Source organism: Triticum urartu, chromosome 5A (genome assembly GCF_056163025.1).
Source record: "Triticum urartu cultivar PI428250 chromosome 5A, HENAU_Tu73, whole genome shotgun sequence".
Classification (NCBI taxonomy): Eukaryota; Viridiplantae; Streptophyta; class Magnoliopsida; order Poales; family Poaceae; genus Triticum; species Triticum urartu.
The window spans coordinates 236,099,064-236,171,152 of NC_141877.1; positions in this window are offsets into that span (position 1 = coordinate 236,099,064).

The following is a 72,089-nucleotide window of genomic DNA, read 5'->3' on the forward strand; positions in this document are numbered from 1 at the left end:
CTGCAACATGAGATTGTTGCAATAGGACTTTCGACTTAGCGCATCAGCCATGACATTGCCCTTGCCTGGGGTGTAGGTAATCCCTAAGTCATAGTCTGAGAACAACTCCAACCAACGTCTTTGCCTAAGGTTCAAGTCTAGTTGGGTGAAGATATACTTGAGACTCTGGTGGTCGGTGTAAATCTCGCAACGTTTACCGAGAAGGTAATGTCGCCATGTATTAAGTGCATAGACTACGGCTGCAAGCTCTAGATCATGTGTAGGATAATTCTCCTCATGTGGATGCAACTGTCGAGATGCATACAATCACATGACGATCCTGCATAAGGATGCAACCTAGTCTCTGTCGTGAGGCGTCGTACTAGATAACAATGTCCTTAGTGAAATCGGGTGGCACTAGTATGGGAGCAGAAGTCAGGCGTCTTTTCAGTTCCTGAAAACTGTGCTCACACTTTGGGGACCACTCAAACTTTTTATCTTTCTTGAGAAGTTCCGTGAGAGGTTTGGCCACTTTGGAGAAGTTCTCAACGAAGCGGCGACAATAACTGGCTAGACCAAGGAAACTCCTAACTTGCTTAACTGTTTCAGGCGGAGTCCAATCAAGAACGGCCTGAACTCTCTCGGGATTGACGGCAATGCCCTTAACTGAGATCACGTGGCCTAGGTAGGTCACTTCTGGCAACCAAAATTTGCATTGGAGAACTTGGCATAAAGGCGGTGCGCTTTGAGTTTTTCTAACACAAGTCTAAGATGTTCGGCATGCTCTTCCTCGTTCTTCGAGTAAATAAGAATATCATCGAGGTAAACCATGACGAACTTATCTAAGTACTCCATGAAGATTGAGTTCATCAACCGAGAGAATGTAGCTGGAGAATTGGTTAGACCAAAGGACATGACGGTGTACTCGTACTGGCCATAACGAGTGACAAAGGCCGTCTTAGGAATGTCGCCATTTCTGATCTTGATTTGGTGGTAGCCTAACCTCAAATCCATCTTGGAAAAGTCTAAGGATCCAGCGAGCTGATCATACAGGTCGTTGATCCTGGGGAGCGGATACTTGTTCTTTATCGTGACAAAATTAACGGGACGATAATCTACAACCATTCGGTCCGTACCATCCTTCTTCTTGACGAAGAGGACGGGGCAAGCCCAGGGTGAAGAACTAGGACGGATGAAACCCTTTTGCAAGGACTCATCAAGTTGTTTCTTAAGCTCAGCTAGCTCTAAGGGTGCCATCTTGTAAGGTCTCCTAGAGATTGGAGCGGTTCCTAGGATAAGATCTATGACAAACTCTACATCTCTGTCAGGTGGAATACCTGGCAGTTCCTCTGGAAAGACATCCGGAAAGTCACGGACTACCGGGATATCTTCAAGGTCTAGAAGAGGGTTGGCATTAAGAGAATAGAGTTGACGCTTTGCAACTCTAGTGGAGACAGTGACTATCTTGCCAGATTGGTGTGTAAGGTGAACAGACCTAGTGTAACAATCAATCTTGGCATAATGAGCTTTCATCCAGTCCATACCCAAGATGATGTTAATATCTGTAGACTTGAGGAAGTGATGCAAGGAATACAAGTGTGTCAACAAGGATTTCATTACCATGGCTTATTCTGGTGGTTTGCCATCTAGACCCTGGAGTTTGGATTTCAAGTGGAGTTGGCATATCACAAAATGACATGTCGTGCAAACGAGCATAGCCTTCAGAGATGAAGGAGTGAGATGCTCCGGTATTGAACAGAACCGAAGCTGGATGACAGTTGACAAGGAGTGTACCAAGAATGACATCCGGATCATCATGAGTGTCTTTAGCTGAGACGTGGTGCACACATCCACGTTCAGTGGGAGCTGACTTGACACTATTCATCTTGCGTGATGGCTTATCACGGCCAACAGACTTCTCAGGCTGGCGTGGAGCATAATTGGCTTGAGAGCAGTCACGTGCATAGTGTCCTGGCTCTCCGCATGTGAAACAAGTCCCTGAAGTAGGGCGTGGACCCGCATTGACAAGCGGTCTACCAACAGGCCTGGGTGGAGCATGTAACTGAACTGGGTGAGGTGCCACACAAGATGACCTTGGTGTATAACCGGGTGGAAGAGAGGAGTTCGGAACCCAAATCCGGCGCTTCTGCAAAGTAGAACCGGAAGAAGAACCCAAACCACGGGTGTGCTTACGAGACTCCTCGTAAGTAAGTTGAGCTGTTTCTGCGTTAATGGCCTTGTTCAAAAGAGCCTGGAATGTATTGCAATGATGCAAGTGGAGATCACGACGCAACTTGGGGTTGAGTCCCTTCCGGAACCTAGCCTGCTTCTTGGCGTCTGTGGACACTTCTTCTGTAGCATAGCGATCAAGGTTCTCAAACTCTCTACTGTAAACATCAATAGCCATCTTACTCTGGGTGAAACTACAGAACTCTTCTCTCTTGCGGTCAATGAGAGCCTGAGGAATGTGATGCTCGCGAAGAGCCTCAGTGAAATCTCTCCAGGTGGTTATCTGGCCAGCTGGAAGCATAGCCTCATAGTTCTGGCACCAAATACTAGCAGGACCTTCCAGATGATAAGCAGCGTAGGTGACCTTGTCACCTTCAGCTACGTTCGCAGAACGCAGCTTGTGTGTGATACTACGGAGCCAGTCATCTACATCGAGTGGTTCAATGGAATGATGGAAGGTAGGTGGTTTCAGACCAATGAAATCATAGATGGACGCTGACTCTTTGTGCTGATGGGAGGTGTTCTCCTCAATACGTGCTAACAAGCAGTTAGACTCTCGCTTGTTCTTCTCCATCTCTAACATGAACTCTGCCAACGAAGGCTGGTCGGGAGGATCCTCATCCCTACCATCTCCGTGGTTCCGGCTATGAGCAACAAAACTTCGGTTAACTGACGACATCCTGAAGAACCAACCAAGGAAACAAGGATGGATTCAGCATCATCATAAGGATGTAGATTATAGTGCAAGAAAAAATACTATCTCTTGAACTCCTAGGACAATTCTGGCAGCATAACGGCAGTAAAATGCTCAAAATGAGACATCCTGCAAATGATGGGGTAGCACCAAACTCAACATCATCACCCAAGGTTCTGAGATATTACTAAACAGGCTACACCAGAGGTACTCAAACTGGGATATGACTCAGATCAACCAAACCTTAGAGACTATGGAGTAGTAACACGTGATCCTGATAGACGGAAGAAAAAGCCTAGTTCCTTAACCCCGTAGGAAGGATAGGATGACTCAGATCAGAAGGGCATGAGGTATAAGGAGTAAAAAGAGCCTTACGTTCCCTTACACAATCAATTTCCCTATATAGCTAAAGAATTTCTAGACCCAACTTCGACCAGGTTGGCTTGGTAATCCTACAGGCAGTCAGGCTCTGATACCAAGGCTGTCGGGACCCCGATTCTAAGTCACACCGATCTAGCATGTAACACCTCATATCACTTTGCGCCGCACGCACGGTATCTCACGGGTGTCGCCTTACCATGGCCCGGGACCGTTTGCGCCTTTTGGCCCACGTATATGATAGTGTCGCTAGCATCCATATGATAGAGAACCCGGGCCGACATGGCTAGTCGTGAACCCAAAGTGGCACAGACCTATGGGGACAGGCATACATGAATCACATCGAGCATGTCGATCAGTAGCGTATGAATCTGGGCTGTAGCACTGGGCTAACAGGACTCCGGGGAACCCGGGCTGTAGCAGGCTAGGCAGGACTCCGGAAGTCACCGCGTGACATTTCCCCAAGGGATAGACATAGGAACGAAGTGGAACACATGCCAGCCAGTCAAGTGTTTTGAGCAGTAGTGCTGGGCTAGCAGGACTCCGGTGAACCGGGCTGTAGCAGACTACTATGGCTCAAGGAAGCACTAGACTACATTTCCCCATAAGAGAGGCTGCCATGGATAAATAACTAGATTGTCGGATCCCACACATAGCAATACACGTCACACGTACGCATAACATGTGAGTATGTGCTGTACAACATGGCATCACAACATAACACAAACTCATATAGATAAAGGCTCAGAAGAGCCACATAGCATTAATACAAATAGGGGTCACATGACCCATCATTCAGAGCATACAAGCAACGGAAGCATTACATGTCTGAGTACAGACAACTACAAAAGAAAAAGGCCGAGAAGCCTAACTATCTACAAGTCCCTCCAAGGTACAGGATCGTAGCTGAGGTAACAAGCTACTCGTCGAAGTCCAAGCGGTACTACTAGTGAGACAGATGTCTCACCTGCAAAACATAAATAAAGCAAACGTGAGTACAAATGTACTCAGCAAGACTTACATCAGATCCTATCATACATGCATTGTATCAAGAAGGTAATGTGGGGTTTAGTTGCAGCAAGCCAGCTTTGACTCAGTGGCTATCCTGTTCTACGACAACGAGAAACTTCTTTGAGATGAGGCAGCGCACACGAGTCCACTAATCACCACATCAATACACTACTATGGATTCATCCCCGTATCTCCACGAGAAGGCCATCCGTAGCACTCACACTTGTCTTGAGCATTTTAGAGTATCCACTTTAAGTTTTCTATGTACCACGTAAGCATCCAAGAAGTCCATATCCGAGGACACGGCTATTCGAATAGATCATGATAACCTTGCAGGGGTGTACTTCTTCATACACGCTCTCACCACTTATCACCATATACACGTCATGTATCTCGGCAACCTTCAAGCAGGAGCCTGGCGAGGGTGTCGGCCACGACTTGACTAACCACACAATACTCTAGTCCAGGTTTATCGCCTATTCGGGTTCCATCCGCAAGGAGATCCGCCCAGGGTTTCGCTCACAGCCCCAAACGATGTGTACAGGGTTCCCGAGCCCACCATCCGGGTGCCACTCGGTACATCGGGCCACGTGTGCCTAGTCTGTCCCAAGTCCACTCTGCCGGGTGCCACTCGGTAGAAAAATAGCACTACCTATAAACACTAGAAACTATTTGCAACTCCTGGACAGAGATCAAGTTGGCTAATAAGTTGAGAGGGGTCGAGTTAACGGAACCCAATGTGTGGCAGTAGCTAGTCCTTGGATAACATACACAGAACTCAGTTCTTAGGGACGGTTCCAGTGAGACAACCCACCATGTACTCCTACATGGCCTCTAACCGCTACCTTTACCAAATCGTGTTCACACGCTTAACTCTCAACATCAAAACATAGCACTGTACTCTAATTCATTCCCAATGAATCAGACCTGACATACTCTAAGCAATAGCAGGCATGGCATGGAAAGAACACAACATGGCTCAAGCAACTCCTACACATGCTAGTGGGTTTTAACTATTTACTGTGGCAATGACAGGTCATGTAGAGGAATGGGTTCAACTACCACAGCATAAAGTAGCAGTTGAATCGTTGTTGTCCTAATGCAGTAAAAGGGAGCAGGAGAGAGAGAGAGAGTGGGATTGTATCGGAATGAATAGGGGGGTTTGCTTGCCTGGTAGATCAACAGGGGGGCACTGCTGCACTGATAGGTACTCTCGAACACTTTCCGGAGCAGGACCTATCGAGAAGGAACGGTGTCGGAAATCAAAACACAAGCATACGCAACATTATGATGCATCAACATGGTAATAATGTTATGATTTGCACTAATGCATCTAGCAAAAATTTAAATGAAGTTCATATGGACCAAGGGTTCATATGCAAACTCCATATTTAGCATTTAAAATGCCATTATCATGTTTTCACTTATACAGTGGGTATAAGTTGGTTGAACATGCATGAAAGTGGTATAGATGGATAGATTGAATTTTTCTGATAATTTTTCATATATAAATTATTTCAATCTGAGCTACGGTTGAATTTCTATGAATTTTTGAAGTTTATAACAATTTCTGGAATTCTCTGAATTATTTAAAATCCAGAAAAATCATTATTGTGTCAGCATGACATAACAGAGGCGTCAGCAGGGCTGACCAGGTCAAACCTGACGTGTGGGGGCCACACGTCAGTGACACCAGGGCTAAACCCGAGTCAAACCCAGCTGACCAGGGTTTGACCGAGCCCTGGGGCCCATAGTCAGTGGCTTAGGGGGGTGGATTAGGCGGCAGGGTTAGCAGCTAATCACGCGCCACGTCAGCCGCTGGAGTTTCGCCGGCGACGACCTCGAGCCACGGCGGAAGTTCGCCGGAACGAGCTGGAGGCCATGGTTTGGCACACGGAGGCCACCGGCGGGTAGCCCGTGCACGGGCGCATCCATCCGCGCTCAGGGGAGGCCATGGAAACGGCGGAGCTCGCCGGAGCAGAGCTCGCGGCGGCGGTCGGAGCTCGGGTGGGTGCGGGGTTAGCGCTGCGGCTTGCAAACAAGCTGGCTGTCGCGCTAGCGTTGCTCCACGGGTCGTTGCGAGTGCAACGGACGCACGCGCGGGGCCATTTGGTCACCGGGGCTTCGCCGGTGACGAGCCCGTGCGGCGGAGCGGCTCGACTCCGGTAGAGGAGGCGGCTAGAGGAAGCGTACGAGCGCGGGGAGCAAGGGAGAAGACGGCGGAGCTCACAGGGTGCCGGATGGGAGGCTCGTTTGGCTCGGGGAAGCGTCGGAGCGAGTGGGCGGCGAAGGGGATCTCCGGCGGACCGAGGTTGAAGAAGAGGTCGATGGAGCTGCTGCAGGGCGCGTCCGCTCGCGTGGCTTGGCGGAGAGGTTGCGGACGAGGTGGCGGAGCTTCTGGACACAGCAACGAGGCGAGGGGAGCACGGTGGCTGCGGCTACGGCGTGCGGCGGCAACGGCAACGCTCGGGCGTTCGCGGGGGAGGGCGAGAGGGAGGAGGGGAGGCCACTGGAGAGAGGGAGAGAGGTGCGGGGCAGCGCGTGGCGTTGCGCAGGGCATCCAGGCGACGAGAAGGAGGATAGGCAGGCAGGTGCCGTGGCGCGCGGAGCGCACGCGCGCGCCGGGCACACGCCTCGCCTACTGGCACGAAGTGGAGGATGGTGCAGTGGCCAGTGGGCTGGGCCAGCACAGTTGGGCCGGCACAGTGCCAGGCCGCAGGTGGCCCAGGTAAGTATCTCCCTCTCCCTGGTTTTCTATTTATTAATGTTTTCTATTTTCTGCAATTTGTTTGGACTTAGTAATAATATTAATCCATTTTATTTAATTCTGTCAAATTTTGCAGGGACCTAAGGAATTAATCCAAAGCCCCTCACCAAAATTCAGAATTATTGGACAATACTATATATATATATAAATATTTATCCAACACAAATAATTACTGGATTAATTCCATATGTCCAAAATAAAAATTTATGAGTTCCTAAAAATATTGGTTTAATTTTTATCTCTGTCCAATATTTTCAGAGGGCATCATGAGCATTTTCTTCGACCCTTTTGGAGCAATTTTTACTTGGGTCATTTTCAGAAATGATTTCTGAGGGTTTGACAAATCCCCATTTCAAATTTAAATGGAATTTAAACATGATGCAAACATGAAGGCTAGCCTAGGTCATACCAGAACTAGGGATGTGACACACAAGTACTCAAAATGCTCGTGACGAGCGTGGGAATCGAGAAAATACTTCTGGCTTGCGCAGGAGGCCCGGAGGACCCTCAAATTTTGCCCCCAATCAGGACTTTTTGCCCCTGAAAGTCAAAGAACATCATTTGCCCCTGCTTTTTCAAACTAGTTTCTGAAGCATTGGTACTCCTTTGGAAGGAAATTTGTGAGATCATGGTGAGTATAAACATTAGTCCGCCTAGTAAGGACAAACATTGCATTCTACACATGCTCAATGATCCGGGGAATCCCATTTGGTGGTAAATTCAAGAAAATAAGGCGACTATAAGCCTTATTCACCTTTTTGCCATGTCTAGTGCTGCGTCACCTTATTATTGGGCCAGGCCCATGTATTTTCGAAATACTTAAGTATAGGCTGTTTTTAGAGTCCGTATGTGTGGGGAAACAAGAGTTAGTGTTGGTTTTGGACCCCTCCTCCAAGGGCCACGAAATTCCCCCCTCTCTTCTCCATATATACATCCCTTAGGGCATCGTTTAGACTTTGGGTTTTGTTTAGATAAAAGTTCGCCATAGTTGCAACTTCGCGTACATCATTTGTGTTCAACGACCAGACAAAGGCATCACAGAACCCTACCTTGATCAATAAAGCTTTCCTCTTATATTCGCAATATCTAGATTACAATCTTAGTTTCTTGCTTGTTCTTCGTTTGCCTGCAGGAAACAGACCTTCGTGGTCAGGTTGATCGTGCTCCAGCGTGGTCAATAACCTCTCTGAGTTGGTTTAGCGATTGGTAAGGCGCGACATCTTCGCATGTTCGTAGTCAGATCGTCAAAGTCGGCTTCCTCCAAAACGATAGCCACCATCTCATCAAAACATTGGGACAACTTCGCCTCTATCAAGTGGTATCAGATTTCCAGGTTGCTCGGTGAGATTTTACAGTTTTCATAGCTTTGGTCGAGTCTGTTCTTCATACCTACAGTCCACGAAAAAGCCAAAAAAATTTATGGCTAGTTCATCATATCCGAACCAATCTGAGCCTTTGGATAATCGTTTTAGGGTTTTGCATTCTTGAATTGGCGGTTGCATCATCGTGTCTAGTTGCTGGTCTAAGTGACTAGTCCTTTAGAGTTTCGAGTTCTGTTTACAAGTTGTCACGCCGTTGCCGCATCATCATCATCACCGCTGCCATATACCACCATCATCATCACCGCTACCATATACCACCATCATCATCACCGTTGCATATACCACCATCATCGTCATCGCTGCCATATACCACCATCGTCATCACCGCTGCCATATACCACCATCATAATCACCGCTGCCATATACCACATATCCACGGCCATCACGATAATCCGAGTCCACCTCCATCACCGATTCGCCACCAGTCCGAGTTCCACTAGATTCATTGCCGCCAGCAGTCCAAGATCCACCAGATTCATCTCCGCCACCAGTCCGAGTCTAGTATTTTGTTACTCTGTTTTGGATTTCCAGATCACGCCATACTCCGAGTCATGATAGAGCAGGACTCCCGAACTTTCGTTCTACCCGCAGTAGAAAAATAGTTCCAAACTAAAAAAAATACTCGAAAATTCAAAATAGAGTGCAAATTTTTTTAGACCATTTGTAGACTTTTTCGAAAAAATTGTTCTGGAGCAAAAAAAGAGAGGAAAAAAGTGCAAAAAAATGTGAAAAAAAGAAAAAAAATTCAGAGCGTACTCCTCCCTTGTTTACGTAAAGCGTCGTGATTTTGTTAGTGTTCTAGGATCACGTCTCTAGCACGGTCTAGCCTAGGACCAGCACAATACCGTCGTTGAGCGTTTATTCAACTTTGCATCTCTGAATTGATTATTGCTGACCCTTTTTGCTACCATATTGTAAGCCTTCCTAGCTCCACATACATCTACGTCATGCGTTTGACTCTCCCTGGTAATCTCTCTATCCAAGCTTTGAGGGTTTTGACTACGACGGTTGCCGATCACTGCCTGCTACTGGGTAAGAACTAGTAAGAATTTGAGATTTGCTTGACGGATTTGTGACACCCATAACCACCTCTTGTTAGTAGTCTGTAGGACCATGGTAGGATCAGAAGCCGATGAGACTGACTGGGAGAACATGACGAATGAGGAGTTGCATGATAAATTTCAGCAAATGATGAGTGGACAGGTGCAAGATGTGCTAAACAGATTTGAAGAGGCCATGGAGAAGATAGATGGCATGGAGAAGACGTTTGAAACAAAGCTCGATTACAAGTTCAATGAATTGCTCGCACGTCTTCCACCACCACCACCACCGTCTGCACCTAACGAACCTCTACAAAAACAACAACAACAACAACAATGTCGCCTTCCAAATCAAGTGGGACGAGCACAACGCATTCCCATTGACCCTGGGCAAAATTCTGGTGCCGATGTTGATGCTTATGTAGCTCCTATTGCTATTGCAGCAGCGGAGGACCATTATGAGGATGAGGTTGATCAAAATCAGAATTACGTGCAACCTCTAGCACCACCACCACCAGGTCGTCCTCACGTATATCATCGCAACGGTAGGGCTGCAGCACCATCTGAGGTATGAGATCATTACCATCTTCCTAAACTGAAATTGAACATTCCACCATTTGAGGGTAGATATGTTCCTGATATATATCTTACTTGGGAGTTACAAACTGAACAACATTTTACATGTTTACAATATCCTGAGGAGAGACGTGTTCCTGCTACTGTTTGTGCTTTCACTAGCTTCGCATGTGTTTGGTGGTCTGAACATTGTAGATAATATCCTATTCCAACTACCTGGGCTGCTTTGAAAACTGATATGCATAGTCGTTGGGTTCCACCATATTATCAACGTGAGTTACTTCAAAAATTACTGTGTTTAAGACAAGCAAAAACTCTGTAGAAGAATATTATCAGGAATTACAAACTGGCATGATTAGATGTGGTATTGTTGAGAATAATGAATCTATGCTTGCATGTTTTGTGGGTGGATTAAATAGAGAGATTCAGACCATTCTAGAGTATAAGGATTATAATAATATCACTCATTTATTTCATCTTGCTTGTAAAGTTGAATGTGAAGTGCAGGATCGACAGGCATTGGTGCGAACTAACTTTTCTGCAGGTCAATCTTCATCATGGACACCACATGCATCCTCTACTTCCACTGCACCAGCACCTCCATCAGGTGCCACCTCCAGCCGTGATACAAGAAAGCAGGCACAACCACCACTATCTCCCAAGAGCACACCTGCTGGGCCTGCGCAGAGCTCTTCTTCTTCCATGGCATCAATAGGGCACACAAGTGATATTATTTGTCGTTGTTGTAATGGAAGAGGACATTTTGCGAGAGAATTCAAATCTCAGCGTGTGATGATTGCTACTGAGGATGGTGGGTGTGAGTCCACTAGTGACTATGATGAGGAGACTTTGGCTCTTATTACACGTGAAGAACACGGTGGAGATGATTCTGATCATGGGATGCAATACATGGCTCCTGAAGATGCTGATAGGTATGAATGTTTAGTTGCTCAACGTCTTTTGAGTGTGCAGGTCACACAAGCTGAGCAAAATCAGAGGCATAATTTGTTCCATACAAAGGGAGTTGTGAAGGAACGTTCTGTTCGCGTCATCATAGATGGAGGGAGCTGCAACAACTTGGCTAGCATGGAGATGGTGGAGAAGCTATCTCTCACCACAATACCAGATCCACATCCTTACTACATCCAATGGTTCAACAACAGCGGCAAGGTTAAGGTAACAAGTACTATTCGTGTGCATTTTAGTATCTCTACATATGCTCATTATGTTGATTGTGATGTGGTACGCATGCAAGCATGTTCCTTATTACTTGATAGACCATGGAAATTTGATAAAAATTCTGTACACCATGGTAGAAATAATCAGTATATTCTTGTTCATAAGGATAGCCTTATTACTTTGCTTCCTATGACCCCTGAATCCATTTTGAAAGATGATATTAATAGAGCTAATAAAGCAAAACAGGAGAAAAATAAGAGTGAAAATAAGATTGGGGCAAAAGAATTTGAGCAACAAATGAAACCTAATAATCAACCATCTAGTGTTGCTTCTAAAATTGAATTGAAAAGTGCATGTTTACTTGCCACAAAATCTGATATTGATGAGCTAGATTTCAGCAAATCTGTTTGCTATGCTTTTGTGTGCAAAGAGGCATTATTTTCATTCCAGGACGTTTCTTCCTCTTTGCCCCCTGCTGTCACTAACATTTTGCAGGAGTTTGCTGACGTCTTCCCACAAGACGTGCCACCGGGATTACCACATATTCGAGGGATTGTGCATCAAATTCACTTAATTCCCAGTGCATCGCCACCCAACCATGCACCATACCGTACCAATCCAGAGGAGACAATGGAGATTATGCGTCAAGTACAGGAGCTGCTCGACAAAGGTTACATATGCAAATCTCTTAGTCCTTGTGCTGTTCCTATTATACTAGTGCCTAAAAAGGATGGTACGTCGCATATGTGTGTTGATTGTAGAGGCATTAATAATATTACTATTCGTTATCGTCATCCTATTCCTAGGCTAGATGATATGCTTGATGAATTGATTGGCTCTACAATTTTCTCCAAAGTTGATTTGCGTAGTGGATACCATGAAATTTATATGAAATTGGGAGATGAATGGAAAACAACATTTAAAACTAAGTTTGGTTTATATGAGTGGTTAGTCATGCCTTTTGGGTTAACTAATGCACCTAGTACTTCCATGAGACTAATGAACGAAGTTTTACGTGCTTTCATTGGACGATTTGTGGTCGTCTATTTAGATGATATACTGATTTATAGCAGTTCTTTGGAGGAACATTTGGAACATTTACGTGTTGTTTTTATTGCTCTATGTGATGCACATTTGTTTGGTAACCTTGGGAAGTGCACCTTCTGCACCGATCGAGTATATTTGCTTGGCTATGTTGTTACTCCATAGGGAATTGAAGTTGATAAAGCCAAGATTGAAGCTATTGAGAGTTGGCCACAGCCCAAAACGGTCACACAAGTGAGGAGTTTTCTTGGCCTCGCTGGATTCTATAGGCGTTTTGTGAGAGATTTCAGCACCATTGCTGCATCTCTCAAGGAGCTTACAAAGAAGGATGTGCCTTTTGTTTGGGGTACCGCATAGGAAGAAGCCTTGACGATATTGAAAGATAAGTTGACACATGCTCCTTTACTCCAACTTCCTGATTTTAATAAGACTTTTGAGCTTGAATGTGATGCTAGTGGAATTGGATTAGGAGGTGTGTTATTACAAGATGGCAAACCTGTTGCATACTTTTCTATAAAATTGAGTGGGCCTAGTCTGAATTAGTTTACATATGATAAAGAATTATATGCTCTTGTTCGGACTTTAGAAACATGGCAACATTATTTATGGCCCAAAGATACATTCTGATCATGAATCTTTGAAACATATTAAAAGTCAAGCTAAACTGAATCATAGACATGCTAAATGAGTTGAATTCATTGAGACTTTCCCTTATGTTATTAAACATAAGAAGGGTAAAGAAAATGTTATTGCTGATGCATTGTCTCGTCGCTATACTATGCTTTCACAACCTGACTTCAAAATATTTGGTTTGGAGACCATCAAAGATCAATATGTGCATGATGCTAATTTTAAAGATGTAATGCAGAATTGTAAACAAGGAAGAACATGGAGCAAGTTCATCATTAATGATGGATTTGTGTTTCGTGCTAACAAGCTATCCATTCCAGCTAGCTTTGTTCGTCTTTTGTTGTTGCAGGAGGCGCATGGAGGAGGCTTAATGGGACACTTTGGCGTGAAGAAGACGGAGGATATACTTGCTACACATTTATTTTGGCCAAAGATGAGATGTGATGTTGAGCGTTTTGTTGCTCGCTGCACTACATGTCTAAAAGCTAAGTCCCGACTAAATCCTCATGGTTTATATATGCCTTTTGCCTGTACCTAGTTTTCCTTGGGAGGATATATCTATGGACTTTGTTTTAGGTTTGCCTTGAACAACGAAGGGGAGGGATAGCATATTTGTTGTCGTGGATAGGTTCTCGAAAATGACACACTTTATACCATGTCGGAGTAAATAGCCATGGGTAGCCTAGCCGGCTTCCCCTGGCACTTCTGCAAAAACTACGAGCCAGCCCGGCTCTCAAGAATCCAAGACATAGGGCCGCCTTCCCCTAGCCGGCTGCGATCTAGGCCGGCTTTTGGAAGGCGGTCCAACTTTAACCCTCATGAGAGGGCCGACTCCAAGACGCCGGCTGTGAGAAGGCCGACTCCTTCGAGCCGGCTCCCCGCAAAGCAGTCAAGACCGTACCCACAAAGTTTGCACCCACCTAACGGCGGTACGACGGGGCATGGCTACAGAAGAGCCTGCCTCCCTCGAATCCCGGGGCACGCCTGGCACAGTGCGCCATACGGGGTAGGCATGACCCGTCCGGCGCAGCACTATTGCCATGTTGACCCTGGCCTCATCCACGACGGGCCGCCAGCGCGACCCACAGGCGGTGGGCCCCTTTGCGCAGAGAGACGGCCGAAGGCGGCCACGCTTCCAACCAGCCGGCCCAAGACGGAGCAGGCTCCCCACAGCTGGCTCGCCGCCTCCCTCGAAGGAGACGCCCCATTAAGGAGACAAGACGCGGTAAGGCTACAGCGATCGTCCGACAGGCGGCGGCACTGTAACCGTGCTTACTACGATGAAGCTCACGTCAACAAGATGAAGCCACAGTGACCAGCCGCTGACCAGGCCCGGGGCATTGGGGCCCGCTTGCTGACCAAGGAGCTGGCAGCCGGCGGGACCCACCAGACGGCGGGCCCCAGCAGCCGGCGCAGGAGCCGGCGAGCACAGTCACAGACGGCTGGGCCCCGCGCCCAGCCGGATTACCATTGTACCCCCGGGGGGTAGGCCTATATAAACCCCCGGAGCACCCATGTAAAGGGTTGGACCCCCTGCTAGTTCTAGACACCATACAAGGAGAAGAAGCAGGCTAGCCGTGCCCTTTCTTCCTCCTCCCCCCCAAAAGCAGCTCAAGGAGCGTTGTGTAGCTACGTGATTCATCGAGTGAGCATGCGGAGACCCCGCAGAGCAGCAGTAGGGGTGTTATCTCCTTGGAGAGCCCCGAAGCTAGGTAAGATCCGCCGGCGTGCATGTCTTCGCCTCATCCCGCTTCCGGGCACCGGCGACGTCTTACTGGTTCCCACAAAGATAAGCCACCCGTTGGCATATGTCGCACCTACCACCCGACATATGGCGCCCACCGTGGGGCCAGGCGCACCGTCGTCCGGAGACCTGTTCTGGACGGGAACCCTCTTCCTCCCCAGCGAGCGTAGCCAGCCCGGCACGCCCGATAGCGCTTGCCACGACGCGCTGCATGGCGTCACCAGCATCTGCGCGGCAAGCGGCCTCGCCGATCTCCCCGACAAGACCTTCATCCCCGACGAGCTCGCCTCCGATGCGGGCACTGACCGCCTCGCCAACCTTCTCGGCCAGCTCCATGTCTCCAGCGAGCCCGCTGCGGACCTGGAGTCGGTTGGTTCCACCGACCCGATGCCTGTCGACTCCGACACGGCCTCCTACGACGCCTTCCCCACCAACGTCGTGATCTACAACGACCCGCTTCCTCGAGCCGACGGCCACGATGCTGTCGCCGCCGAAGTGATGGTTGTCGGCCACGGCGGCCCGGCCGACGAGAGCGCCCGCGACGCCTCGCGCGCGGTGGCCCACGACTTGTCCGCTCCTCTCCCGGCCGACGCCGACGACGAAGCCCTGGAAGCATGCCGCCTCGCCCTCCTCGCGGAGGGCCGGAGGCTGGCCTCCGTAAGACGCCTCACTGAGGCCTACCAGCACGAGGCTGACCGCGCCGCCTTCGGCACGCCGGCCCCGGGCGGGCCAAGCCGGGCCGGCCTTGTCAAGCAACACGGCGCCGTCATCGCCGACACACTGGGAGTCGACCGCCCGGTCTATGCCACTCCGCTCGAGAACTTGCGTGCCGCCCAGGCGGCCGTAGACGAGCTGGACGGCCTGGAGGCCAAAGACCTTCCCCACATGACCCGGCGCATCCAGCAGTTGATTGACGCCGCCACGCAGCGGCACGAAGCCGACGCTCGCGCGGAAAGCCTTCCCCCGCGCCGAGAGCACGGCGCGACGTCCCGGACGCCGACTACGAGCGATACCCGCGCGCAACGCGAGATGGAGCCGGCTACCAGCCGCAGCCGGACCCGGATCTCCATCGAGCGGGACGCGGACGGTCATCCCCGAGCCATGGAGTGGCGGGGCGACCCGCCTCCGCCTCCGCCCTGTGGAGAGAGATATCCCGCCTCACCGCCAGTGGTGCACCCGACTCTCAACGGCCGGCTGGGCCGCCGCGAAGGAATTGGCGAGAACGACGCCCGTCATCGGATCGACCGCCTGGCGCGATCCCTGGCATTGGAAGAAGAAGACGATGTCGGCCCGCCTTGCTTTGGCCCCCGCATCCGCGACGAGCCCTTTCCCAAAGGGTTCTCGCTCCCAAGAGACACTCCCAAGTTCAACGGCTCCGTGAAACCGGAAGATTGGTTGATCGACTACTCCATCGCAGTTAGCATCGCCAATGGCAATCGGCGCGTCGCCGTGAAGTACGTGCCCCTCATGCTGCAGGGCACGGCGCGGACCTGGCTCAACAGCCTCAAGCCACGTAGCATCAACAGTTGGCTAGACTTCACAGAAGCCTTCATCCGCAACTTCACCAGCACTACAAGCGGGCTCCCAAGCCCAGACAGCTTTCCTTGTGCGTGCAAGGCCCCGCCGAGTCCACTCGCGATTACCTCGCATGTTGGGCCGAGCTTCGCAATTCATGTGAAGGGGTGCACGAGGTACAAGCCATAGAGTACTTCACAGCCGGATGCCGAGAAGGCACCCTCCTCAAGCACAAGCTCCTCTGCGACGAGCCGGCTACTCTCGACGAGCTTCTGGACATAGCGGACAAGTACGCTACCGCCGACTCCTCGATGAAGACCGAGCTTCGGGTAGACCCATCCGGAAAGGTGCTCAACCCAGCGCCCAAGACGCCGGCTGGAGAACCCGGCCGACACCCCAACTCGAACGACAACAAGCGCAAGGGCCCCGAGCCACCTCCCGCTAGCCGGCAGGTGGCCACGGTCGAAGATGCGCCGCCTGAAGAACGACCGGCGCCCAAGAAGCCCAAGGGCGGCAGGCCGGCTTGGCAGCCCACCTTCTCCTATGAGCAAACCCTCGACGCCCCTTGCAAGTTCCACAGCGGCGCGAAGCCGTCCAACCACACGACCCGGAAGTGCAACTGGCTCGCCCGAATCTCTAAAGGCGAGGGGCTCTTGCCACCTCCGCCTGCCGGCCCGCCGCCTCCGCCTCCGGCCGCTCGGCCCGCAGTCGGAGCCGTGCATGACGAGTTTCCTGATGAGCAAGCAACCTACATCGTCTTCACCAGCCAGCCCGAAGACCGGCGCAGCAAACGCCGAGAGCACCAGGAAGTCAGCGTGGTCACTGCCAACCCCGCTGGACACATGCATTGGTCAGAAAAGCCCATCAGCTGGAGCCGGGCCGACCACCCGAAGGTGATGCCTTCTCCCGGCTCTTATGGTTTGGTCCTGGAAGCCACCCTTGCAACGGACAGACGCGCCGCCCGCTTCTCTCGTGTGTTGATAGACGGCGGGAGCAGCATCAACATCTTGTATCGTGACACCCTGGAGAAGTTGAATGTCAAGACAAAATAGCTCACGCCCACTCGGACGGTGTTCCACGGCATCGTACCCGGCCTGTCCTGCGCCCCCATTGGCAAAATCAAGATTGATGTACTTTTTGGGGACAAGGAGCATTTCCGCCGGGAAGCGATCTGGTTTGAAGTGGTGGACCTAGAGAGCCCTTACCATGCATTGCTGGGCCGACCTGCCTTGGCCAAATTCATGGCGGTTCCCCACTATGCATACCTCAAGATGAAGATACCAAGCACCAAAGGCGTCATCACCGTAGCCGGCGACTACAAGAAGTCCTCCGAGTGCGCCGCGGCCAGCAGCCGGCTGGCCGAGTCCCTTGTGATCGCCGAAGAGAAGAAGATGCTGGACCGAGTCATGGCCATAGCCGGCAAGCAGTCGGCCGTGTCCCCCGACCCCAAGGAGCATGATACTCAAGGGTCTTTTCAGCCGGCCAAGGAGACAAAGAAGATACCTCTTGACCCCGAGCGTCCAGAGAGGTTTGCCGTCATCGGGGCAAACCTGAACAGCAAATAGGAAGGCGAGCTCGCCGATTTCCTCTGTGAGAATCGGGACATCTTTGCGTGGTCCCCCAAGGACATGTCGGGTGTTCCGAGGAAATTCGCCGAGCACAAACTACATGTTCGAGAAGACGCAAAGCCAGTCAGATAACCCCTTCGCCGGCTGTCGGAGGAGAAACACAAGATTGTAGGGGAGGAGATAGCCCGGCTCTTGGCGGCCGGCTTTATCATGGAAGTTTTCTTTCCAGAGTGGCTCGCCAACCCGGTCCTTGTGCTGAAAAAGAATAACAAGTGGCGCATGTGTATAGACTACACAAGTCTCAACAAGGCCTGCCCCAAAGATCCTTTTGCCCTGCTGAGGATAGACCAAGTGATAGACTCCACAGCCGGATGCGAGCTGTTGAGTTTTTTGGATGCTTACTCTGGATATCACTAGATAAAGCTAGACCCGGATGACCGCCTGAAGACCGCCTTCATCATGCCGTTCGGAGCCTTCTGCTACCTGACTATGACATTCGGCTTGAGAAATGCCGGTGCCACCTTTCAGCGTTGCATGCAGAAGTGCCTCCTCAAGCAACTCGGCAGAAACGCTCACGTATACGTGGATGACATCGTGGTGAAGACGGAGAAGCGTGTCACCTTGCTGGAAGACCTCAAGGAAACATTTGAGAACCTACGCCGGTTCCTAATCAAGCTCAACCCTGAGAAATGCGTGTTCGGGGTGCCAGCCGACCAGCTCCTAGGCTTCCTGGTCTCCGAACGCGGCATCGAATGCAACCCGGCGAAGATCAAGGCCATCGAGAGAATGGCGATCCCTACCAAGCTTCGAGACATTCAGAAATTCACCGGGTGCTTGGCCTCCTTGAACCGCTTAATGAGCTTGCTCGGAGAGAAAGCTCTCCCCCTCTACCGCCTCATGAAGAAGAGCACTCACTTCGAGTGGAACGACCAGGCCGACCAAGCTTTCCATGAGTTAAAGAAGATGCTGGCCACGCCGCCTGTCCTCGCGGCGCCGACAGAGAAAGAGCCCATGCTCCTTTACATCGCTGCAACCAGCCGGGTGGTCAGCACCGTCATCGTAGTCCAGCGCCCGGAAAAGGCCGAGCCCAGCCGGTCCAGAGGCCGGTGTATTATTTGAGCGAGGTGCTGTCCGCCTCAAAGAAGAACTACCCGCACTACCAAAAGATGTGTTACGGCGTGTACTTCACTGCCAAGAAGCTGAAGCCCTACTTTCAAGAGCATCCCATCACGGTCGTATGCACTGCCCCGCTAGCCGAGATCATAGGCAGCCGGGATGCATCCGGCCGGGTGGCGAAATGGGCCATCGAGCTGGCCCCATACACGATCTTCTACCAGCCCCGCACTGCCATCAAGTCCCAAGCACTGGCCGACTTCCTCGTCGACTGGGCCGAGACCCAGTACCTGCCGCCGGCTCCCGACTCCACCCATTGGCGCATGCACTTCGACGGGTCCAAGATGCGCACCGGCTTGGGAGCCGGCATCGTCCTTACCTCTCCCAAAGGCGACAAGCTCAGATACACGCTACAAATCCACTTTGCCGCCTCCAAAAATGTGGCCGAGTACGAGGCGCTCATACACGGGCTCCGGCTTGCCAAATAGCTTGGCATTCGCCGGATCCTATGCTATGGCGACTCGGACCTGGTAGTCTAGCAGTCATCCGGTGACTGGGACGCCAAGGACGCGAACATGGCGAGCTACCGTTTCCTGGTCCAACAACTCAGCGGATACTTTGAAGGATGCGAGTTCCTCCACGTACCTCGAGCCGACAACGAGCCAGCCGATGCCCTGGCTCGAATAGGCTCCACCCGGCAAACAATTCCAACCGGCGTCGCTCTACAACGCCTCCTCAAGCCGTCCATCAAGCCGTCTCCGGAATCTGATTCCATCTTCGTGCCGCCTGACCCCGATGCGGCCAGGTCCGGCTCGAAGAATCAAGTAGCCGACCCCAAGACCCCCATAGCCAGCCCGGCGACGGCGGTAGCCGGCTCGGGGACGGCGGTAGCCGGCCCGGGGACTGCGGTAGCCGGCCCGGGGACTGCACCAGCACTACAGCCGGCGGCTGACTCCTGCACCTCACTACCCAGCCCGCCCACCCTGGTGGCAGTAGCCACTTTGGCAGTAGAAGAAGTCACGGCCCCGTCATGGGCTCAGTCCATCCTCAACTTCCTAGTAAACCAAGACCTGCCGGCTGACGAAACAGAAGCAAGACAAGTCCAGCGCCGAGCCGGAGCATACACAATCGTCAACAGAGAACTACTCAAGCGCAACGTCACCGGAGTCCTCCAGCGATGCGTCGAGCAAGAGAAGGGCATTGCAATCCTCGCAGACATTCACCAAGGAGAGTGCGGCCACCATGCGGCATCAAGATCACTTGTCGCCAAAGCCTTCCGCCATGGTTTCTTCTGGCCGACTGCTTTGGACGACGCCAAAGAATTAGTCAAGCATTGCAAGGGATGCCAGGTCTTCAGCTCCAAGCAGCACATGCCGGCTTCGGCACTCAAGACCATTCCCCTCCCTTGGCCCTTTGCCGTTTGGGGACTGGACATGGTGGGCCCATTCAAGACGGCGCGCGGCGGCATGACGCATTTGCTCGTCGCCGTGGACAAATTCACCAAGAGGGTTGAGGCGAAGCCGATCAAGAAGCTGAATGGGCCGACTGCCGTGACGTTCATCGCGGACATAACAACTCGGTACGGCGTGCCGCACAGCGTCATCACCGACAATGGCATGAATTTTGCCAAAGGAGCCTTGGCACGTTTTTGTGCAGCCCAAGGTATCCGGCTGGACTTAGCATCCGTCGCCCACCCGCAGTCAAACGGCCAGGTCGAGCGAGCCAACGGCCTCATCCTCTCCGGCATCAAGCCCCGACTGGTTGTACCTCTGGAGCGCTCAGCCGGCTATTGGCTCGATGAGCTGCCGGCTGTCCTCTGGAGTCTGCGCACTACACCAAACAAGTCAACCGGCTTCACCCCTTTCTTCCTTGTGTATGGTGCCGAGGCGGTCATCCCAACTGACATCGAGTTCAACTCACCTCGAGTAACCATGTACACGGAAGCGGAGGCCAAGGAAGCACGAGAAGACGGCGTCGACCTGCTGGAAGAAAGCCGGCTGTTAGCTCTCAGCCGGTCTGCGATTTACCAGCAGGGTTTGCGCCGCTACCATAGCCGGAAGGTCAGGCCAAGATCTTTCCAAGAGGGCGACCTTGTGCTCCGGCTGATTCAGCGAATAGCCGTCCAGCACAAACTCTCAGCCCCTTGGGAAGGCCCTTTCGTCATCAGCAGAGCTCTAGGCAACGACTCCTACTACCTGATCGACGCACAGAAGCCGAAGGCACGCAAGAGAGACGACTCCGGCAAGGAGTCGGAACGGCCATGGAACGCCAACCTCCTTCGAAGATTTTATAGTTGAAAGGCAGTATGTATCACGCTAACTTTTGTATTAAGTACAAGACAATAGGCTCCCCGAGGAGGGCTCGGGGACTGCCATCCCTTATTTATGAATGAAAAATATCATGCTTGTCGTATCATTTACTTATTCCGTCCGGCACCGAGTCCGACTAGTCGGCTCGGGGACTGGCCGACCGAAGTTATATTAGAAGTCATACCCGCAGTCAGACAAGTAGTGTGCCGGCTCTCAAGCCTTCCCTTGCCAAAAGTCGCAGTTCGAAGAACCGGCTGTCCGGCTGGCAAGGGTTAAAGGTAGGAACGACCGCCCACACGAAAAACGGCTAGGGACTAACGGACTAATATAACAAAGCCGGTTTTTCCCATACCGCCGACCGGCTACCAGAGTAGCCGGCCGGCCGATTTCCATTCACTTTACTTTAAATCCAAGAAAGCTCAAGTACTTGCCTCCCCAAAGAGGGAAGGTGACAAAGGAGAAAGCCTAAGGATAAACAAGGATACGCGAATGGAAACCAAACATGCACATGATAATATTTACACAAAAAGACCTCCTAGAGGCCAGCATTCAACATAGTTTGGATACACCCCCAGTGGGTGGAACTGCGAAACTTAACAAAAGATTGTTCAAAGACAACAAAGCAGGAAAGATAAAGACGGCAGGTCAAGCTGGCGGAGCGGCCGACTGGTTGGCGGAGACGGTCGCGCCGGCTGAAGGAGCGGCCGGCTGACGAACTTTGGCTTGGTTGCCGCCTCCCACAGAGGGCGCGCTTCCACACGCCTCGTTGCTGGAGGCACGGTCGGCCTGAGGTCGGCCGGTTGTTCCACCAGCTGGCTCGACGTCTCCGCCGTCGTCGTCTTCGTCTTCTTCGCCCTCGTCGCTGGAGGCGATCTCCTGATAGAGGGGGTGGCTGTCCCAATCTTTCGATCAGATGATAACTATCGATTTGGTGGAGACGACTTTGACGATCCGACTACAAACGTACACGAGTTGCGCCTTAGCAATCGCTAAACCAACTCCGAGAGGTTATTGACCACGCTAGAGCACGATCAACCTGACCACGAAGGTCTATTCCTGCAAGCAATCGAAGAACGAGCAAGAATATGATAAAGCAATCTGAATATTGCGAATATATATGAAGTATTGATAATGGTGGGGATCCGTAAGCGGTCTTGGTCTGGTCGTTGGACACAAACGAAGTACACGAAGTTGCAATGGCTAACTTTTAACTAAACAAATCCCAAGTCCAAACGACGCCCTAAGGGCTGTATATATGGAGGAAGAGAGGGGAATTTCGTGGCCCTTGAGGGTGGGGTCCGAAACCAACCCTAACTCTTGTTTCCCCACACATACGGACTCTAAAAATAGCCTATACTTAAGTATTTCGAAATTACATGGGCCTGGCCCATTAATAAGGTGACGCAGCACCTAGAATAGCCTATGGACGAATATTATGAAGTGGCATCTTGTATATTTCGTCCAAGGCTTCATGCACTCCTTATGGCGGCTTCAAAGTCCTGAAATCATCACTTGTAACTCCGTTCTTGATCCCCTTGCGCATGCCATCAACTCCATTCATGTTCTTGCTCCAATGTTCATCCTTCTCCAAGCTAGGACCTTCATTTGTAAGCAAAACAAATGTATCCAATTTAGGCAGCATCATAATCTCATGAACATTAGAATCATTACCAAGAAACGAAAGTACCTGGTAATTTAATTGGCGTGCGCGAGCTCTAGTAATTGGTCCAGTATATGTAACAGTAGGGGTTGTGGGTGTAACAATGGTATTGATGTCCTCATCATCCTCCCCTTCTTGAAATGAAGTCGTCCTCGACGGAAGCTCATCTTCCTCACCCAAATAAGGCTTCAAATCTGCAATGTTAAAAGTGGGACTAACCCCAAAATTTGCAGGTAGCTCAAGTTTATATGCATTATCATTTATTTTCTCTAAAACCTTAAAAGGACCATCAGCACGTGGCCTTAGCTTTGATTTGCGCAGATTAGGAAATCTATCTTTACGCAAATGTAACCAAACAAGATCGCCAGGTGCAAACACAACATGTTTTCTACCCTTATCTCCAGCAAGTTTATATTTAGCATTCATACGCTCAATGTTTTCCTTAGTTAACTCATGCATTTTTAAAATCAATTCAGAACGTTCTTTAGCATCAAAATTAACCTTCTCCGAAGATGGAAGAGGCAACAAATCAATAGGTGCACGAGGTAGGAAACCATACACAATTTCAAAAGGGCACATCTTAGTAGTAGAATGCAATGAACGATTATAAGCAAATTCAATATGAGGCAAGCATTCTTCCCACATTTTCTTGTTATTCTTCAAAACAGCCCTAAGCATAGTAGACAATGTTCTATTGACTACTTCAGTTTGTCCATCAGTTTGGGGGTGACAAGTAGTACTAAAAAGCAACTTAGTCCCCAACTTAGCCCATAAACATCTCCAAAAGTGGCTAAGAAATTTAGTATCACGATCTGAAACAATAGTATTTGGCACACCATGTAAGCGAATAATTTCACGAAAGAACAAATCAGCAACATTAGCAGCATCATCGCTTTTATGACATGGTATAAAGTGTGCCATTTTCGAGAACCTATCCACGACAACAAATATGCTATCCCTCCCCTTCTTTGTTCGAGGTAAACCTAAAACAAAGTCCATAGATATATCCTCCCAAGGAACACTAGGTACAGGCAAAGGCATATATAAACCATGAGGATTGAGTCGTGACTTAGCTCTTTGACATGTAGTGCAGCGAGCAACAAAACGCTCAACATCCCGTCTCATCTTTGGCCAAAAGAAATGTGTAGCAAGTATATCCTCCGTCTTCTTGACGCCAAAGTGTCCCATTAATCCTCCTCCATGCGCCTCCTGCAATAACAAAAGACGAACGGAGCTAGCTGGAATGCATAGCTTGTTAGCACGAAACACAAATCTATCGTTAAGAACAAACTTGTTCCAAGTTCTCCCTTCCTTACAATTCTGCAATACATCTTTAAATTCAGAATCATGAACATATTGATCTTTGATGGTCTCCAAACCAAATATTTTAAAGTCAAGTTGTGAAAGCATAGTATAACGACGAGACAAGGCATCAGCAATAACATTTTCTTTACCCTTCTTGTGTTTAATGACATAAGGGAAAGTCTCAATGAATTCAACCCATTTAGCATGTCTACGGTTCAGTTTTGCTTGACTTTTAATGTGTTTCAAAGATTCATGATCAGAATGTATAACAAATTCCTTGGGCCATAAATAATGTTGCCATGTTTCTAAGGTCCGAACAAGAGCATATAATTCTTTATCATAAGTAGAATAGTTCAGACTAGGCCCACTCAATTTTTCAGAAAAGTATGCAACAGGTTTTCCATCTTGTAATAACACACCTCCTAATCCAATTCCACTAGCATCACATTCAAGCTCAAAAGTCTTATTGAAATTAGGAAGTTGGAGTAAAGGAGCATGTGTTAACTTATCTTTCAACACCGTGAAGGCTTCTTCCTGTGCGGTACCCCAAACAAAAGGTACATCCTTCTTTGTAAGCTCGTTGAGAGGTGCAGCAATGGTGCTGAAATCTCTCACAAAACGCCTATAGAAACCAGCAAGGCCAAGGAAACTCCTCACTTGTGTGACCGTTTTGGGCTGCGGCCAACTCTCAATAGCTTCAATCTTGGCTTTATCAACTTCAATTCCCTGTGGAGTAACAACATAGCCAAGAAAAGATACTCGGTCGGTGCAAAAGGTGCACTTTCCAAGGTTACCAAACAAACGTGCATCACGTAGAGCAATAAAAACAGCACGTAAATGTTCCAAATGGTCCTCCAAAGATTTGCTATAAATCAATATGTCATCAAAGTAAACTACCACAAATCGTCCAATGAAGGCACGTAAAACTTCGTTCATTAACCTCATGAAAGTACTAGGTGCATTAGTTAACCCAAAAGGCATGACTAACCACTCATATAATCCAAACTTAGTTTTAAATGCTGTTTTCCATTCATCTCCCAATTTCATACGAATTTGATGGTAACCACTACGCAAATCAACTTTGGAGAATATTGTAGAGCCACTCAATTCATCAAGCATATCATCTAGCCTAGGAATAGGATGACGATAACGAATAGTAATATTATTAATGCCTCTACAATCAACGCACATACGCGACGTACCATCCTTTTTCGGCACTAAAATGATAGGAACAGCACAAGGACTAAGGGATTCGCGTATATAACCTTTGTCGAGCAGTTCTTGTACTTGACGCATAATCTCCTTCGTCTCCTCTGGATTGGTACGGTATGGTGCACGGTTGGGTAATGATGCACCGGGAATTAAGTCAATTTGATGCTCAATCCCGCGAATAGGTGGTAATCCCGGTGGCACGTCTTGTGGAAAGACGTCGGCGAACTCCTGCAAAATGTTAGTGACAGCAGGAGGCAAAGAGGAAGGCGCGTCCTCTAATGAAAATAATGCCTCTTTGCACACAAAAGCATAGCAAACAGATTTGCTAAAATCTAGATCATCAATATCAGATTTGGTGGCAAGTAAACATGCACTTTTCAATTTAATTTCAGAAGCAACACTAGATTGTTTATTATTATTATGCTGCATTTGTTGCTCAAATTCTTTTGCCACAATCTGATTTTCACTCTTAGTTTTCTCCTGTTTTGCTTTATTAGCTCTATTAATATCATCTTTCAAAATGGAATCAGGAGTCATAGGAAGCAAAGTAATATTTTTATCCTTATGAACAAGAGTATACTGATTGTTTCTACCATGGTGAATAGAATTTTTATCAAATTGCCATGGTCTACCAAGTAATAAGGAACATGCTTGCATAGGTACCACATCACAATCAACATAATCAGCATATGTAGAGATACTAAAATGCACACGAACAGTACGTGTTACCTTAACCTTGCCGCTGTTGTTGAACCATTGGATGTAGTAAGGATGTGGATGTGGTCTTGTGGTGAGAGATAGCTTCTCCACCATGTCGATGCTAGCCAAGTTGTTGCAACTCCCTCCATCTATGATCACGCGAACAGAACGTACCTTCACAACTCCCTTTGTATGGAACAAATTATGCCTCTGATTTTGCTCAGCTTGTGTAACCTGCACACTCAAAACACGTTGAGCAACTAAACATTCATACCTGTCAGCATCTTCAGGAGCCATGTATTGCGTCTCATGATCAGAATCGTCTCCACCGTGTTCGTCACGTGTAATAAGAGCCAAAGTCTCCTCATCATAGTCACAAGCGGACTCATACCCACCATCCTCAGTAACAATCATCACACGCTTAGATGGGCATTCTCTCGCATAATGACCTCCACCCTTGCAACGTCGACAAATAATATCATGTGTCTGCCCTGTTGATGCCATGGATGAAGAAGAGCTCTTTGCAGGCCCAGAAGGTGTGCTCTTGGCAGATAGTGGTGATTGTGCCTGCTTTATTGTATCACGGTTGGAGGTGGCAGCCGACGGAGGCACCGGTGAAGCAGAACGTGTGGAAGTAGATGATGCACGTGGTGTCCATGAAGAAGGTCGACCTGCAGAAAAGTTAGTCCGCGCCAATGCCTGTCGATCCTGCACTTCACGTTCAGCTTTACAAGCAAGATGGAATAAACGAGTGATATTAGTATACTCCTTATACTCTAGAATCGTCTGAATCTCTCTATTTAATCCACCCATAAAACGTGCAAGCATAGCTTCATTCTCCTCAACAATACCACATCTAATCATGCCAGTTTGTAATTCCTGATAATATTCTTCTACAGAATTTTTTCCCTGTCTTAAGCGCTGCAATTTTTGAAGTAATTCACGTTGATAATATGGTGGAACCCAACGAGTACGCATAGCAGTTTTCAAAGCAGCCCAAGTAGCAGGAATGGGATATAATCTACAATGCTCAGACCACCAAACACATGCAAAACTAGTGAATGCACAAACAGCAGCAGGAACACGTCTCTCCTCGGGATATTGTAAACATGTAAATCGTTGTTCAGTTTCTAACTCCCAAGTAAGATATATATCAGGAACATATCTACCCTCAAATGGAGGAATATTCAATTTTAGTTTAGGGAGATGGTCATGATCTCGTACCTGAGGGTGAGCCCTACCATTGCCATTATTTGCATGTGGACGACCTGATGGTTGCTGTGCTGGTGGTGGCACGTAGTTCTGATTTTGATCAACCTCATCCTCGTAATCGCCAGCAAAATCATCCTCCTCCGCATCAGCAGCAGGAGCCACAGAAGTAGCAACAGCAGCACCAACAGTTTGGCCAGGTGCAAGAGGGAGACGGCTCGCTCGGCGGAGGGCTGTTTCACGATGTGTAGGTAGTCGTCGTTGTTGTTGTTGTAGAGGTGCGTTAGGTGCAGCCGGTGGTGGTGGTGGAAGACGCGCGAGCAATTCATTAAACCTGTCATCGAGCTTTGTTTCGAACGTCTTCTCCATGTCATCTATCTTCTCCATGGCCTCTTCAAATCTGTTTAGCACATCCTGCACCTGTCCATTCATCATTTGCTGAAATTTATCATGCAACTCCTGATTCGTCATGTTCTCCCAGCCAGTCTCGTCGGCTTGTGATCCTGCCATGGTTAGCAACAATAGAAAACACACAAGAATATGATCCTACAGAATACTAACAAGAGGTGGTGGTGGCGGGTGTCACAAATCCGTCAAGCAAATCTCAAATTCTTACCAGTTCTTACCCAGCAGCAGGCGGTGATCGGCAACCGTTATAGTCAAAACTCTCAAAAGCTTGGATAGAGCGATTGCCAGGGAGAGTCAAACGCACGACGTAGAGGTATGTGGAGCTGGGAAGGCTTATAGTATGGTAGCAAAAAGGGTCAGCAATAATCAATTCAGAGATGCAAAGTTGAATAAACGCTCAACGACGGTACTGTGCTGGTCCTAGGCTAGACCGTGCTAGAGACGCGAGCCTAGAACACTAACAAAATCACGGCGCTGCACGTAAATAAGGGAAAAGCACACTCTGGAACTTTTTTTTTTCGCTTGTTTTTTTCTTGCGCTCCTCTTTTTTTTTGCGCTCCTTTTTTTTTGCGAAAAATTACTATAATGGCGAGTGTCTCAAAACTCTTCCCTCGTCAAACTGATAGGATGGGCACGAAAAAAAAATTTCACTTTTTTTTTCGGAAATCAGGGCAGCGACGACGAAAAAGTGCGACAAAAAATCACTATGATGGCACATGGCTCAAAAGACTCAGAAAAGCCTAAAAATAGGATAGGGAAAAAAAAATTTTGCCCGAGAAAATTTTGGCCTAAAAACTGCCCGGGGGTCTCCAGACTTTTTTTTTTCCGAGACCTACGCAGGCAAGGAAACACGAATCGGAATTGAGATTGATCTCAAGAACAAACCTAATATGAGAAGAACTCGGATTGGTGGTGGATATATGGTTGTGGTATATGGCAGCGGTGGTGGTATATGGATAAGGATTCAGAGCGGTGGCGGATAAGCAAAAGTGGTAGATGGGCGATGATGATGGTGCGGCGGCGGCGTGACAACTTATGACCAGAACTCAGAACTCTAAAAGACTAGACTCTAAGACCAGCAACTTGACACGACGATGCAACCGCAAATTCAACAAAGCAAAAACCCTAAAAAGATTATGCAAAGGCTCAGATTGGTTCGGATATGATGAACTAACCCTAATTTTTTTTGTGTGGCTTTTTCGTGGACTGTAGGTATGAAGAACAGACTCGATCTAATCTACGAAAAACTGTAAAATCTCACCGAGCAACCTGGAAATCTGATACCACTTGATAGAGGGGGTGGCTGTCCCAATCTTTCGATGAGATGATAACTATCGATTTGGTGGAGACGACTTTGACGATCCGACTACAAACGTACACGAGTTGCGCCTTAGCAATCGCTAAACCAACTCCGAGAGGTTATTGACCACGCTGGAGCACGATCAACCTGACCACGAAGGTCTATTCCTGCAAGCAATCGAAGAACGAGCAAGAATATGATAAAGCAATCTGAATATTGCGAATATATATGAAGTATTGATAATGGTGGGGATCCGTAAGCGGTCTTGGTCTGGTCGTTGGACACAAACGAAGTACACGAAGTTGCAATGGCTAACTTTTAACTAAACAAATCCCAAGTCCAAACGACGCCCTAAGGGCTGTATATATGGAGGAAGAGAGGGGAATTTCGTGGCCCTTGAGGGTGGGGTCCGAAACCAACCCTAACTCTTGTTTCCCCACACATACGGACTCTAAAAATAGCCTATACTTAAGTATTTCGAAATTACATGGGCCTGGCCCATTAATAAGGTGACGCAGCACCTAGAATTGCCTATGGACGAATATTATGAAGTGGCATCTTGTATATTTCGTCCAAGGCTTCATGCACTCCTTATGGCGGCTTCAAAGTCCTGAAATCATCACTTGTAACTCCGTTCTTGATCCCCTTGCGCATGCCATCAACTCCATTCGTGTTCTTGCTCCAATGTTCATCCTTCTCCAAGCTAGGACCTTCATTTGTAAGCAAAACAAATGTATCCAATTTAGGCAGCATCATAATCTCATGAACATTAGAATCATTACCAAGAAACGAAAGTACCTGGTAATTTAATTGGCGTGCGCGAGCTCTAGTAATTGGTCCAGTATATGTAACAGTAGGGGTTGTGGGTGTAACAATGGTATTGATGTCCTCATCATCTCCTTCGCCGAGTCCTCACCCACCGCCGGGTTCAGCCCGAACCACTCCTCCGGTTGCGCGACACTGTCATCATCGATTTCGGGTGCGAAAACGCTGATGTCGGTGCACTCGGCGATCGTTGAAGCCCGCTGGGCGATAGCCGGCCTCACCGCCTCCAGCTCCGCATCGGCCTCCATCCGCCAAGTGCGCAGCTGGTCCAGGCTCAGCCCTGGGTACCAAGCCCGGACGAATTCCAACGCCCGCCCGGCTCTGAGGCGGGCCGCTGACGCTTTCCAAGCTTCGAAGCGACCAACTGCGACTTCCAGCCAGTCGGCAGTTCGGCTCGGAGTGCGGGGGATCGTCTTGCCGGTCCAGAGGGCGGCCAGCAATTGCGCCCCGGCACGTTGGAGCCGGCGAAGCATCCGATGAGCCGGCTGCAACCGTGCCTGGACAGCCAGAAGCTGCTCCTCAAGGGTCCGGTTTGCATCCGGCGCGATGTCGGCCCCCGCTTGCCGGCGCGCCTCGCGATGGGCCTCAATGCTTTGGGCGGCGAAGGCGGAGTAGCCCGGGAAGTAATCTGCAAGAAACAACAAGCAACAGCTCAAGATAAGTCAAAAGACCCAGGCGGCAAGGGGCAGGAGAAGGGCCGAGGAAGGCAACTTACCGTCGATCAAGTCCTCGATCCGGCCGAAGCCTTCGTCCAGGGCTCGCCGGGTCTGAGACCAGCTCGCCGCCTCCATCTCATACTCTGCCAGCAAGGTGGCTTCACTTTCCCGCGCCGCCTGCAGGGCCGCTTTGTGGCTTTCCTCTTGGTCGGCCAGCTTCTTGGCCAGGCGATCCCGTTCCTGGGCCAAGGCAGTGCACTCAGCCTCTTTGGCGTAAAGGGCGGCCTTCGCTTCGCCAAGCTCCTTCCTCAAGTCGGCGTTGGCCCCTGAAGACAAAGAAAGAAGAAAGATCAATAAGAAAAGAGTCGTCAAGAAAGATTCGACCCGACTGCGCAGCAGTCGGCCCGAATCTCGGGGACTACACCCAGTGGGTGCGCTGACGCGCTCCCACAGGAGATAAACAAACCCAAGTACTTACTTCGGCTGTCGGCCAGGTCGTCGGTCCGCCGGCTGAACTCTCGAGCCTGGGAGCCGAAGGCGGCAGCACGAAGGTTGTGGTATTCTTGAAAGTTTAGAAAGAAAGCAAAGTAAGGTGGCCGTCGAGAAAGATCCGACCCGACTGCGCAGCAGTCGGCCCGGATCTCGGGGACTACACCCAGTGGGTGCGCTGACGCGCCCCCACGGAAGAAATCAAGAAAGCAAAGCAGCTAAGAGCGAAGGACTCACCCGGATAGTGGTTCGCGTTGACAAGAACTCTTGGTTGAGATGTTGCAGCAGGGCGGCTTGAGCTTGTAGCCAGCTCCGGACCCCTTGAGCCGCCGCATCCAGCTCGCTGGTCCCCCCGCTGGGAGTCCACTCGGACACGGCGGTGCTGGCCGCCTCCAGATCTCCAGCCGGCTAGCCTGCGCCCGCGGCTCGGCGCAACTCCGGCGGAGCAGCGCCTCCTCCAGCACGCCGGCCCGTCGCCAGCTGCACCTTGAGGCCGGCCCTGCTCTCTGGCTCACCTCCGGCCGGCTCCTCCGGCGCCGCTGACGATTGACCGCCCTGGCCCGCTCCGGTTGGCGCCGCAGGCGGCGCTCTCCCGGCCAAGGCCACGGGCTCCTCCTCTCTCTCCAACAGCGGCGGGTCTTGGATGATCTCCTCCGCCAAGGGCAACGGGGTGTCGGGGGCCACGGCTCGGAGTGGAACGGCGAGCAGCGGAGGCTGGCTGCGCGAGCTTTCCGCCTCCGTCTCTGCGGGAGCCGCCTCCCTCTGGGCCTTGGCTACCGCTTCAGCCTGCCCCTTTGCCGCCTGGGCGGCCGCCTTCTCCGCCGCCTCGCGCTCTTCCCGCGCTTCGCGGGTGTTCCGCTCTGTGGCCTCCCTAAGATCGGCGCGGGGGTCCATGCGGCGGGAGCTCGAAGACCCTCCAACCGGCCCCACGACGGAGCCGCCCGGGCCCTGCTCAAGAGAAAGCGGCGCCCTGTCCAGCAAGCGAAGAAAAGTGAAGAAGACATTCGAAGAAAAGAGAACAACGACGAGACTGTGGCAAAGCAATTAAAGACTTACGCCGAGACCGCCTGGGGCTGTTTCACAGCCTTGCGGAAGCGGGCCGCCTTCGCGGCCGCCTCTTCTCGCTTCGTCGCCGCGGCGAAAGGTTTGGACTTCTTCGGCCGACTGCCGAAGAGGCCTAGAGCGGCCCGACGCTTCTGCGCGCCGCAGGCAGCCGGCGCGACGGACGAGCCCGCGCCCTGTTGGTCGGCCGCCGGCTGGTGACGCGGAGCGACTTCGGCTTCAAAGTCGTCCGGCCAGTCCTCGAAGCTCGCGGTGAACCTTGAGCCTCTGGGCTCGGCACTGTCCCCCACGACGGCGTCTTCCATGGCAGCCGCCCCCAAATCCGGGTCGTCAACATCATCCACCGTGCGGTCGGGGGCGTACTGGCGTTCGACCCCTGCCGCCCCGGCCGGCGGCGCAAGAAGAGGGTTCTGCACAGAGAACCGGCTGGTCAGAAGCCGGCCGTCACGAAGCCGGCTGACGACAAAAAAGAAGATAAAGAGAGAAACTTACCACGGGTGGAGGATTTGCGCGAGAATACGGCGCCTTGCCGTACTGCCAGTCCCCTCTGAGCTTGCAATTGGCAATGTAGTTGACCATAAGCGCCACCACCGCGTGGGGCATCTCCCATGTGCTCAGCCGGCTTGGGTCGAAGCGGCCGCTCATCTGACACATCATATGGGGCCGGCTCTGGAGAGGAAGGATCCGGCGCTCCACGAAGGCGGCCACCAAGTCGGCCCCGCGCAAGCCTTCCGACTGAATCAGCGCCCGAAGCCGGGAGAGGGCGGCGTTCCCGGCCAGAGACAACGACCGGGATCGGAAGCTCTACGAGGGCTGCCTCCCAGCCGGCGGGCCGGCTACGTAAGCCGGCAGGTTGATGTAGTCTTCTTGCTCGGCGACGTTCTTCACATAGAAATAAGATCTCTGCCAGACCTTTACCGACTGGATCAGGGGGATGGGCAGGAACGGATTGTTCTTGCTCGCCCTCCTCATGGCGATGAAGGCTCCGCAGGGGGCAGGCACGCCAGCGACGACTGTGCCGAGCTTGCTCTAGAAGAACTCTCCCCAGAGCTCCAGCGTGGGGAGCAGCCCTAAGAAGCCTTCGCAGAGGGAGACGAAGGCCGACAGCAGCATCACCGCATTGGGCGTGAGGTGATGCGGCTGGAGGTTGTAGAAGTCGAGGAAGGAACGCAGAAACCCGCTCGCCGGGAGGCCGAAGCCGCGCATGCAGTGCGAGCGGAAGACGACCCGCTCGCCCTCCTCCGGCGCCGGCGAGATCTCCCTCTCGGGCGCCAGGCGGACCTGAACGCGGTCGGCGCCGGGCAGGCGCCGGGTCTGGCGAAGGAACTCCACGTGATCCTCATGGACGTTAGAGCCGTCCCAGGAGCTTGACAATGCCATGGGAGCGAGGTGGCGTGGAGACACGACGGCGCTGAGACGGGAGGCTGCGGCGGTAGTGAGAGGAAGAAGACGAGAGTTAGGAGGGACGGAGTGGGAGGGAGCGCGCGAACCTCTGTCGCTCCCCCTCCTCCCCCTACTTATAGGCTCCCGTGGCGGAGCCGAGGAGGCGTGGCGTGGGGAAGCGTGGGGGTCGATCGTGCCCACTTCCCACGCCCCGCGATTATCGATCCTTAATGGCGAGACGAAAACTGCCTTGAGAAGGCGAGCGGCCCTGTGGGCCACGAGAGATCCACGCCCGGACCGAGGCTCGCGAGTGGCGGGCCCGGGCCTGCGGCGGCATCCCATCGCGCGCGTGCGCTCGCAGGATCCTGCCGCCACGTGGCTGCGAGAGGGCCCGTGGTCAGCATGCAGGCCCCCTCTCCTCCCGCCTACGCGGGGTTATTTGAAGTCGGCGTACGCCTGCGAAGCTGGCTCTTCAGGATAGGAAGCTGACCAAGCTTCTCATCCCCTTGTTCACATTGGAGCTCGATCAGCTTCGGGGACTACTGTCGGAGTAAATAGCCATGGGTAGACTAGCCGGCTTCCCCTGGCACTTCTGCAAAAACTACGAGCCAGCCCGGCTCTCAAGAATCCAAGACATAGGGCCGCCTTCCCCTAGCCTGCTGCGATCTAGGCCGGCTTTCGGAAGGCGGTCCAACTTTAACCCTCATGAGAGGGCCGACTCCAAGACGCCGGCTGTGAGAAGGCCGACTCCTTCGAGCCGGCTCCCCGCAAAGCAGTCAAGACCGTACCCACAAAGTTTGCACCCACCTAACGGTGGTACGACGGGGCGTGGCTATAGAAGAGCCTGCCACCCTCGAATCCCGGGGCATGCCTGGCACAGTGCGCCGTACGGGGTAGGCATGACCCGTCCGGCGCAGCACTGTTGCCATGTTGACCCTGGCCTCACCCACGACGGGCCGCCAGTGCGACCCACAGGCGGTGGGCCCCTTTGCGCAGAGAGACGGCCGAAGGCGGCCACGCATCCAACCAGCCGGCCCAAGACGGAGCAGGCTCCCCGCAGCCGGCTCGCCGCCTCCCTCGAAGGAGACGCCCCATTAAGGAGACAAGATGCGGTAAGGCTACAGCGATCGTCCGACAGGCGGCGGCACTGTAACCGTGCTTACCACGATGAAGCTCACGTCAACAAGATGAAGCCACAGTGACCAGCCGCTGACCAGGCCCGGGGCATTGGGGCCCGCTTGCTGACCAAGGAGCTGGCAGCCGGCGGGACCCACCAGTCGGCGGGCCCCAGCAGCCGGTGCAGGAGCCGGCGAGCACAGTCACAGACGGCTGGGCCCCGCGCCAAGCCGGATTACCATTGTACCCCCGGGGTGTAGGCCTATATAAACCCCCCGGAGCACCCATGTAAAGGGTTGGACCCCCTGCTAGTTCTAGACACCATACAAGGAGAAGAAGCAGGCTAGCCGTGCCCTTTCTTCCTCCCCCCCCCAAAAGCAGCTCAAGGAGCGTTGTGTAGCTACGTGATTCATCGAGTGAGCATGCGGAGACCCCGCAGAGCAGCAGTAGGGGTGTTATCTCCTTGGAGAGCCCCGAAGCTGGGTAAGATCTGCCGGCGTGCATGTCTTCGCCTCATCCCGCTTCCGGGCACCGGCGACGTCTTACTGGTTCCCACAAAGATAAGCCACCCGTTGGCATATGTCGCACCTACCACCCGACATACCATGTCATAAAAGCGACGATGCTATTAATGTTGCTGATTTTTTCTTTCGTGAAATTATTCGCTTGCATGGTGTGCCAAATACTATTGTTTCAGATCGTGATAGTAAATTTCTTAGCCACTTTTGGAGATGTTTATGGGCTAAGATGGGGACTAAACTGCTTTTTATTACTACTTGTCACCCCAAAACTGATGGACAAACTGAAGTAGTCAATAGAAATTGTCTACTATGCTTAGGGCTGTTTTGAAGAATAATAAGAAAATGTGGGAAAAATGCTTGCCTCATAATGAATTTGCTTATAATAGTTCATTGCATTCTACTACTAAGATGTGCCGTTTTGAAATTGTGTATGGTTTCCTTCCTCGGGCTCCTATTGATTTGTTGCCTCTTCCATCTTCGGAGAAGGTTAATTTTGATGCTAAAGAACATGCTGAATTGATTTTAAAAATGCATGAGTTAACAAAGCAAAACATTGAGCGTATGAATGCTAAATATAAACTTGCTGGTGATAAGGGTAAAAAACATGTTGTGTTTGCACCTGGAGATCTTGTTTGGTTACATTTGCGTAAGGATAGATTTCCTAATTTGTGCAAATCAAAGCTAATGCCACGTGTTGATGATCCTTTTAAGGTGTTAGAGAAAATAAATGATAATGCATATAAACTTGAGCTGCCTGCAGCTTTTGGGGTTAGTCCCACTTTTAACATTGCTGATTTGAAGCCTCATTTGGGTGAGGAAGATGAGCTTCCGTCGAGGACGACTTCATTTCAAGAAGGGGAGGATGATGAGGACATCAATACCACTATTACACCAACAACCCCTGCTGCTATACATACTGGACGATTTACTAGAGCTCGCGCATGTCAATTAAATTATCTGGTACTTTGGTTTCTTGGTAATGATTCTAATTTTTATGAGAATATGATGCTGCCGAAATTGGATACATTTGTTTTGCTTACAAATGAAGGGCCTGGCATGGATAAGAGGGATGAAGACTGGATCAAGACCAAGCATGGAGATGATGGCATGTGCAAGGGGATCAAGAACATTGTTACAAGTGATGACTTCAGGACTTTGAAGCCACCATAAGGAGTGCATGAAGCCTTGGACGAAATATACAAGATGCCACTTCATAAATTTCGTCCAGAGGCTATTCTAGGTGTTGCGTCACCTTATTATTGGGCCAAGCCCATGTATTTTCGAAATACTTAAGTGTAGGTTGCTTTTAGAGTCTGTATGTGTGGGGAAACAAGAGTTAGGGTTGGTTTCGGACCCCTCCTCCAAGGGCCACGAAATTCCCCCCTCTCTTCTCCATATATACAGCCCTTAGGGCATCGTTTAGACTTTGGGTTTTGTTTAGATAAAAGTTCGCCATAGCTGCAACTTCGCGTACTTCGTTTGTGTTCAACGACCAGACAAAGGCATCACAGAACCCCACCTTGATCAATAAAGCTTTCCTCTTATATTCGCAATATCCAGATTGCAATCTTAGTTTCTTGCTTATTCTTTGTTTGCCTGCAGGAGACAGACCTTCGTGGTCAGGTTGATCATGCTCCGGCGTGGTCAATAACCTCTCGGAGTTGGTTTAGCGATTGCTAAGGCGTGACGTCTTCGCACGTTCATAGTCCGATCGTCAACAGGTTCCTCGGTCATGTACTCATGTCCCGTCTCTACCCAAAGCAAGAACACAAGCAAAGGACCAACAATCAATCACGGTGCAATGCACAAGCAACATGATGCAAAACATGGCATGATATGCGAGATGTGATATGCAATGCATATGCGTTCTTCAGAAGGGAAAGAATGATCAAGGCTTCAACTTGGCAAACCAAGTGTGCCTCTGGAAAGATGAGATGATTTCAGTCGAAATCGATATAAAGATCACCGGAAATGGACGCACGGTTTGCAAATGGCAAGCAAAACAAGAATGGCACAATTCTACGATTAACAACACGATGCCATCTAGAATGCAACAAGAAACTAAGCTACTGCGCGACAGTGATGTACTCAAGATGCTTGACAAAACATGAACACTGAGCTATGGCTAAAACACACAAGAGCAGGTTCAAACAAGCACGGAAAAAGTGCAAAAGATATCAGCTTCACAGACTTAGTATAAATACTAACATGCCAGAAATAACATCAGGAAGCCATGTTTAGATCAAGAAAACAACGTGCTACAGGAATATGTAATAGAAAACAAAGGCATGGCATGAATCGACTAAATGCATAGATCAAAATTCTATTACTGGTCATGAGCCAAAAGGGCACAGAAGATATGATGGCACTCATGTAAACATAGCAAGTTTTATTAACAGTTTTTAGACTTAGCAGAAAACAGAGCATGGCATAAACAAAATTATGAAGGCAACTTTGCGAGCTCAAATCACTCACCACAAAGCATTTCATGACAAAACAAGCATACCAACAGCATGATGACATGATCATTAAGCTAACCATGGCAAGATAAAGTTCATAGCATGCATGGATCACTAGCAACAACCATGGCAAAATTGATTAACATGTAAACAATCTGCCAGGAACATTTTATAGAAAAAGTAGAGCACGATTAAGACATGCTAGGGCACTCCATAATTGCAAATAGGGGCATGGATGGATATCGAATAACCATATGTTCAAAACATCCTTACTGAAGTATCTCAAAATAAGCATGGATCTCACTTTAGCACCATGTTTACAAGGCATAAAAATAACAGCAGGAAATGACAGTAAAATCCTAAGTCCCTGAAATCAGCAATATCACGAAGGCTACTTTGCATGGTTGTGCTAGTCACCACATTGACCACACAAATAAATGGCAAGCACCCCCATAAATATGGCATGACATAGCTCAAAACACATGTAGATCTCATGCCCATATGATGCACACATGAAATGTGACAAAAATGACAAATCACCCTAAACTGATAAGTAACAGAAGTAAACATTTTATAGCACTCTTGCATCAATGATTATGGCATGACGATGAACTCCAACAAGCATGCCACAATGGATTGAAATGAGGAGCATCTCACAATGAACATTTTGATATATCATATGCATGAAACGGAGCTATGGTCATGGAGTGATGGGGCAATGAACAGGGAATGAAAATTCTGAGGTCGCTGCTGCTAATTTTCAAATCGGGCACACTTTTTGTCCCGCTTAGCAGTAGCGCTTGTACCGAAAGCGCGTTGCTGCAACTTTCTTAGCAGCAGCGCGTTTTACATACCGCGCTACAACTAGTGAAGGTAGTAGCAGCGCGTTTTGTCTAAACGCGCTACTACTATGTCCACTTAACCCAAAATTATCACTCTCCCTGCTTCATCCTGCCTCTTTTCCCCCCAAATCCCCACTCGCTCTTCCCCCGTCGCACCGCCGTGCCCCGGCGCTCGCCCCTGACCCTGGCCGGCGCTCTCCCTCGACCCCGGCGCTCGCCCCGACCCGGCGCTCGCCACCGACCCGGTGCGCTCGCCCCTGACCCGTCGGCCCTCGCCTCCCTCCTCTTCTTCCTCAACTCCTAACCTCGGCCGTCGTCGGGCCTGCCTCCTCGCCCCTGCACCCTCTATAAACCCCCCTCTCTCTGCTAGCTAGGGTTCTTCAGTTAATTTACTTAGATTTTAGTTAGGGCAGTAGGTTAATTAGGTTATCTATTTAGTTATGAATTTAGCTAGGTTTTAAAATAGGACAGAAATTTAGGGCTAAGCAATTGTAGTTAAAAGAAAAGGCAGCATTTAAGCAATTGTCCAAATCAACATCCCTTGTTAAAGAAAATTTAGGTAGGCTAAATTTATATGCAAATTTGAAATGGACATGTGATATGTGGATATGTCATGTTTGGAATTTGAACATGTCATTTGGACATGTGATGTTTTGGTTCAATTTTGGTAAATGATCCGAGTGGCCTATGTTACGCCGGAATGTTGATTCATTTCCGTTTCGGTGAATTTCAGGCGCTCGATATGTCCATTTTTAGCAAAGGTCATGCCAAAATTTGCCGTGAATAAAGGCATGATTTGTGCTACATAGTTGGCATATCGAGTGCTGGCACATAGATTTCTTTTTTATGTAATTTCTCATTTATTCATACTTTTAGAAATAAACAAGGACACTTAATCATAGGAAACATGTCGAACAACGAAGAAACTAGGCCTTCTGACCAAGATGCAGACGACATGGATTATGAGGGTGAACAAGAGTACGTCGACTATTTGACTGCTAAGCAAGGTTTGCAGGTCGGCCTCGATGATGGTACTGACGCTGACATCGACACCGACAGCGCCGACACCGATGGTGGCGCCGAGACCGGCGGGGAAGGTACCGGCAGGGAAGATACCGGCAGGGAAGGTACCGGCGCCGATGCCGCTACCGAAAAGAGGAAGCATAAGAAGCAGAGGATATGAAAACCTAACAAACTAGGGATTGGATGACTTGTGATCACAAAGATGGCACCTGGCAAGTTTGAGCCATTAGAGCCGGAAGAACCTCGCAAGTGCTATGGGAACCATGTAGGATGCATCTCTAACAGGTACCTAGTTTCTTGATGGCGAGATGGAAGTGCTATGTCGTGTACAAAGGGAAGGTTCCCGGGGTGTACAACGAGTGTCATGAGTGTCAGGAGCATGTGAATGGGTTCTCGGGCGCCAGCCATAAAGGCTTCAAAAGCAGACAAGAAGGAGAAGCTAGTTACTTGAGGTTCACGCTAGCGCGAGAGAGGACTCTTAACCGCCACCTCATGTACTGCATAGTTCCGCTCTCACTCATAGTGATAGCTCTTCTGGCGTATACCTTTGTTTAGATTGATGACGTTGTAGTTGCAAGTATTCGAGACTTGCATGTATCGCTATTTTCGAGATGATGACAAGATACCACTTTTGTGTTGGATGATGATTATGATGAGACTATTTGTATGTATATGCTATGATTACATTTGTGGTCTCGCAGGCATTTGTATGTGCATCATGATGACATTTGTATGTGCTACAGATTCTTCTATAAAGCCTATTCAAATAGAAAACAAATATGCCGAAAAACAAAAAAGCTACTAAAATTAGCAGTAGGAGTGGAGAAAAATTAGCAGCAACGTGGTAGTAGCAGTAGCGCGCACAGGAGAAGCGCGCTATAGCTATTAGCAGTAGCGAGCTTCCATTAAGCGTGCTGCTGCTACACTTGTGTAGCAGTAGCGCTAGTGAGCACGTGCTACTGCTACGTGTTAGCTGTAGCACCTTATTAGTAGCGCCGGTCCCTGCGCTACTGATACACCTAAAACCCGCGCTGCTGCTAGCCTTTTCCCTAGTAGTGAATGAACATTTTTATATATGATATGCATGAAACGGATCTACGGTCATGGAGTTATGGGGCAATGAACAAGGCATGAAAATGTTAGGGACTAAGAAGAAAAAAAACCTTCCAGATCTAGGGTTCTTCGTGGCGCACGAACCAAGGTTCGCCGGAGCAACTCGCCGGAGTACTCACCGGGGAGGGAGAGGACGGGGGTTGGATCCCGAGCGGAGGAGGGGGTCGCCGGAGTGGAGAGGTGGCCGGAGTCGTGGCTGGGGAGACATGGGCGGTCGGCTTGGGGCGATGCGGCGGCGGCGGTGGCAGACGAGGGCGGTTGGCGGCCGGCGTGGAGAAGACGAACGGCGGCGATAGGGCGTGCGGGGTGGCGCGGGCACGGGCTCCAGGCGGCGGGGTCGGTCGGCACGGGTGGCGGGGAGACGGGACGCGGGGGCCAGATCTGGGCCCGGCGGGCTTCGGCGGCGCGCGGTACGGCAGCGGTGACATGGCGATATGCGATTCGCCGGTGGAGGCGGCGCGGACGGATGTGTCCGGTGGCGGAGAGGGTGGATCTAGGGTTTTGGGACCCGAATTTGGAGGAGGTGTGCACATATTTATAGCTAGGAGGAGGTAGGAGTGTCCAAATGGACATGGAAGTGGTTTGGATGGGTTATTGGGCCGTTTTGGAGGGGTGTTGGGCTGCAACACACACGAGGACTTTGCGGTTCCCCGGTTAACCGTTGGAGAATCAAACGGACTCCAAATGGAACGAAATTTGACAGGCGGTCTACCGGTGGTGTACCAAGGCCACTCGGCAAATCTCGGTCCATTCCGAGAACATCTAACACCCGCTCACAAAAAGAGACAAAAGGGGTATGTCGGTGCACGTACGAGTGTCGAATTTCAAAACGGACAACGGGGAAAATGCTCGAATGCATGAGACGAACACGAATGCAAATGCGATGCGCATGATGACAAGATATGAAATGCATGACATGAACAAAATATAAAACACTGACAAAACCTAACCACGAAGGGAATCTCATAACTTAAGGCCAAAAAAAGGCAAGAGTCGGAGTTACAAATATGGCAAGTTACATCCGGAGTGTTACAACACTCCACCACTACGAAAGTATCTCGTCCCGAGATCTACGACCGGAAGAACTCCATATATTCAGAATGGAGGTGATCCTCGTGTTCTCAAGTGGCTTCTCGGTCGGAATGGTGTGACCACTTCACTTTCAGGAATTTGATAGACTTGTTGCGAGTCTTGCGCTCAGTTTCTTCAAGAATAGCAACGGGATGCTCATGATAAGACAGGTCTTCTTGGAGATCAATCTCTCCGAAATTGTTGGTGCGCTCAGGAGTCTTGAAGCACTTGCGAAGCTGTGACACTTGAAACACATCGTGCACATTTGCGAAGTTGGACGGAAGCTCAAGTTGATAGGCGATATCGCCTCTTTTGCCAATGATCTTGAAAGGACCCACGTATCTAGGGGCAAGCTTCCCTTTGATACCGAAGTGAAGAGTACCTTTCATTGGAGAGACGCGGAGATAGTCATGGTCTCCGATCTCGAAAGCCAAGTCACGGTGCTTGCTATCATAGTAACTCTTCTGGCGCGATTGCGCGGCTTTGAGATTTTCACGGATGACTTTACACATTTCTTCAGCCTCTGTGATCAAGTCATTGCCAAGAAGTTGGCGTTCACCAGTCTCTGACCAATTGAGAGGAGTATGGCACTTTCGGCCATAGAGAATTTCGAATGGGGCCTTGCCCGAACTCGCTTGGAAACTGTTGTTGTAGGAGAACTCGGCATATGGAAGACAATATTCCCACTTCATACTGAAAGAAATGACACAAGCCCTGAGCATATCTTCAAGGATTTGATTCACTCGCTCGACTTGGCCACTAGTTTGAGGATGGAAGGCTGTGCTGAAGCGAATGTTGGTGCCCATGGCCTTCTGGATGGATTTGATTCACTGAGCTGCTCTGATAGATTCTTTGATTGGAAGGAAATGAGCCACTTTAGTGAGCTTGTAGATGACAATGAAGATAACATCATTTCCCCGCTTGGACTTGGGGAATCTAGTCATGAAGTCCATCTCAATATGGTCAAACTTCCATTCTGGAATAGCAAGAGGTTGGAGGAGACCAGCTGGCCGTTGGTGTTCTGCTTTGACCCTTCTGCAGACATCACATTCGTTCACGAATAGAGCAATTTCTCGCTTCATTCGAGTCCACCAATACGACTGCTTCAGGTCATGGGACATCTTTGTACTTCCAGGATGAATGGATATATGGGAATTGTGAGCCTCGTTCATAATGACTTTCCTTAGATCACCTTTAGGAACCACAATACGGTCCTCGAAGTAAAAAGTGTGTCTTTGTCATCAATGCGATAGCACTTGTACTTGGGTTGGCTCTTGGCAATCCCATTTTTCACCTTCTTCACCATGGAATCAAGAAGTTGTGCCTCATGAATTTGATCTTCCAAAGTAGAAGAGACTTGGAGGTTGGCAAGAAAGCCTTGAGGAAAAACTTGGAGATTCATTTTGCGGAAAGCATCACAAAGGTCCAGTTGGAAGGGCTTGAGAATTAAGCTGTTGCAGTAAGCCTTCCTGCTCCAAGCATCTGCAATGACATTGGCCTTGCCTGGAGTATATTCGATACTAGGATTGTATTCTTGAATCATTTCGACCCAACGAGTCTGTCTAAGGTTGTGGTTGGGTTGAGTGAAGATGTACTTGAGGCTCTTATGATCAGTGAAGATGTCCACTTTCCTTCCCAACAAGAGATGCTTCCACGTCAATAATGCATGGACAACTGCCGCCAACTCAAGATCATGAGTGGGGTAGTTCCTTTCGTTGGTCTTCAACTGGCGAGAGGTATAAGCTAGAACTTTCTTTTCTTGCATTAACACAGCACCGAGACCTTGTAAGGAGGCATCACAGAAGACTTCAAATGGCTTGGTTTCATCAGGAGGAGTCAAGACAGGAGCTGTGACTAACTTCTCTTTGAGGGTGTTGAAAGCAATGTCACATTCTGGCATCCAGACATACTTGACGTGCTTCTGGAGGAGGTTGGAAAGAGGCTTTGCAATCTTAGAGAAATTCTCAACGAATCTTCGACAATAGCTTGCAAGCCCAAGAAAACTGTTGAGCTGCTTGACATTCTGAGGAGTCTCCCAATTCACAATTGCAGAAACCTTCTCGGGATTAACAGCGATGCCCTTTGGCGGAGATGATATGACCATATAGAACTTCGTCAAGCCAGAACTCACACTTGGAAAACTTCGCATAGAATTGATGCTCTCTTAGTTTGTCAAGCACCAATCTCAAATGCTTGGCATGATCCTCCTTATTCTTGGAAAATACCAAAATATCATCGAGATACACCAGGACGAAATCATTTGTGTAAGGATTGAAGATGAAATTCATCATGCGAGAGAATGTCTGAGGAGCATTGACAAGGCCGAAAGACATGACAGTATATTCATAAGAACCATAGCTTGTTCTGAATGGTGTCTTGGGGATATCTTGTTCACGAATGCGAATCTGATGATAACCCATGCGAAGGTCAAGCTTGGAGAATACTTGAGCACCTTTAAGTTGCTCGAATAGCTCATTGATGTTGGGAAGTGGGTACTTGTTCTTTATTGTCTTCTTGTTCAATGGACGGTAGTCGACGCAGAGTTGTTCCGTTCCATCCTTCTTGACAAAAAGAACACCACCACCCCATGGAGATGAACTCGGTCTAATCAGACCCATACACTCTTGTTCATCGAGTTCTTTCTTCAACTCCTTCAACTCCTCTGGTCCAAGCTTTTAAGGACGTTTGCAAACAGGTTCCGTGCCAGGCTCCAGATCAATAACGAATTCAACTGGACGGTGAGGAGACATTCCCAGAAGATCTTCTGGAAAGACGTCTTGATATTCACAAATGACTGGAATCTGAGAGATGGCATTCAACTCGCCCATCTCATTGAGAGAAAATAGTCGAATGGTATCAACACGAGCGGCATAGATGATCACATCCTCAGATGAGTGTGTCAATTGAATGTGCCTGGCAGCACAATCAAGCTGAGCCTTGTGCTTAGAAAGCCAGTCCATGCCGAGAATTAGATCAATATCCGAGTCACCAAGAACAATTGGAGACGACAGAAATTCATAGTTGCCCATCTTGATAATGGAATCCTGAACGAATACTCTAGAAGTCATTTGTCGGGTCGTAGAGGCAATAGACAAAGGTCTCGGCAATACTTGAGTAACCAAATCATGCATAGCCATAAAAGGTCTTGAAATGAAATAATGCGATGCACCAATATCAAATAAGACTTTTGCAGGAATATCATTAACAAGAAGGTTACCCATGATCACTTCTAAAGAATCCTCTGCCTGAGCTGCATTCATCATGTTGATCTTAGCATGCTTGGGATTATTCTTGACCACTGCATTGCTGGCAGATCTCACAGGGGGAGGAGGCAGAAGGCGCCTTTGGTTGAAGCATTTGTTTGCATAGTGCCCTTTCTGCTGACACTTGTTGCAAGTAACCTCTGAGAGCGGACAGCGATAAGGAGCACTTGATCTTGGAGTATGAGACTGAGCTTTGTTCTGATATCCTGGGTTGGTTGGGTGGGAAGATCCATTGGCACTGTAACACCCCGGATGTAACTTGCCATATTTGTATTCCAACTCTTGCCGTTTTTGGCTCTAAGTTATGATATTCCCTCGTGGTTGGGTTTTGTCTTCGTTTTTCATTTTTTTCCATGTCATGCATTTCATATCATGCCATCATGTGCATCGCATCTGCATACGTGTTCGTCTCATGCATCTGAGCATTTTCCCCGTTGTCCGTTTTGCATTCCGGCACTCCTATGTCCTCTGGCACCCCCTTTTGCCTCTTTTAGTGAGCGGGTGTTAAACATTCTCGGAATGGACCGAGATTTTCCAAGCGGCCTTGGTACACTACCGGTAGACCGCCTGTCAAGTTTCGTGCCATTTCGAGTCCCTTTGATACTCCAACGGATAACCGGGGACCCGTAAAGGCTTCGTGTGTGTTGCAGCCCAACACCCCTCCAAATTGGCCGCAAACCCATCCAAACCCCCTCCATCCTCTCGGCTGTTCAGTCACGATCGCGTGGCCGAAAACCACACCTCATTTGGACTCTCCTAGCTCCCTCTACCTATAAAAACTCCTTCCCCTCCGAAATTCGCGGTCAAAACATACCATAACTTCCTCCCGCCGCCACCGGACACGTCCGACGCGTCTACCACCGCCGCCAGTCCAACCCCGCGCGCCACGTGGCGCGTCCGCCGCCCCCGCGCCGCCGTCCCGCCAGGCCCGAGGTGCCCCCCCCAGCCCGCGAGCTCCTCCGCCGCCTGCCGCTCGACCCAGCGCCGCCGCCTCCTTGCCCCGCTCCGGCCGCCGCCTCCGCCGCCACTCCACGCCGGCGGGCTCGCCGCCCGGCTGCCCCGGCAATCTCCGCCGCCGCCGCCTGGAAGCTGCACTCGCCGCGCCTGCTCCTCCACCCCTCGTCGTCACGCAACCTCCGCCGCCGCCAGATCCGATGAGGTCCGGCCGGATCTCCGGCGACCCTCTCCTCTCCGGCGAGTTCCACCTCCATCTCCGGCGACCTCGTGCCCTCCTCCGTTCGCGTGCAAATCCTAAGAACCCTAGATCTGAGGTGGTTTTCACTATGTCTTCGTCCCTGCTCATTTTTTCATGCATTATTCATCATGCCATAACTTCCTGTGTGATGCTCCATTTTGGGCGTGCGATATATTAAAATGTTCGTTAGGATGTCCTCTTCATTTTGTTCCATTGCACCATGCTTGTTTGAGTCCATCTTGATGCCCAAATTGCTGTTGCAAGAGTGCTATAAAATGTTAGTTCCCGTTTCTTATCAGATTATGAGCATTTGTCATTTTTACCATGATTATTGCGTGCTGCATATGAACTTGAGCCCTACATGTGTTTTGGGCTATGCCATGCCATCTTTACAGGTGTGTATGCCTTGTATTTTTGTGATCAATGTGGTGACTAGCATATGCATGCAAAGTAGCTCTGGTAATGTTGCTGATTTTAGGGACTCAGATTTTCACTAAGTCATTTCCCTGATGTTATTTTTATGCCATGTATTCATGTTGCTACAGAGAGATCCATGCCTCTTTTGAGTATGTTAACTAAGGATTATTTTGACATATGGTTATGCTCTATCCATCTATGTCCTTGTCTGCATTTGTGGAGTACCCTAGCATGACTCAATCTTGCTCTACTTTTGCTATAAAATGTTCCTGGCAGATTGTTTACATGTTATTCAATTTTGCCAAGGTTGTTGTAGTTGATTTATGCATGCTATCAACTTGTTCTTTCTTTCCTTGGCTTCATGATCATGTCTTTTTGCTGGGAGTATGCTTAGCTTTTCATTGAATGCCCTGCGTTGAGTGCATCGAGCTTGCGAACATGCCTACGTAACTCTGTTTTTGCCATGTCCAGTTTTCTGCTAAGTCTGAATCTGTTAACGAAACTTGCTATGTTTACATGGGTGCCATCATATCTTCTGATCCTTTTTGGCTTATGATCAACAAGGGACTTTTTTTATATGCTTTGAGTAGATTCATGCCATGCCTTTGTTTGCTATGTTCTGTTCCTGTAGCATGTTGATATCTTGCTCTAAACTCTGCTTCCTGATGTTAATTCTTGGCATGTTGTTATTTTAGTCCGTGGAGCTGATATCTTTTGCACTTTTGCCATGCTTGTTTGAACCTGCTATTTTGTGATTTAGCCATAGCTCAGTGTTCATCTTTTGTCAAGCATCTTGAGTAGATCACTGCCATGTGTTTGGTTGCTATGTTAGAGTGCAGTAGCTTAGTTTCTTGTTGCATTTTAGATGGCATCGTGCTATTAATCGCAGAATCGTGTCATTCTTGTTTTGCTTGCCATTTGTAGTGCATCCGATTCTGGTGATCTTTATATCGATTTCGACCGAAATCAACTCATATTTCCAGCGGCGCAATTGGTTTTCCAAGTTGAGGCCTGGTTAAATCTTTTCCTTCCAGAGCACACATACGCATTGCATAGTACATCCCGCATATCATGCCATGTTTTGCATCATGTTGCTTGCGCATTGCACCGTGGTTCATTGTGGTTTCTTTCGCTTGTATTCTTGCCTTGGGTTGAGCCGGGAGAAGTGTTCATGATCGAGGAACCCGTTACGCTTACGAGGATCAAGCTTACGTCAACTCAGAGAACTTTGCAGGCAAGATGACCATACCCTCGAAATCACTTCTATCTTTGCTTGCTAGTTGCTCGCTCTATTGCTATGCCGCGATACCTAACACTTGCTTTATCATGCCTCCCATATTTCCATGTCAAACCTCTAACCCACCTTGTCCTAGCAAACCATTGATTGGCTATGTTACCGCTTTGCTCAGCCCCTCTTATAGCGTTGCTAGTTGTAGGTGGAGATGATGTTTGTTCCTTCTGTGAACATGATTTTTGTTGGGATATCATTATTATATCTTGTTTACTTTCATGCACCTATATACTTGGTAAAGTGTGGAAGGCTCGGCCTTATGCCTGATGTTTTGTTCCACTCTTGCCGCCGTAGTTTCCATCATACCGGTGTTATGTTCCTTGATTTTTTGTTCCTTACACGGTTGGGTTATAATGGGAACCCCTTGAAAGTTTGGCTTGAATAAAACTCCTCCAGGAAGGCCCAACCTTGGTTTTACCATTTGCCACATAAGCCTTTTTCTCTTGGGTTCCGCGGACTCAAGGGTCATCTTTATTTAACCCCCTGGGCCAGTGCTCCTCTGAGTGTTGTTCCGAAATGAGTACACCGCGGGGTCACCTCCGGGAAAAATGAGGTTAGGCTTTACTCGTAGGATGTCTCATCTGGTGTGCCCTGAGAACGAGATACATGCGACTCCTATCGGGATTTGTCGGCACATCGGGCGGCTTTGCTGGTCTTGTTTTACCATTGTCGAAATGTCTTGTAACTGGGATTCCAAGTCTGATCGGGTCGTCCTAGGAGAAGGAATATCCTTCGTTGACCGTGAGAGCTTGTGATGGGCTAAGTTGGGACACCCCTGCAGGGTTTTGAACTTTCGAAAGTTGTGCCCGCGGTTATGGGCAAATGGGAATTTGTTAATATCAGGTTGTAGAAAACCTGACACTTAGCTTAATTAAGATGAATCACCAGCATGTGTAGCCGTGATGGTCTCTTTTCGGCGGAGTCCGAGAAGAGAACACGGTCTCGTGTTATGCTTGCACGTAAATAGTTCTAGGATCACTTCTTGATCATAGTTTATCGACTGTGCTTTGCTCCTCTTCTCGCTCTCATTTGCGTATGTTAGCCACCCTATACGCTAGTGCTTGCTGGAGCTCCACCTCACTACCTTTTCCTTCCCATAAGCTTAAATAGTCTTGATCACGAGAGTGTGAGATTGCTGAGTCCCTTGACTCACCGATTACTTCCAAAAACTAGATGCAGGTGCCGATGATGCCAGTCCAGGGGAGGCGACCGAACTCAAGTGGGAGTTCGACGAGAATTCAGGACGTTACTATGTTTCCTTTCCAAAGGATCAGTAGTGGAGCCCAGTTGGGGCGATCGGGGATCTTATGCATTTGGGGTTGTCTTTATTTTGGTTCTGTAGTCGGACCTTGATTGTATTCTGGATGATGTAATACTATTTTTATGTATTGTGTGAAGTGGCGATTGTAAGCCAACTCTTTATCTCTTTCTTATTCAGTACATGGGAGGTGCAAAGATTACCCCTCTTGTGACATGGCTACAATGCGATTATGCCTCTAAGTCGTGGTCCGACACGTGGGAGATATAGCCGCATCATGGGTGTTACAAGTTGGTAATCAGAGCCTTCCCCGACTTAGGAGCCCCCTGCTTGATCGAATCGCTGGCGTTGTTTAGTCTAGAAAAATGTTTTGAGTCTTATAGGATTATATATATCGGAGAGTAGGATTCTATTTACTCCTCAGTCCCTTCTTCCCTTTGGTGAGGCCTCCTGACGTAGAGTTTTGACTCTTCTCTCCTCAAATTTCATGAAATATTTTTTTAGGATCATGCGGGTATCTTGGAATCGTTTCGATGGTTTTGTGACGAGAACATTGTTCTTGTTGCCTCCTGACATTTAGGGTTTGTGGCAGTGTCCCGGGGAGTTGAGCTCTGAGGTGTTGTCATCACAATTTTATCGTTGCAGTTCTGGAATACCTGAGTTCACCAACATCGAAAATCTCCTTTATGCAGTTGTTGGTGAGATAACCTCGACGCCACCCAGTACTGGGGCGGTAGTTCGGGAGTATTGCCATAACTCGTATAGCGGATGCTTTTCGAAGGTTGAGGTAAATGATTTCCGAAGGTTTCTTGGTTATGTGTTGAAGGATGGATACAACTGGATGTAGGATTTGCTAGTTTTGGGTGAGATATTATGCTTCCCCTGTATCCGAAACACCTGATTGCATAACCAGAAAATTTCAGGAGTTTCATAGGTGGGAATTCACGTAGCTCTAGTATTTCTTGCTGCAAATATTTGGTTTGTGATTGGGTAATCCTTACCAATTAGCTGTTCATATCCATACCTTATTGTTTTATTCATCTATCTCCATCTAAGTGGCTTCTCAATTTATGGAAGTGTGATCATTTACTTTGCATATCATTCGTTCATTCTTGTTCGAATGTTAAGGTTATATGTTGCAATTTCGATCCATTTGATTCAGCTTGAATATATGTCTTTCAAGATGCTAACGGATGTCACCCTCTTCAGGATGGCTCCTCCAACGCGTCAGAATCCGGAACCACCGCCATCACCTCCACCTCCGGAGGCATGGCAAGCTGTGATGGCCGCCACCAACACCAACATGCAGATGCTTATGCAACTCTTGCAAGAGCATAACCAAGGAAATCTAGGCCATGGAAACAATCAAGTTCAGTTTGCTACCCTCAACCAGTTCCTCACAAACCAGCCAAAGTCTTTCAGTAACTGTGTCTAGGCCACAGACGCTGACGATTGGCTCGTGGATATCTGCAAACATTCTGAGTGTAGCAATGTCAGGCCTGAGGACTTTGTCAAGTTTGCTTCATTCCAACTAAAAGACCAAGCTGCCGAGTGGTATCAACAATACAAAGATTCCAGAGGAGGTCGTGCGATTACCTGGGATGATTTCCGCCGAGACTTCAAAGCTCACCACATTCCTCAAAGTGTTGTTGAGAGTAAGCGTGAGGAGTTCCACAATCTGAAGCAAGGCAGTATGTCTGTTTACCAATACAACATCATGTTCCATAGGCTCGCTCGCTTCGCCAAACAAGACGTCCCTAATGAGAAGAGCATGATTTATCAATTCAGAGGTGGCCTCCGAGAAGATTTGCAACTAGCTCTCGTGCTTTTTGAGCCGAAACAGTATGATGAGTTATACAACATGGCACTAAAGCAAGAGGCTGCTTAGCTCAAGTGCATTGCTTCTAAGAAGAGAGTCAGGGATGCAACTCGTTCTTCTTCTTCAACTCAAGAGGAAGCTAAGCAGCAAAAGTACTGGTTGCCTCCTCCTCCTCCGTTCCGTTAGCTTACCAACAGAAGAGTAAAGGTGGCAATGGATCTTCCCACCCACCCAACCCAGGCTGTCAGAACAAACCGCAGTCTCATGCTCCAAGGTCAAGTGCTCCTTGTCACCGTCCGCTCTCAGAGGTTACGTGCAACAAGTGTCAGCAGAAGGGTCACTATGCAAACAAATGCTTCAACCGGAGGCGCCTTCCACCTCCTCCTCCTGTGAGATCTGCCAGCAATGCAGTGGTCAAGCATAATCCCAAGTTTGCGGTCAACATGATCAACGCAGCTCAGGCAGAGGACCCTTCAGAAGTGATCATGGGTAACCTTCCTGTTAACGTCATTCCTGCAAAAGTTCTTTTGGACTCTGGTGCATCACATTCTTTCATGTCATTCCCTTTTGCATTGGAGCACAATGTTGATACAGAGGTTTTGCCCAAAGTCATGCAACTTGTTTCTCCGGGAAAGCTTATGACTTCTATTTTGGTTGCTCCCGATGTCTCTGTCCAGTTTGGAGACTATAAATTTCTGTCCTCTCCGATTGTTCTTGGTAACTCGGATATTGACCTAATTCTCGGCATGGACTGGCTTTCTAAGCACAAGGCTCAACTTGATTGTGCTGCTAGATAGATTCAATTGACACACTCGTCTGAGGATGTGATCGTCTTTGCCGCTCGTGATGATACAATTCGTCTATTTTCTCTCAATGAGAAGGGCGAGTTGAATGCCATCTCTCAGATTCCAGTCGTTTGTGAATATCAAGATGTCTTTCCAGAAGAGCTTCCAGGAATGCCTCCTCACCAGCCAGTTGAATTCGTCATCGATCTTGAGCCTGGCACGGAACCTGTTTGCAAATGTCCTTACAAGCTTGGACCAGAAGAGTTGAAGGAGCTGAAGAAACAACTCGATATACAAGAGCGCATGGGTTTGATCCGACCGAGTTCTTCTCCATGGGGTTGTGGTGTTCTTTTTGTCAAGAAGAAAGATGGCACAGACTGACTCTGTGTCAACTACCGTCCATTGAACAAGAAGACCATAAAGAACAAGTACCCACTTATCAACATCAATGAGCTTTTCGAACAACTCAAAGGTGCTCAAATATTCACCAAGCTTGACCTCTGTATGGGCTATCATCACATTCGCATTCATGAACAAGATATCCCCAAGACAGCATTCAGAACAAGCTATGGTTCCTATGAATACATTGTCATGTCTTTCGGCCTTGTCAATGCTCCTCCAACATTCTCTCGCATGATGAACTTCATCTTCAACCCTTACACAAATGATTTCGTCTTGGTGTCTCTCGATGACATTTTGGTTTTTTCCAAGAACAAGGAGGATCATGCCAAGCATTTGAGATTGGTGCTGGACAAACTCAGAGAACATCAGTTCTATGGGAAGTTTTCAAAGTGCGAGTTTTGGATCGATGAGGTTCTCTACCTTGGGCATAAAATCTCCGCCAAGGGCATAGCTGTTAATCCTGAGAAAGTGTCTGCAATTGTGAATTGGGAAATGCCTCAGAATGTGAAGCAACTCCGCAGCATCCTTGGGCTCGCAAGCTATTGTCGAAGATTCCTTGAGAATTTCTCTAAGATCGCGAAGCCTCTTTCCAACCTCCTCCAGAAGCATGTGAAGTATGTCTGGAGGCCTGAATGTGACATCGCTTTCAACACCCTCAAAGAGAAGTTAGTCACAGCTCCAATTCTGACTCCTCCTGATGAATCCAAAACAATTCGAGGGTTTTTGTGATGCTTCCCTTCAAGGTCTCGGTGCTGTGTTAATCCAAGAGAAGAAAGTTGTGGCCTATACCTCTCGTCAGTTGAAGCCCAACAAAATGAACTACCCCACTCAAGACCTCGAGTTGGCGGCAGCTGTCCATGCTCTTTTAACATGGAGACATCTCTTGTTGGGAAGGAAAGTGGACATCTTCATGGATCATAAGAGCCTTAAGTACATCTTCACTCAACCCAACCTCAACCTCAGGCAGACTCGTTGGGTCGAAATGATTCAAGAGTATAATCCGAGTATTGAATATACTCCAGGCAAGGTCAATGTCATTGCAGATGCTTTGAGCAGGAAGGCTTACTGCAACGTTTAATTCTCAAGCCCTTCCAACCGGACCTTTGTGAAGCTTTCCGCTAACTTAATCTCCAAGTTGTTCCTCAAGGATTTCTTGCCAACCTCCAAGTCTCTCCTACTTCGGAAGATCAGATTCATGAGGCACAACTTCTTGATGCAATGGTGAAGAAGGTGAAGATTGGGATTGCCAAGAGCCAACCCAAGTACAAGTGCTATCGCCTCGATGACAAAGATACTCTATTCTTCGAGGATCGAATTGTTGTTCCTAAAGGTGACCTTCGTAAAGTCATTATGAATGAGGCTCACAATTCACTTCTATATATTCATCATGAAAGTACAAAGATGTACCATGACCTCAAGCAGTCGTATTGGTGGACTCGAATGAAGCACGAGATTGCTCAGTTCGTGAATGAATGCGATGTCTGCAGAAGAGTGAAAGCAGCACACCAACGGCCAGCTGGTCTCCTCCAACCTCTTGCCATTCCAGAATGGAAGTTTCACCATATTGAAATGGACTTCGTGACTGGATTTCCCTAGTCCAAGCGTGGCAATGATGCTATCTTTGTTGTCATCGACAAGCTTACTAAAGTGGCTCATTTTCTTCCTATCAAAGAATCTATCACAGTAGCTCAGTTGGCAAAGCTATATACCTCCAGGATTGTCTCCTTGCACGGCATTCTGCAGTTGATATCTTCAGACCGTGGAAGCATCTTTACTTCTAAGTTCTGGGATTCCTTTCAGAAGGCCATGGGCACCAACAGTCGCTTCAGCACAGCCTTCCATTCTCAAACCCGTGGACAAGTCGAGCGAGTAAATGAAATTCTTGAACATATTCTCAGGGCTTGCGTCATCTCTTTCAGTATGAAGTGGGAAGATTGTCTTCCATATGCCGATTTCTCCTACAACAATAGCTTCCAAGCGAGTTCAGGCAAGGCCCCATTCGAGATTCTCTATGGCAGAAAGTGCCGTACTCCTCTTAATTGGTCAGAGACTGGTGAACGCCAACTTCTTGGCAATGACTTGATCACAGAGGCTGAAGAAATGTGCAATGTCATTCGTGAAAATCTCAAAGCCGCGCAATCGCGCCAGAAGAGTTACTATGATAGCAAACATCGTGACTTGGCTTTTGAGATCGGAGACCATGTCTACCTCCGCGTCTCTCCAATGAAAGGTACTCATCGCTTCGGTATCAAAGGGAAGCTTGCCCCTAGATACGTCGGTCCTTTCAAGATCATTGGCAAAAGAGGCGACCTCGCCTATCAACTTGAGCTTCCATCCAACTTTGCAAACATGCATGACGTGTTTCACGTGTCTCAGCTTTGTAAGTGTTTCAAGACTCCTGACCGCACCATCAACTTCGAAGAGATTGATCTCCAAGAAGACATGTCTTATCATGAGCATCCCATTGCTATTCTTGAAGAAACTGAGCGCAAGACTTGCAACAAGTCTATCAAATTCCTGAAAGTGAAGTGGTCACACCATTCCGACCGAGAGGCCACTTGGGAACGCGAGGACCACCTCCGTTCCGAATATCCAGAGTTTTTTCGGTCCTAGATCTCGGGACGAGATCCTTTCGTAGTGGTGGAGTGTTGTAGCGCCCTGGATGTAACTTTCCATATTTGTATTCCAACTCTTGCCATTTTTAGCTCTAAGTTATGATATTCCCTCGTGGATGGGTTTTGTCTTCGTTTTGCATTTTTTCCATGTCATGCATTTCATATCATGTCATCATGTGCATCGCATTTGCATACGTGTTCGTCTCATGCATCCGAGCATTTTCCCCGTTGTTCGTTTTGCATTCTGGCACTCCTATGTCCTCCGGCGCCCCCTTTTGCCTCTTTTAGTGAGCGGGTGTTAAACATTCTCAGAATGGACCGAGATTTGCCAAGCGGCCTTGGTACACTACCAGTAGACCACATGTCAAGTTTCGTGCCATTTGGAGTCCGTTTGATACTCCAACGGTTAACCGGGGAACCGTAAAGGCCTCGTGTGTGTTGCAGCCCAACACCCCTCCAAAGTCGCCCAAAACCCATCCAAACCCCCTCCATCCTCTCGGCCGTTCGATCACAATCGCGTGTCCAAAAACCGCACCTCATTTGGACTCTCCTATTTCCCTCTACCTATAAAAACTCCTTCCCCTCCGAAATTTGTGGTCAAAACATACCGTAACTTCCTCCCGCCGCCACCGGACACGTCCGGCGCGTCTGCCACCGCCGCCCGTCCAACCCCACGCTGCCACGTGGCACGTCCGCCGCCCCCGCGCCGCTGGCCCGCCAGGCCCGAGGCGGCCCCCCAGCCCACGAGCTCCTCCGCCGCCTGCCGCCCGACCCAGCACCGCGCGCCGCCGCTTCCTTGTCTGCTCCGGCCGCCACCTCCGCCGCCACTCCACGCCGGCGAGCTCGCCGCCCGGCTACCCCGGCAACCTCCGCCGCCACCGCCCAGAAGCTCCGCTCGCCGCGCAACCTCCGCCGGTGCCGGATCCGATGAGGTCCGGCCGGATCTCCAGCGACCCCCTCCTCTCCGGCGAGTTCCACCTCCATCTCCTGCGAGCTCGCGCCCTCCTCGGTTCGCGTGCAAATCCGAAGAACCCTAGATCTGAGGTGGTTTTCACTAAGTCTTCGTCCCTGCTCATTTTTTCATGCATTATTCATCATGCCATAACTTCTTGTGTGATGCTCCATTTTGGGCGTGTGATATAACAAAATGTTCGTTAGGATGTCCTCTTCATTTTGTTCCATTGCACCATGCTTGTTTGAGTCCATTTTGATGCCCAAATTGCTGTTGCAAGAGTGCTATAAAATATTAGTTCCTGTTTCTTATCAGATTATGAGCATTTGTCATTTTTGCCATGATTATTGTGTGCTGCATATGAACTTGAGCCCAACATGTGTTTTGGGCTATGCCATGCCATCTTTACAAGGTGTATGCCATGTATTTTTGTGATCAATGTGGTGACTAGCACATGCATGCAAAGTAGCTCTCGTAATGTTGCTGATTTCAGGGACTTAGATTTTCACTAAGTCATTTCCCTGATGTTATTTTTATGCCATGTATTCATGGTGCTACAGAGAGATCCATGCCTCTATTGAGTATGTTCAGTTAGGATGATTTTGACATATGGTTATGCTCTATCCATCCATGCTTCTTTTGCATTTATGGAGTACCCTAGCATGACTCAATCTTGCTCTACGTTTGCTATAAAATGTTCCTGGCAGATTGTTTACATGTTATTCAATTTTGTCAAGGTTGTTGTAGTTGATCCATGCATGCTATGAACTTGTTTTTGCTTTCCTTGGCTTCATGATCATGTCTTTTTGTTGGGAGTATGCTTAGCTTGTCATGCAATGCCTTGTGTTGAGTGCATCGAGCTTGCAAACATGCCTACATAACTCTATTTTTTCCATGTCCAGTTTTCTGCTAAGTCTGAATCTGTTAACGAAACTTGCTATGTTTACATGGGTGCCATCATATCTTATGATCCTTTTTGGCTTATGGTCAGCAAGGGAGTTTTGTTATATGCTTTGAGTAGATTTATGCCATGCCTTTGTTTGCTATGTTCTGTTCCTGTAGCATGTTGATATCTTGCTCTAAACTTTGCTTCCTGATGTTAATTCCTGGCATGTTGTTATTTTAGTCTGTGAAGCTGATATCTTTTGCACTTTTGCCATGCTTGTTTGAACCTGCTATTTTGTGATTTAGCCGTAGCTCAGTGTTCATCTTTTGTCAAGCATCTTGAGTAGATCACTGCCATGTGCTTTGTTGCTATGTTAGAGTGCAGTAGCTTAGTTTCTTGTTGCATTTTAGATGGCATCGTGCTGTTAATCGCAGAATCGTGCCATTCTTGTTTTGCTTGCCATGTGCAAACCGTGCATCCGATTCCGGTGATCTTTATATCGATTTCGACCGAAATCAACTCATCTTTCCAACGACGCACTTGGTTTGCCAAGTTGAGGCCTGGTTCAATCTTTTCCTTCCGGAGCACACATATGCATTGCATATTACATCCCGCATGTCATGCCATGTTTTGCATCATGTTGCTTGCGCATTGCATCGTGGTTGATTGTGGTTTCTTTTGCTTGTGTTCTTGCCTTGGGTAGACCCGGTAGACGAGTTCGTGATCGAGGAACCCGTTGAGTACGCTAACGAGGATCAAGCTTACGTCAGCTCGGAGAACTTTGCAGGCAAGATGACCATACCCTCGAAATCACATCTATCTTTGCTTGCTAGTTGCTCGCTCTATTGCTATGCCGCGATACCTAACACTTGCTTTATCATGCCTCCCATATTTACATGTCAAACCTCTAACCCACCTTGTGCTAGCAAACCATTGATTGGCTATGTTACCGCTTTGCCCAGCCCCTCTTATAGCGTTGCTAGTTGCAGGTGGAGATGAAGTTTGTTCCTTCTGTGAACATGATTTTTGTTGGGATATCATTATTATATCTTGTTTACTTTCATGCACCTATATACTTGGTAAAGTGTGGAAGGCTCGGCCTTATGCCTGATGTTTTGTTCCACTCTTGCCGCCGTAGTTTCCATCATACCGGTGTTATGTTCCTTGATTTTTTGTTCCTTACGCGGTTGGGTTATAATGGGAACCCCTTGAAAGTTTGGCTTGAATAAAACTCCTCCAGGAAGGCCCAACCTTGGTTTTACCATTTGCCACATAAGCCTTTTTCTCTTGGGTTCCGCGGACTCAAGGGTCATCTTTATTTAACCCCCTGGGCCAGTGCTCCTCTGAGTGTTGTTCCGAAATGAGTACACCGCGGGGTCACCTCCGGGCAAAATGAGGTTAGGCTTTACTCGTAGGATGTCTCATCTGGTGTGCTCTGAGAACGAGATACATGCGACTCCTATCGGGATTTGTCGGCACATCGGGCGGCTTTGCTGGTCTTGTTTTACCATTGTCGAAATGTCTTGTAACTGGGATTCCAAGTCTGATCGGGTCGTCCTAGGAGAAGGAATATCCTTCGTTGACCGTGAGAGCTTGTGATGGGCTAAGTTGGGACACCCCTGCAGGGTTTTGAACTTTCGAAAGTTATGCCCGCGGTTATGGGCAAATGGGAATTTGTTAATATCAGGTTGTAGAAAACCTGACACTTAACTTAATTAAGATGAATCAACAACATGTGTAGCCGTGATGGTCTCTTTTCGGCGGAGTCCGAGAAGAGAACACGGTCTCGTGTTATGCTTGAACGTAAATATTTCTAGGATCACTTCTTGATCATAGTTTATCGACTGTGCTTTGCTCCTCTTCTCGCTCTCATTTGCGTATGTTAGCCACCCTATACGCTAGTGCTTGCTGGAGCTCCACCTCACTACCTTTTCCTTCCCATAAGCTTAAATAGTCTTGATCGCGAGAGGGTGAGATTGCTGAGTCCCTTGACTCACCGATTACTTCCAAAAACTAGTTGCAGGTGCCGATGATGCCAATCCAGGGGAGGCGACCGAACTCAAGTGGGAGTTCGACGAGAATTCAGGACGTTACTATGTTTCCTTTCCAAAGGATCAGTAGTGGAGCCCAGTTGGGGCGATCGGGGATCTTATGCATTTGGGGTTGTCTTTATTTTGGTTCTGTAGTCGGACCTTGATTGTATTCTGGATGATGTAATACTATTTTTATGTATTGTGTGAAGTGGCGATTGTAAGCCAACTCTTTATCTCTTTCTTATTCAGTACATGGGAGGTGCAAAGATTACCCCTCTTGCGACATGGCTACAATGCGATTATGCCTCTATGTCGTGGTCCGACACGTGGGAGATATAGCCGCATCATGGGTGTTACAAGTTGGTAATCAGAGCCTTCCCCGACTTAGGAGCCCCCTGCTTGATCGAATCGCTGGCGTTGTTTAGTCTAGAAAAATGTTTTGAGTCTTATAGGATTATATATATCGGAGAGTAGGATTCTATTTACTCCTCAGTCCCTTCGTCCCTTTGGTGAGGCCTCCTGACGTAGAGTTTTGACTCTTCTCTCCTCAAATTTCATGAAATATTTTTTTAGGATCATGCGGGTATCTTGGAATCGTTTCGATGGTTTTGTGACGAGAACATTGTTCTTGTTGCCTCCTGACATTTAGGGTTTGTGGCAGTATCCCGGGGAGTTGAGCTCTGAGGTGTTGTCATCACAATTTTATCATTGCAGTTCTGGAATACCTGAGTTCACCAACATCGAAAATCTCCTTTATGCAGTTGTTGGTGAGATAACCTCGACGCCACCCAGTACTGGGGCGGTAGTTCGGGAGTATTGCCATAACTCGTATAGCGGATGCTTTTCGAAGGTTGAGGTAAATGATTTTCGAAGGTTTCTTGGTTATGTGTTGAAGGATGGATACAACTGGATGTAGGATTTGCTAGTTTTGGGTGAGATATTATGCTTCCCCTGTATCCGAAACACCTGATTGCATAACCAGAAAATTTCAGGAGTTTCATAGGTGGGAATTCACGTAGCTCTAGTATTTCTTGCTGCAAATATTTGGTTTGTGATTGGGTAATCCTTACCAATTAGCTGTTCATATCCATACCTTATTGTTTTATTCATCTATCTCCATCTAAGTTGCTTCTCAATTTATGGAAGTGTGATCATTTACTTTGCATATCATTCGTTCATTCTTGTTCGAATGTTAAGGTTATATGTTGCAATTTCGATCCATTTGATTCATCTTGAATATATGTCTTTCAAGATGCTAACGGATGTCACCCTCTTCAGGATGGCTCCTCCAACGCGTCAGAATCCGGAACCACCGCCATCACCTCCACCTCCGGAGGCATGGCAAGCTGTGATGGCCACCACCAACACCAACATGCAGATGCTTATGCAACTCTTGCAAGAGCATAACCAAGGAAATCTAGGCCATGGAAACAATCAAGTTCAGTTTGCTACCCTCAACCAGTTCCTCACAAACCAGCCAAAGTCTTTCAGTAACTGTGTCTAGGCCACAGACGCTAACGATTGGCTCGTGGATATCTGCAAACATTCTGAGTGTAGCAATGTCAGGCCTGAGGACTTTGTCAAGTTTGCTTCATTCCAACTAAAAGACCAAGCTGCCGAGTGGTATCAACAATACAAAGATTCCAGAGGAGGTCGTGCGATTACCTGGGATGATTTCCGCCGAGACTTCAAAGCTCACCACATTCCTCAAAGTGTTGTTGAGAGTAAGCGTGAGGAGTTCCACAATCTGAAGCAAGGCAGTATGTCTGTTTACCAATACAACATCATGTTCCATAGGCTCGCTCGCTTCGCCAAACAAGACGTCCCTAATGAGAAGAGCATGATTTATCAATTCAGAGGTGGCCTCCGAGAAGATTTGCAACTAGCTCTCGTGCTTTTTGAGCCGAAACAGTATGATGAGTTATACAACATGGCACTAAAGCAAGAGGCTGCTTAGCTCAAGTGCATTGCTTCTAAGAAGAGAGTCAGGGATGCAACTCGTTCTTCTTCTTCAACTCAAGAGGAAGCTAAGCAGCAAAAGTACTGGTTGCCTCCTCCTCCTCCGTTCCGTTAGCTTACCAACAGAAGAGTAAAGGTGGCAATGGATCTTCCCACCCACCCAACCCAGGCTGTCAGAACAAACCGCAGTCTCATGCTCCAAGGTCAAGTGCTCCTTGTCACCGTCCGCTCTCAGAGGTTACGTGCAACAAGTGTCAGCAGAAGGGTCACTATGCAAACAAATGCTTCAACCGGAGGCGCCTTCCACCTCCTCCTCCTGTGAGATCTGCCAGCAATGCAGTGGTCAAGCATAATCCCAAGTTTGCGGTCAACATGATCAACGCAGCTCAGGCAGAGGACCCTTCAGAAGTGATCATGGGTAACCTTCCTGTTAACGTCATTCCTGCAAAAGTTCTTTTGGACTCTGGTGCATCACATTCTTTCATGTCATTCCCTTTTGCATTGGAGCACAATGTTGATACAGAGGTTTTGCCCAAAGTCATGCAACTTGTTTCTCCGGGAAAGCTTATGACTTATATTTTGGTTGCTCCCGATGTCTCTGTCCAGTTTGGAGACTATAAATTTCTATCCTCTCCGATTGTTCTTGGTAACTCGGATATTGAACTAATTCTCGGCATGGACTGGCTTTCTAAGCACAAGGCTCAACTTGATTGTGCTGCTAGATAGATTCAATTGACACACTCGTCTGAGGATGTGATCGTCTTTGCCGCTCGTGATGATACAATTCGTCTATTTTCTCTCAATGAGAAGGGCGAGTTGAATGCCATCTCTCAGATTCCAGTCGTTTGTGAATATCAAGATGTCTTTCCAGAAGAGCTTCCAGGAATGCCTCCTCACCAGCCAGTTGAATTCGTCATCGATCTTGAGCCTGGCACGGAACCTGTTTGCAAATGTCCTTACAAGCTTGGACCAGAAGAGTTGAAGGAGCTGAAGAAACAACTCGATATACAAGAGCGCATGGGTTTGATCCGACCGAGTTCTTCTCCATGGGGTTGTGGTGTTCTTTTTGTCAAGAAGAAAGATGGCACAGACTGACTCTGTGTCAACTACCGTCCATTGAACAAGAAGACCATAAAGAACAAGTACCCACTTATCAACATCAATGAGCTTTTCGAACAACTCAAAGGTGCTCAAATATTCACCAAGCTTGACCTCTGTATGGGCTATCATCACATTCGCATTCATGAACAAGATATCCCCAAGACAGCATTCAGAACAAGCTATGGTTCCTATGAATACATTGTCATGTCTTTCGGCCTTGTCAATGCTCCTCCAACATTCTCTCGCATGATGAACTTCATCTTCAACCCTTACACAAATGATTTCGTCTTGGTGTCTCTCGATGACATTTTGGTTTTTTCCAAGAACAAGGAGGATCATGCCAAGCATTTGAGATTGGTGCTGGACAAACTCAGAGAACATCAGTTCTATGGGAAGTTTTCAAAGTGCGAGTTTTGGATCGATGAGGTTCTCTACCTTGGGCATAAAATCTCCGCCAAGGGCATAGCTGTTAATCCTGAGAAAGTGTCTGCAATTGTGAATTGGGAAATGCCTCAGAATGTGAAGCAACTCCGCAGCATCCTTGGGCTCGCAAGCTATTGTCGAAGATTCCTTGAGAATTTCTCTAAGATCGCGAAGCCTCTTTCCAACCTCCTCCAGAAGCATGTGAAGTATGTCTGGAGGCCTGAATGTGACATCGCTTTCAACACCCTCAAAGAGAAGTTAGTCACAGCTCCAATTCTGACTCCTCCTGATGAATCCAAAACAATTCGAGGGTTTTTGTGATGCTTCCCTTCAAGGTCTCGGTGCTGTGTTAATCCAAGAGAAGAAAGTTGTGGCCTATACCTCTCGTCAGTTGAAGCCCAACAAAATGAACTACCCCACTCAAGACCTCGAGTTGGCGGCAGCTGTCCATGCTCTTTTAACATGGAGACATCTCTTGTTGGGAAGGAAAGTGGACATCTTCATGGATCATAAGAGCCTTAAGTACATCTTCACTCAACCCAACCTCAACCTCAGGCAGACTCGTTGGGTCGAAATGATTCAAGAGTATAATCCGAGTATTGAATATACTCCAGGCAAGGCCAATGTCATTGCAGATGCTTTGAGCAGGAAGGCTTACTGCAACGTTTAATTCTCAAGCCCTTCCAACCGGACCTTTGTGAAGCTTTCCGCTAACTTAATCTCCAAGTTGTTCCTCAAGGATTTCTTGCCAACCTCCAAGTCTCTCCTACTTCGGAAGATCAGATTCATGAGGCACAACTTCTTGATGCAATGGTGAAGAAGGTGAAGATTGGGATTGCCAAGAGCCAACCCAAGTACAAGTGCTATCGCCTCGATGACAAAGATACTCTATTCTTCGAGGATCGAATTGTTGTTCCTAAAGGTGACCTTCGTAAAGTCATTATGAATGAGGCTCACAATTCACTTCTATATATTCATCATGAAAGTACAAAGATGTACCATGACCTCAAGCAGTCGTATTGGTGGACTCGAATGAAGCACGAGATTGCTCAGTTCGTGAATGAATGCGATGTCTGCAGAAGAGTGAAAGCAGAACACCAATGGCCAGCTGGTCTCCTCCAACCTCTTGCCATTCCAGAATGGAAGTTTCACCATATTGAAATGGACTTCGTGACTGGATTTCCCTAGTCCAAGCGTGGCAATGATGCTATCTTTGTTGTCATCGACAAGCTTACTAAAGTGGCTCATTTTCTTCCTATCAAAGAATCTATCACAGTAGCTCAGTTGGCAAAGCTATATACCTCCAGGATTGTCTCCTTGCACGGCATTCTGCAGTTGATATCTTCAGACCGTGGAAGCATCTTTACTTCTAAGTTTTGGGATTCCTTTCAGAAGGCCATGGGCACCAACAGTCGCTTCAGCACAGCCTTCCATTCTCAAACCCGTGGACAAGTCGAGCGAGTAAATGAAATTCTTGAACATATTCTCAGGGCTTGCGTCATCTCTTTCAGTATGAAGTGGGAAGATTGTCTTCCATATGCCGATTTCTCCTACAACAATAGCTTCCAAACGAGTTCAGGCAAGGCCCCATTCGAGATTCTCTATGGCAGAAAGTGCCGTACTCCTCTTAATTGGTCAGAGACTGGTGAACGCCAACTTCTTGGCAATGACTTGATCACAGAGGCTGAAGAAATGTGCAATGTCATTCGTGAAAATCTCAAAGCCGCGCAATCGCGCCAGAAGAGTTACTATGATAGCAAACATCGTGACTTGGCTTTTGAGATCGGAGACCATGTCTACCTCCGCGTCTCTCCAATGAAAGGTACTCATCGCTTCGGTATCAAAGGGAAGCTTGCCCCTAGATACGTGGGTCCTTTAAAGATCATTGGCAAAAGAGGCGACCTCGCCTATCAACTTGAGCTTCCATCCAACTTTGCAAACATGCATGACGTGTTTCACGTGTCTCAGCTTTGTAAGTGTTTCAAGACTCCTGACCGCACCATCAACTTCGAAGAGATTGATCTCCAAGAAGACATGTCTTATCATGAGCATCCCATTGCTATTCTTGAAGAAACTGAGCGCAAGACTTGCAAAAAGTCTATCAAATTCCTGAAAGTGAAGTGGTCACACCATTCCGACCGAGAGGCCACTTGGGAATGCGAGGACCACCTCCGTTCCGAATATCCAGAGTTTTTTCGGTCCTAGATCTCGGGACGAGATCCTTTCGTAGTGGTGGAGTCTTGTAGCGCCCTGGATGTAACTTTCCATATTTGTATTCCAACTCTTGCCATTTTTAGCTCTAAGTTATGATATTCCCTCGTGGATGGGTTTTGTCTTCATTTTGCTTTTTTTCCATGTCATGCATTTCATATCATGTCATCATGTGCATCGCATTTGCATACGTGTTCGTCTCATGCATCCGAGCATTTTCCCCGTTGTCCGTTTTGCATTCTGGCACTCCTATGTCCTCCGGCGCCCCCTTTTGCCTCTTTTAGTGAGCGGGTGTTAAACATTCTCAGAATGGACCGAGATTTGCCAAGCGGCCTTGGTACACTACCAGTAGACCACATGTCAAGTTTCATGCCATTTGGAGTCCGTTTGATACTCCAACGGTTAACCGGGGAACCGTAAAGGCCTCGTGTGTGTTGCAGCCCAACACCCCTCCAAAGTCGCCCAAAACCCATCCAAACCCCCTCCATCCTCTCGGCCGTTCGATCACGATCGCGTGTCCAAAAACCGCACCTCATTTGGACTCTCCTATTTCCCTCTACCTATAAAAACTCCTTCCCCTCCGAAATTTGTGGTCAAAACATACCGTAACTTCCTCCCGCCGCCACCGGACACGTCCGGCGCGTCTGCCACCGCCGCCCGTCCAACCCCACGCTGCCACGTGGCACGTCCGCCGCCCCCGCGCCGCTGGCCCGCCAGGCCCGAGGCGGCCCCCAGCCCACGAGCTCCTCCGCCGCCTGCCGCCCGACCCAGCACCGCGCGCCGCCGCCTCCTTGTCTGCTCCGGCCGCCACCTCCGCCGCCACTCCACGCCGGCGAGCTCGCCGCCCGGCTACCCCGGCAACCTCCGCCGCCACCGCCCAGAAGCTCCGCTCGCCGCGCAACCTCCGCCGGCGCCGGATCCGATGAGGTCCGGCCGGATCTCCAGCGACCCCCTCCTCTCCGGCGAGTTCCACCTCCATCTCCTGCGAGCTCGCGCCCTCCTCGGTTCGCGTGCAAATCCGAAGAACCCTAGATCTGAGGTGGTTTTCACTAAGTCTTCGTCCCTGCTCATTTTTTCATGCATTATTCATCATGCCATAACTTCTTGTGTGATGCTCCATTTTGGGCGTGTGATATAACAAAATGTTCGTTAGGATGTCCTCTTCATTTTGTTCCATTGCACCATGCTTGTTTGAGTCCATTTTGATGCCCAAATTGCTGTTGCAAGAGTGCTATAAAATATTAGTTCCTGTTTCTTATCAGATTATGAGCATTTGTCATTTTTGCCATGATTATTGTGTGCTGCATATGAACTTGAGCCCAACATGTGTTTTGGGCTATGCCATGCCATCTTTACAAGGTGTATGCCATGTATTTTTGTGATCAATGTGGTGACTAGCACATGCATGCAAAGTAGCTCTCGTAATGTTGCTGATTTCAGGGACTTAGATTTTCACTAAGTCATTTCCCTGATGTTATTTTTATGCCATGTATTCATGGTGCTACAGAGAGATCCATGCCTCTATTGAGTATGTTCAGTTAGGATGATTTTGACATATGGTTATGCTCTATCCATCCATGCTTCTTTTGCATTTATGGAGTACCCTAGCATGACTCAATCTTGCTCTACGTTTGCTATAAAATGTTCCTGGCAGATTGTTTACATGTTATTCAATTTTGTCAAGGTTGTTGTAGTTGATCCATGCATGCTATGAACTTGTTTTTGCTTTCCTTGGCTTCATGATCATGTCTTTTTGTTGGGAGTATGCTTAGCTTGTCATGCAATGCCTTGTGTTGAGTGCATCGAGCTTGCAAACATGCCTACATAACTCTATTTTTTCCATGTCCAGTTTTCTGCTAAGTCTGAATCTGTTAACGAAACTTGCTATGTTTACATGGGTGCCATCATATCTTATGATCCTTTTTGGCTTATGGTCAGCAAGGGAGTTTTGTTATATGCTTTGAGTAGATTTATGCCATGCCTTTGTTTGCTATGTTCTGTTCCTGTAGCATGTTGATATCTTGCTCTAAACTTTGCTTCCTGATGTTAATTCCTGGCATGTTGTTATTTTAGTCTGTGAAGCTGATATCTTTTGCACTTTTGCCATGCTTGTTTGAACCTGCTATTTTGTGATTTAGCCGTAGCTCAGTGTTCATCTTTTGTCAAGCATCTTGAGTAGATCACTGCCATGTGCTTTGTTGCTATGTTAGAGTGCAGTAGCTTAGTTTCTTGTTGCATTTTAGATGGCATCGTGCTGTTAATCGCAGAATCGTGCCATTCTTGTTTTGCTTGCCATGTGCAAACCGTGCATCCGATTCCGGTGATCTTTATATCGATTTCGACCGAAATCAACTCATCTTTCCAACGACGCACTTGGTTTGCCAAGTTGAGGCCTGGTTCAATCTTTTCCTTCCGGAGCACACATATGCATTGCATATTACATCCCGCATGTCATGCCATGTTTTGCATCATGTTGCTTGCGCATTGCATCGTGGTTGATTGTGGTTTCTTTTGCTTGTGTTCTTGCCTTGGGTAGACCCGGTAGACGAGTTCGTGATCGAGGAACCCGTTGAGTACGCTAACGAGGATCAAGCTTACGTCAGCTCGGAGAACTTTGCAGGCAAGATGACCATACCCTCGAAATCACTTATATCTTTCCTTGCTAGTTGCTCGCTCTATTGCTATGCCGCGATACCTACCACTTTCTTTATCATGCCTCCCATATTGCCATGTCAAACCTCTAACCCACATTGTCCTAGCAAACCATTGATTGGCTATGTTACCGCTTTGCTCAGCCCCCCTTATAGCGTTGCTAGTTGCAGGTGGAGATGAAGTTTGTTCCTTGTGTGGGACATGATTATTCTTGGGATATCATTATTATGCATTGTTTACTTCAATGAACCTATATACTTGGTAAAGGGTGGAAGGCTCGTCCTTATGCCTGGTGTTTTGTTCCACTCTTGTCGCCCTAGTTTCCGTCATACCGGTGTTAGGTTCCTTGATTTTGCGTTCCTTACGTGGTTGGGTTATAATGGGAACCCCTTGACAGTTCGCCTTGAATAAAACTCCTCCAGGAAGGCCCAACCTTGGTTTTACCATTTTCCACCTAAGCCTTTTTCTCTTGGGTTCCGCGGACTCAAGGGTCATCTTTATTTTAAACCCCCCTGGGCCAGTGCTCCTCTGAGTGTTGGTACGAAACGAGTAGACTGCGGGGCCACCTCAGGGCAACTTGAGATTTGGTTTTACTCGTAGGATGTCTCATCCGGTGTGCCCTGAGAACGAGATACGTGCGACTCCTATCGAGATTTGTCGGCACATCGGGCGGCTTTGCTGGTCTTGTTTTACCATTGGAGAAATGTCTTGTAACCGGGATTCCGAGTCTGATCGGGTCGTCCTGGGAGAAGGAATATCCTTCGTTGACCGTGAGAGCTTGTGATGGGCTACGTTGGGACACCCCTGCAGGGTTTTGAACTTTTGAAAGCCGTGCCCGCGGTTATGGGCAGATGGGAATTTTTTAATATCCCGTTGTAGAAAAGCTGACACTTAACTTAATTAAGATGAATCAACAACATGTGTAGCCGTGATGGTCTCTTTTCGGCGGAGTCCAGGAAGAGAACACGGTCTCGTGTTACGCTTGAACGTAAGTAGTTCTAGGATCACTTCTTGATCATAGTTTATCGACCGTGCTTTGCTCCTCTTCTCGCTCTCATTTGTGTATGTTAGCCACCCTATACGCTAGTGCTTGCTATAGCTCCACCTCACTACCTTTTCCTTCCCATAAGCTTAAATAGTCTTGATCGCGAGGGTGTGAGATTGCTGAGTCCCCGTGACTCATAGATTACTTCCAAAAACCAGATGCAGGTGCCGATGATGCCAGTCGAGGGGATGCGACCGAACTCAAGTGGGAGTTCAACGAGGATTCAGGACGTTACTATGTTTCCTTTCCAGACGATAAGTAGTGGAGCCCAGTTGGGGCGATTGGGGATCTTATGCATTTGGGGTTGTCTTTATTTTGGTTCCGTAGTCGGACCTTGATTGTATTCTGGATGATGTAATGCTATTTTTATGTATTGTGTGAAGTGGCGATTGTAAGCCAACTCTTTATCTCTTGCTTATTCAGTACATGGGATGTGTAAAGATTACCCCTCTTGCGACATGCCTACAATGCGGTTATGCCTCTAAGTCGTGCTCCGACACGTGGGAGATATAGCCGCATCATGGGTGTTACATCCACCTTTTCTCTTCTGTTGGTAGGGCTGATGAAACGGAGGAGGAGGAGGCAACCAGAACTTCTGTTGCTTAGCTGCCACTTGTGATGAAGAAGAAGATTGAACTACATCCCTGATTCTCTTCTTAGATGCCTCACATTTAAGCTGAGTAGCTTCTTGCTTTAGTGCCACGTTGTAGAATTGATCAAACTCAGTCGGCTCAAGAAGCACGAGAGCTAATTGCAAATCTTCTCTGAGGCCACCTCTGAATTGATAAATCATACTCTTTTCATCAGGGACGTCTTGTTTAGCGAAGAGAGCAAGTTTCTGAAATTAGATATTGTGTTGATACACGGACATGCTGCCTTGCTTGAGACTGCGGAACTCCTCACACCTGCTCTTAGCAACACTTGGTGGAATGTGATGAGCTTTGAAGTCTCGGCGGAAATCATTCCAGGTAATCACACGCCCTCCTCTGGAATCTCTGTATTGTTGATACCACTCAGCAGCTTGATCCTTGAGTTGAAACGAAGCAAACTTGACAAAGTCCTCAGGCCTGACATTGCTACACTCAAAATGTTTGTAGATATCCACGAGCCAGTCGTTGGCGTCTATGGCCTTGACACAGTTGTTGAAGGGCTTTGGCTGGTTTGCGAGGAACTGGTTGAGGGTAGCAAACAGAGGCTGATTGTTGCCTTGGCCTTGATTTCCTTGGTTGCCTTGCCCTTGGATGCGCTCTTGCAACAGTTGGAAAAGCATCTGAGTGTTTGCGTTGGTGGCTGCCATGACAGCTTTCCATGCCTCCGAAGGTGGAGGTGGTGGCGGAGGTTCCGGATTCTGACGCATTGGAGGAGCCATCCTGAAGAGGTTGACATCCGTTAGCATCTTCAAAAACAGATATTCAAGCTGGATCAATGGATCAAAATTGCAACATAAAGTCTTAACATTCGAACAAGGATGAACGAATGAATTCCAAAGTAAATCATCACACTTCCATTAAGGTTGAGAAGCCACTTAGATAAAGGTAGATGAATAAAGCAACAAGGTACGGATATGAATAAATAAGTGGTAAGGACTACCCAATCACAAACCAAATATCTGCGGGAAGAAAAACTAGAGCTGGATGAATTCCCACCTATGAAACTCCCGAAACTTTCTGGTTATGCAATCATGTGTTGGGGATACAGGGGAAGCATAATATCTCACCCAAAACTAGCAAATCCTACATCCAGCTATTTGCATCCTTCAACACATAACCAAGAAACCTTCGGAAATCATGTACCTCAACCTTCGAAAAGCATCCATTATACGAGTTATGGCAATACTCCCGAACTCCTGCCCCAGTACTGGGTGGCATCGTGGTTATCTCACCAACAACTGCATAAAGAGATTTTTGATGTCGGCGAACTCAGGTATTCCAGAACTGCAATGATAAAATTGTGACGACAACACCTTGGAGCTCAACTCCCCTGGACACTGCGACAACCCCTAAATGTCAGGAGGCACCAATAACAATGTTCTCATCACAAAACCATCGGAACGATTCCAAGATACCTGCGTGATCCTAAAAAAATTAGTGAAATTTGAGGAGAGAAGAGTCAAAACTTTATGTCAGGAGGCCTCACCAGAGGTACGAAGGGACTGTGGAGTAAAATGAATCCTACTCTCCGATATATATAATCCTAAGAATCAAAACATTTTGTTCTAGACTCAACAACGTCAGTCATTTGATCAAGAAGGGGGCTCCTAAGTTGGGGATGGCTCTGATTACCAACTTGTAACACCCACAATGCGGCTATATCTCCCACGTATCAGGGCACGACTTAGAGGCATAGCCGCATGGTAGGTCTGTCGCAAGTGGGGTAATCTTTACACATCCCATGTACTGAATAAGAAGGGATAGAGTTGGCTTACAATCGCCACTTCACACAATACATAAATAATCCATACATCATCCAAAGTACAATTGTCGGGGGTTGGGTGCGACATATGCCAAAGGATGGCTTATCATGGTGGGAGTGAGTAGAACGTCGCCGGTGCCCGAAAGCGGGATTAGGCGTAGACACGAACGCCGGCATATTTTACCCAGGTTCGGGGCTCTCCTAGGAGATAACACTCCTAGTCCTACTCTGCGGGGTCTCCGCATGATCACTAAGGCAAAGTGAGTACAAGGGTGCTCCTCGAGCTGTATGCTGGAGGTAGGAGAAGGCAAGGCTATCTTTCTCCATCCTATATCTCTAGTCTAGTTATAATGGGTCCGAACCCTTTGCATGGGTGACCTGGGGGGTTTATATAGGCCTACCCCCCAGGGGTACAAGGGTAATATGACTGGGAACAGGCCCAACCGTCAGTCTCTTCGGCCGCCGATTTCTCCGCCGACTGCTGGGGCCTGACGATTGGGGGGCCCTGCCGACTGGTCTGGTACGGAGCCGACAGGCCGTACCCGCCGCTTAGAGGTCTTGGCGGCTGGTGATCACTGTAGCTGCGCTTCTAATGAGGTAGGCTTGGTCGAAGGATCATGGCTACAGCACCGCCGTCATGGCGGGCGATTACTGTAGACACTTCCCGTCTTGTCTGGTTAATGGCGCGTGGGGCCCGTGGGATGAGCAGGCCGGCTCCTAGGGGCCGACTCCCATCGGGTCCGATTGATAGGGCTCTTTGCCATCTTCTGGACTCTCGCTGACTGGTGGGGCCCATCATCCTTCGGCTATACAGACAGGCCATCGTGGGAGTAGGACTCCGCCTGCCTGTGATGATGTCAGGGCTGGCATGGCAACAGTGTCGTGCCGGGCGGGGCTCCTCATCGACACAGCTCACTGTGGTCGCGGCAGCCCCTAGGAAGGGGAGGGGATGGGATACACTGTAGCCATCCCCTGTCCCGTCACCCTCGGTGTGGGTACGGGCTTTTGAAGGGGCCGCGGGCCGACTCCTCGGAGCCGGCTTCTTTGGAAGCTGCCTGGCAGGAGTCGGCTTGTCTTGACCTTACCTTCTGGACTCGGCCGTCTATGGGCAGCCGGCTATTTCTCCAGCCGGCTTCCAAAAGGCGGCTCTTTACCTTGGCATCCCGAGGGGCGCGGTCAGCCCCGATGTCTTGAATGGTTATGGGCGTTGGGTTAGCCTACCCGTGGCCCATTACTCCGACAGTAGTCCCCGAAGCTGGTGAGGCGCCGCAGGCGACTGGTCGAGGAGCCTCAGCAGTTTCCTTTCTCCAAGTGCTTGAGGTGAAGCTTCGTTTGACTTCTGCCGGGCCGACTGGTAGGAGTCGGACTCGCCCAATCTGACTTGTCCAAAATTTTCGAACGCCTCGGCGGGATCCAAGTGGCGTGCTAGCTAAGCTTCCGGGCAGCCGCCCGTTTCGGGCCTGTCACGTGGCGACGATCGGCCGTGCCAGTCTGCCCACCCACGCGCGCGACGGGACACGCCTACAGGTGCGGCCGGGGTGGGTGGTTGAGATTCCTGTGGAGTTATTGCGCGCAGTAACTTTGCGCGATAAACGTGGGGGCCACAACATCACCAAGAAGAAGACCAATGATGCCACAACTTCATACCAAGGCCGGCATTAATGGACGCTCTGTCAAGGTCATCATCGATGGAGGGAGTTGTCATAATCTCGCAAGTGAATAACTTTGCTCCAAACTCCAATTGCCCAAGACGAAGCACCCACATCCATACAAAGTTCAATGGCTTAGCGACTCCGACACTCTCCAAGTCGAGCATCGAGTACAAGTCTCCTTCGAAATTGGTGCCTACGAAGACAATT